This window comes from Amborella trichopoda, chromosome 11 (genome assembly GCF_054954075.1).
Source record: "Amborella trichopoda isolate Santa Cruz 75 chromosome 11, AtrichopodaSantaCruz75HAP2 v2.0, whole genome shotgun sequence".
NCBI lineage: Eukaryota > Viridiplantae > Streptophyta > Magnoliopsida > Amborellales > Amborellaceae > Amborella > Amborella trichopoda.
The window spans coordinates 4,556,973-4,607,670 of record NC_142346.1 but is presented as its reverse complement, the minus strand read 5'-3'; the positions used below and the strand labels follow the sequence as shown (position 1 = coordinate 4,607,670).

The following is a 50,698-nucleotide window of genomic DNA, read 5'->3' as shown; positions in this document are numbered from 1 at the left end:
CCCGAATATTCGTGGTGTTAAAGCTGAGAAAGTTATGAATTATGATAAGGTCGGTGACAAGGAGACCCTAAAATTCAGAGAAAGAGTAATGATAATGGATTAGGAGCAATCTTTTTGGTCCAAATCAATTTGACAATTAAGCTTGTGATAGACTATTGCGCCCCCAACATATGTTGCCACTTTCATTGGTTTCACATGAAAGTTACTCCCTTGTATGATTAGGTGCAGGACTTTTTCACATCAATTGCCTGCGAATTACTGTGAAAAAAAGCGCGGTGATTAATTGGTGTAAAAAATACGTTTGGACCAATTGATGTGAAAAAACTCTCGCATCTAATCGCATGAGGAAGTTTTTTCCACATCAAAATACTTAATAGAAATTTTTTATGCATACGAAACGTGCCCATACAATTACATAGAAGTTCGACACTAAAATTTGCTCGAAAAAACGCTTGTTTAAATGGGAAAAATTAAAATGAGAGTGAGTAATGATCAAATCTTCCCAACTGTAAAGCGTAAACCACACTTTGTCATAAGTCTTAAATTGGAATCTACGAATACTTATCTCTAATCCGCCAGCTAGCATTCATACATCCCAAAGCCGCGTAAGGAAGTAGGACTTGTCGCAGGGCTCATGACTAATGCCTAACAAGAGAGTGGGGGGGGGGGGGGGGGGGGATGGCAAATCAATGTACAAATGGGCCTTGCGTTACAAAACTTTGATGCCCCATCCCCAAGCCACCTACAAACCCATAGGGTAAGGTTTGTGTGAGGTGCCCTACTTATACAGTAGAAATAAGGTGCACCTCTAATATTTTTTGGAGGAAGTAGTTTCAATGTCAGAAACTTAATGACGGCTTGAAAATCTATTTTCATCCCTAGTTATAAAATTTGAAATTTTAGAAACGATATCGATCGAGCAGACTTATAAAGACTTGGAAATCTTGAAAATAGACGGTTGAGATAAAATTCGTATAGATGGAGCAGATTTATAAACATTTGGAAATCTTGAAAATAGATGGTTCAGATAATTTGTTACTAGATAAATTAATTTTAGGGCCTGAAATTCTTTTTTCTTCAGATCCGTGCATCTTGAGTTTGAGATTATCAAATTGGAAGGCTTACCGACCTTAGAACACTCTTCTAGAAGATTTTGGAGGTGCACCGTGCTTCAGTAGTCTAAAGTTGACAACTCATATCAACTTTTTCCAGCCTATTATCATTTTTACGGAAATTCTTAATCAAGTCTAGTTGGCATGTATACCGCGCTTCCGTGATAGTACATTTATTTAGTTTCTTCTAGGGCTGGTCATGGTACACGTGCTTCTTCAATCCAAACAAAATGAAGGAAAATTGTTTATATGCGGTCCAAAAAGTATAAAGCATCCATTTTGAAGATGGATGCAAGTAGTTGTTTCATCTAAAAATAATGGAAACTAAAGGTCCAAATATTTTTTTGCTAGAATTATTATTTCTATTTTTAAAAATTTACTTATTTTTTCATATTCATGATCTCCATGTTAGAGATTACATGTTCTTAGAAATTAAGTCCAAAAATCATCTCAAAAATAAATTTATTAATAGGCCCACATTTTTACATATGCGGGCTTGGCCGTATAGAAACGGGTCCCAAAATGAATGAATATGCAGGAGAAGTATGTATAATTATAAATGTTCTTGGTGAGTAAGATTTAATTTAATTCATATTTGTTTCGTATGTATTAGTTGACAGAAAAGGGTAGGACCTGGACATTTTATGAGAGCCCTTTGTGGGAAGGTATCTTTTTGAATAAACCGATAATTGGGAGGTACACAGATTCGTTGATCGGCGGGTTATTAGATGTCATTTTGGCTTCAAAAATGGTTAGGGACAGGCCTATGAGGGTACGGTATCCTGTGCAAGGGTTACACATCCATTGGCTATAGTAAGTGAGGTGACTTAACTTGTGGGATCAAGTGGATTTTGAATATTTGTTAATCACCCAATTCATTGATGTGGTAATCACCCAATTCATTGGGATGCTATAGGAGTTGGAAGGTGTTTATCTTTTCCCATGAGGCTGAAAGGTGATGGCTTGTTTTGGTTATGTCAGCACATTGGTTGTTGTTTAATTATTGCATTAGATGGGCTTGGCCTATTCTCCATAATGTTCAAACTTGCCATGCAGGGTAAGACTTTCGTAGTTGACAGCCTATAAAAAAAAAAAAAACCAGGTAAACTATTGGTAAATATTTGATTCATGTGTAAATGAAATGAGGGAATGGGAGATCACTTGTCTCTCTGTTTCTCATATTTGGGAGTTGGCTTTTCTCAGGATGGGGGTTTCTTTGATGTTACCAAGAGGCCACAGGGAAATGTACCCATATTGCCTAAGACAGGGATGACAATTTGAAAAGTATTTCCCGTGGCTATATTATGGGAGGTTTTAAAGAAAAGGAATATAAGAACTTTTGATACCATTCTTTTCAATGGGGGATATGATTAAAAGTAAAATCTTGCGTACATTGTGGAGCTGGCTTTTTGTTTCAAAAGAAGGACGGGTTATTTTGAAAGTAGATATATCTTAATTTGGTGAGTTTAGTTAACCCGTGCATTCCAAAGCTTCGACCTAAAGGAAGATGGGGCTCCTTTTTTACTGGGGTATTTTAAACTCAACTTTGATGGGAGCTCAATTGGGAATTCACAGTCCATAAGAGTAGGATGAATGCTTTGAGACTAATGGAATTTTATGTTCTTCTAGATTGTGTGATGTATAAGGCCAAATCTGGTCGAGCTTAAAGAGTTTACAGGACAAGAAGATTCAAGATTTTTTTTATAGCAGTGGGGGGCAAATTGTTATTAGCTGGTGCAAGAATGAGCAAAGATTACCATGGAGTTTGCAATCCAACACATTGAATATCATGGATATTAGTGACTATATCGATATAGATTTTGCACATATTTATAGAGAAGCTAACTAAGGTGTTTCCGGGGTTTAACTATGTTTTGAGGAGTTGGTCTCTTTGATGCTGTTGTAGCTATCTTGCAAAAGTTTTTTATCAATAAAATTAGTAATATTTTGAAAAAAACAAAAAACAAAAAACAAAAAAAAGAAGGGACCAGGGCTAGTGACCTCGACAAGAGAAAGTTTAAAAGAGCATTTTGAAATCACCAGAGAGGCCACTAGCATCGTTGAATGACGAACAACCAAGATTTCATCCCAAATGTGCAACGGTGATTAAGGATACCAGATGTATATAAATATAGGGGTCAAACACCCTCTTTTGGAAGACTAGAACTCAAACTATCTTACCATACTTTGTGAGATTCAACCCAGACTCTGACTGACCTTATACGTCCCTGACTTGGTAGACTTAAATCTCAATCTAGGACACCTAAACTCAACGTCCAATACCTTCGAACCCTGACTACGATATACTCCTGAAGGCATCCATATTGCTTCTGAACCGGCACCGGCTCAGGGTGTTGAGCTTGGGGCTCAACTCGAGGTACGCCCCTATTTCCATTCTCTTCATTTCATTTCGTCTATTTTTTAAATGCATCTTCTGACTCTCTCTTTTTTGGAACCCCATTTGGAAACCTCCGTGCCAGCTTCCAGTTTTGCCGTCTCAAAAGCCGGCATTGCCGTGAATCTTGTCAAGGCAGTTTTATGGCCGCCTAAATCATAATTTATCGAGACCCATTCTCTACTGATCCCCTTTTCACGAGTTTACGGTTGAAAATGAGCCGAGGAGCGCAATCCTAATTGAAAATTTCAAAGTATAAACAAACTTCAGATGTTGTAAAGAAATCTTTAACAATTAAACTAGTAAAACCCCTTTAGAATATCGTTTTTTTCAAGTTCGTTTGATTTTATATTAACCCACAAATAAGAAAGATGATGTGTAGTTTTGGTTGACTTTGCGTGTGAGGATTTGACTACATGTCCATACCATGGTGACATCGATACCAGTATTGCACCCCATTGTGTCCAATAGTGTCTTTTTTTGTTTTTTTGGATAACTAGAATGGAGTGTTTTTTTTTGTTTTTGAAAACATCATTTTTCAATGAAAAATAATAAAAATTTTAACAGACTCAAACAATTTCCCATGTTTACATACGTCAATTTTGTAAACAAAATATCTTAGAATAAAATAATAAAAAATTCCCATGTTTACATGTGTCAATTTTGAAATTTCCAGTCTTCAAAAAGTATTTTATATTTATATTTTTGTAATGCAAAAAAATTTAATCCTATTTTCAATTTTTAAATAGGGGTTGTTGTCCGTGTTTACAGAAGTTAATTTTGAAAATGCCCCGTGTTTTTTTTTTCAATGAAAAAGTAGTTCAGAATAAAGAATAAAATATATTCTTATTTTTAATAGTTTTTAACTTATTTTTATGGTGAAATTTTTTATGACTAAAATTTATATTTATGGAGCAACAATTTTTTATCTATCTATTTATTTATATATTATTATTTTTTGTTGATGCTTTGTTATTGTTATGACATATGAATTGTAGTTAGTGTTCGCAAAATCGAACCGGAACAGTTAATCGAACATGGACCTGGAAGCGGTTTAACCGGTCTAACCGGTAAACCAGCCAATTCAATTGCTCTAACTGGGTAAGTCTCGAGCGGTCAAAAAAGTGTTGAAACAAATAAAAAAATACAAAAAAATCTACTAAAATATGAAAAACATATAAAAAATGATTAAAACAAAACACATTAAAAAGAAGTTGAAAATTAATGAAAAAATTGATTTTAACCCATTTTAAATTTTTCAAGGGCTATTTTTAAAATTTTCTAAAAAAGATGGGAAAGTATAAAAGTGAGTATTAATGATCAATTTTTTTTTTAATCTTTACCATAATTTAATGAATATTTAAAAATGTATTAAACATCAAATTCTTTATTTTTGAGAATTTATATACATTTTTTTGATTTTTTTTTTTGAGAATTTATATACATTTTTTTGATTTTTTTTTAAAACACCGGTTGATCATCCTAACCGCCTAAAATCGAAACTGATCACTGGCCGGTTCTGATCTAACTGAGTGGTTAGCGGTTAGATCGAGCGATTTTGTGAACAATGATTGTAGTACATCTAAATACAAATGTGACGTGCAGACAATTTTCAGTATATGTGCTTATACTCATACATCTATATAGTGTATGGGTGTGTCATGTATAGATGACATTTTATTGTGGTCACATTTCTGATTCTCTAAATTCATGTCACAAATAGACACACATGCTCGTTTTTAAGGATAAACATGTTCAGGGACTAGGAGAGCCTCATGAGCGCACACTGTGAAAAATAGTAATATCAAATATTCCATGCTCCCATAAGAGCATACTTTTTATTTTGCTCCTTCCACTAATTCTTAATATAAAATTTTAGGGCCCCAATTTTTAGGGATGAATAGTATGCGCTTTAGTTTGAACCCTGCAATGCACTTGTGATGACAGGCTCGATGAGTAAATGGCGCATGCGTGACACCAACTAAAAGGGCGAAGTATCGTGGTAATATTGCGAGTTACCACTGTTTTGGGCCAAACACTTGCACGCAACAGGAAAAAACTGCTTTTTACAGCTGCATTGCGCACAATTGGAACGGTAGCTGCGTTACTCTAGGTGTTTCTTTTTTCAAAAGACCAAGTGTACTATGCTCCCATGAGATTATATTGTCCACTTGCTCCCTCGGTAAAAAAAAAAAAAAAAAAAAAAAAAAAAAAAAAAAAAGTACCGAACTAGATATTTCTTAAAAGGAAAAAGTTTATATAGAGCCTAGGCTCTAAACAATCAAATTAGAGCCAACTTAAAAAATTTCACTAAAAGAGGTTGTTTTGATACCCAAATATTATCAAATTGATCATCTCGACATCAAGATGTATGGACATGAGAAAAAAATGGATGTCAAGTTTTGGGAATAGTGCATATTGTAACACATTTTTTGACTGTTTTCAACTTTTCATATATCTACTCGATCTACACTATTTTTGAAGTTTTAAATTTTATAATTAAAAATAAAAATATATTTTGAAGCAATTACAAAAATTTCCAATATAAAACCATATTTCTTGACACTATTTTAATGTGAGCTAAAATTTGAATGTTTAGAGCCTCGGCTCTATACAAACCGCACCCTTCTAAAAATATTGAGTTCCAATTATTTGCTTAAAAAAAAAGAAATTGATTTTGAGATTTTTCATACTTAGATGTAACTTTTCAAAAATTAGAAATTAAATATCTTGAGGCACTTTCAGCGTCCCATTAAAATTCGCTTTTTTGGAGGTTGATCACTGATTTCAAGCGAATCGTCCCCAAAATTTAGGGTCCCAAAATGCATCAAGGTTGGGTTTTATACGAAGGAGCACAACGAGAAAATGCACCCGTGGGAGCACATAACCTTTTATTTTTTTTAGTTTCTTAAATATATATTAAGAAATTTGTCAACTTTGGCGGCTCTTGATTTCTTCCATTACATGTCAATCAGATATAAATGAACCTCGTCGTCACCTCACAATCCAATTCAATCCATCTTTGAATTATTGGTGGTAATGAGAGAGACGAAAAGAGATTTTGTGCATGCATGGTGGTGGGGGGTACGTGTAATTGAGAAATTAATATTAGAGGCAAGGCGAACTTTGTTGTCTAAGTTTAAATGAAGGGTAATAAATCGAGGTGAAATATGTGAGTACCTAATTATACCTTGCTTTAGTGTTTTGCGATACAATTTGGGAGCATTTATAACACGAGCAATAAAAGGGAATGCAGTCCATATGCAGCATCAAACTTGAGAATCAATGGTGGATGCCATGCTTGTATTTGTATAGGCATGCTTGTTATTATATGTGTATGCCTTACTTTGGCATTCGGCTATTTTTTATTTTTTGGATAGCTAAAAGATTTCCTCCCTAGGGAGCATACTATTCATTTCCTCCTTCGGGCAATACGCATGCTAGGGATACATTTTAAATTTCAAAATTTGGGGATGTCATCTCTACAACCCATGGAATAATCTCAGCATTTTTGTTTATTTATCTTATTTATTTATTTATTTTTTTCTCTAGACTCTCTGTGTAGAAAAATACTAATGCCTCAAGACTGAGTAGAGCTGTTCAATTTTGGAAGGGGCAGATCTAAGTGTCAGAAACTCAAAATTCAACTTTTTTTCTTATGAAAAATAATCATCTACTAAGTGTTATATCTGTACTACATTATTAAACCTCAATTAAAGGGTGGACACATGCCGCGAGAATAAAAAGATAAAAAGCGACTCCACCGTTAGAGAGAATGTAGGGCACATGCCCTAGATAAAAAGAGTGTAGGGTGAATAATTTATGGTATATTTGTATTTCATAAACAAAGAAAATACGATTTTGATAGGAAAGAAAGAGATGTGATTTATCTCTTTTTACTTGATTTTTTTCTCTCTCACGTCTCTCTTGTAGAGACAATAGAGGGAGGTTTTTCAATAGAGAAAGAGAGATCAGAATAACCACAATTTAGGATGTCCCATGGCTTTCAAGACAATAGAGAGAGTTTAGCCAATAAGAGGAGAGATCATAATGAGCCACAAAATTACGGATGTTGTAGGATTTTCATAAATTTTAGGAAAAAAACTGTACGATATATTTAAGATATAGGTAAAACAAAGTTAAGAAAGAGAAGAACTTTCCATAGAGATAAAAATATATCTTTCAATAGAGATAGTTTTCTTTCTCACTACAACTTACTTATTTTTAAGAAAACTTAGTTGCGTGACAAGAGAGTTTCCAACATGAAGAAACCAATTTTATAAGGAAAATTTGCGAAAAAAAGTTTTTAGACGTATGACTTAATTAGTTACAAAATATTATATGATAGAGGCTTTTTTGGGGTAATTAAAGGATGGAGAGTTTATAGAGAGAAAATGATACGAGCCATATATACTCAAGTATCACCTTCCCATGGTTTAAGAGATCCAATTGACTAAACCTCAGCAAATCTTTTCTAATACGGATTTACTGTTTGCTATTAGTGTTTTGTTTCTCTTCTTAAGATTCTTTTTTTCGCAGCCATACCTTTCTATAATTGATCAAGAAGAGATTTTGGATAAAGATAAACATTGAGAAAAAGGCAAAGAGGCTAAAGAGAGAGAGAGAAAGTTAGTGCTTCTATCTGCGTACTTTTTCCATTTTCTTTTTCCTTTTTTCCCTCTCATTGTCCTCTATGTAGTATTTTATTATTTAATTTTTTTTCTTCATTTATTTTTATTTTTTTAAGTCTGCTCTAGAATTCTTTAGAGATTGCTTTATTTATTTATCTATTTTCATAAATTGTTTTATTTATTTTCATATTGTGCAGGAATTCATACTTAACTTATTGTGCTTGACAATGCTCATAGACATCTTTAATGGTATGTCAGTTTATTTATTTATTTATTTTTCTACTATCATTATATATTTATTATTTTTTAATTTTTATAGCTATCTCGATCATATTTATTAGTTATTTGTTTTTTAAGTTTGAGTTTGTACTTTAAATTTTTCATTTCTATTATAATTTTTTCTTTTATTCCTTTGGATTGCTTTAGCATTTCATAAAATATAAATATTATTATTTGAAGTTCCTTTTCTTTGTTAGACAGAAGATGTGTGATGGAACATGTAGATCTTCATCCTCAATAATGAAAGAGGCAAGAAGTTATTCTCTCAAGTTATTTTACCGAATATTTTTAATTCTTTATGTGATTTAATTTCAAAATACACATCAAAATAAAAGTAAACATGAGATAGAATAATTGAAAAAGGGTAAAATATTATTAGGTGTATTTCCATAAACTATTTTTTTTTCTTATATCTAGGTTACTACATGTTTTATTAGCTCTCATTATATTTTTCATCGTGCAATGCACGTAAATCTACCGGTGGTTCCCAAAATTTTAGACTCAAAAAGTAAACCTAGCCAGTTGTTTTGACTAATAGAGTAGATGTGCAATATGCTCGCTATAGGAGCACACTTATACGCTCATTTGGTTAAAGATTCTACTACTCTTGGAAATATTGTAGGTCAAGGCCCTAGATTAAATCATCTTATGACCATCGTCCACCAAAAATGATAGAGGCAGTTTGGTTATTTTTAGCATGTGATTTATTTTTTATTTTTCTTTGTTGTAGGTGTGGTAATGAGTCAAATTGGATCTGAATCGACCTAGATTTGGACCCGATCCGAACCCAATTCGGGTCTAGGGTTTTGGACCTGGACCTAATTCATCGGTTCAAATGGTAAGCAAGAAACTTTGAACCGATGGATTAGAATCTAACAAAAAACGTTTGAAATATATATATATATATATATATATATATATATAGGTTATTAGCAACCTTTTCTGCAACTGTTGATGGTAAAAAGGAATTTGTTTTGATCATAAGAAAGGGTGGAAACGAAGGGTTCTTTGACTCTCTCTCTCCCCTCTTGTGTCGAATGGTAAGCAAGGGTTTGCTACTTAATTCATAAGTGGGGTATACACAAGGGATTATTTGAAAGAAAGAAGAGAGCCATCCCAAATTGTTTTATAAAATTGCTCTTTTTGTGGCAACACAGAGGACATGGTAGATGTTCTAGATGCCTTTCATGGCAGACCACGGCGCTAAGAGGCATGCACATGCGGCTGGGAACAACCAACAACAATCTGGAGAGAAATGTTGTGTAGGTAATGGCTAGCATTCCTAGAGTAAGGTCGAAAGTAAGTTTGTGGTGGATACCAACCTGAAAACTAAGTCGTTGATCGTAGGTTCATTCTCCCTACCTTCTAATGATGTTTTTGGTTTGAGAGACTGGGCCAAGAGGGGATAGGACCTTTCCTATGTGCCGGTTGTTCATCCTCTGCGGGGAAATAAGGTGATTTTCTTTCTCAAATCGGTGGAGGAAGTTAGGTTTGTGCTTTCTCTTTATAGATTTGTTAGAATTCGAGGGAAACTCCTTTTTCTGGATTCTTGGAGTTCTTCTCTTCATGGGTCTTTTGTTGTCAGGAAATGTTTTTGGGTGAGATTTTGGGGTATCCCATTTCATGCTTGGAACTTGGCCATCTTTCAAAAACTAGCAAATGTGGGTGGCACGTACTGTGATATTGATTGGGAAATGCTCAAAGGGGGTTCTATAGATTTTATACATGTTAAGCGGTGGTGTAACATGATACATGATCCTCTTCCTTCTAAGATTTCTCTTTGAGTGGGCCCTGATAGCTTTCTAATTGATGTAATCGTAGAAGAAGGAATCCAGAATGCTACGAGGTCAGAGGTGCCTGACGTGTGTGGTCAGGCGATAGATGGTGATGGGTGGACGGTCGTCAATCATAACAAAAAGAAGATTTGGAATCATGGTGGGGAGGCTAAGGTTTAGAAGGCCAATTCAAATTTCTATCCCCACTTTTTGAGGTTGAAGAACATACGTGGAGATTTTTTGGGATCAAAGCAGTTAAAATTCAAAAATATTTGGGTCTAGGTGGGCCGTTTCTCCAGCAACACTTTTGATTATCTTCTACCCCTCTGATTTATCCAAAAGTAGGGGAAAATGTCCTATTTTTAACAATGGTGATCCTTCATGTTCATCAAATCAGGGGTTTGCCACTCAAGGGTTTACTTTGAAGTCTTTAGAGGTTGTCGGTGATCCATCGGGCTCACTTGTCCATGTTTATTGTAAAATCTTGAAAGGGGCAGATAACCCCACCTTTTTTGGGAAGGGTGGACTTGAGGCTAGTCGTGGCGAAAAGGAAGCTATAGAAAAGGACATGCCGTCTTTCTCACTGGAGGATGAAGACATGGAAGCTAGAAAGGCGGATTTGGTGGTGGGTTGGTTCCATAACCCTCATCTTGCCCAGCCAGTTTTAGCTAAGAAGTGGAACGCTCGATCGTTTTTAGCCAAAAATTGGAGCTCTCTCTGGGCAAAGCAATTACTGCTGGTGGTGTTTTTGTGGTGGAGTATTGCAGCGAAGATGAGAATCTCTCCCTTTCACAGGGCAGCAAAGAAGAAGCATTCTCGGATTGTGGTTCAAGGTTCCATTGATCGCCTTGCTTTGGTGAACATTGATGAGGTTAAGCAGCTGAAACTGGTTGGATATGAGATGGAGGTGCAGAGATGTGGTGGACGAACCATTGGCAGTTGATGGTTTGGCGATGGTGGAGTCTGGATGGGAGCAGCCTATTGAGGTGGTCCCTCAGGTGATGCCTCCTTTCCTTTGTTTCGAACCAGTTGATGCAGATTGTGGTCAGGCTAACCCATCTGATGCTGTGATGGATGAGGTTTTGGGGGCTCCCTCAAACCCAAATAACTCCCAGACGATCGATGGTAGTGGTGGTGAAGAAAATGGAGGCAAGACAGATCCAATAGAGGCTATGGTGGATGATATGGGGTTATCTTTTGAGGTCCCTTTGGCTATAGTTTTACAAACAATAAAAAATAAAACAAAAAATAAAAAATAAACTGAAGACTGACAAAATTGCCAAAGAAAATGTGCTGAAAGAGTCGCTTTCTATGACCCAAAATAAAAAGTCCATGAAAAATTCAAATTAAAAGGAGAAATATCCGGTCATATTTTCAGCTCGACTAGCTACGATGAGTTATTAGCATCTTGAATGGGGCAGATAGTGGTTCCTTTTTGGAGGGGTCAGGTTCGACTTCTAATCCTTAATGTTTATACTTTCATGGAATGTTAGAGATCTAGGTGATCCCAGACATAGGAAATGATGTTAAGTTTTTAATTCAGAAGTTTAGGTCTGAAGTTGTTATTTTGCAAGAAACAAAGTCTGTAGCTCATTCTTTTGCTTTAGTTAAGGATATGTGAGACCATGATGCAGTCAAGTTTGTAAATGTTGATGCTATAGGGACTTCTGGTGGTTATGGGTTTTGTGGAACCCCCTAACTCTTCAATGTGTGGATGTTTTGAGGACTAATAGGTTTTTTGTAGTCTTTCTTCAAGGGCCTAATGGTGAATTTTCTTGGGGGCTTATTAATGTTTATGGTCTTGTTATTTCTGCACTTAAAGAATAGTTTCTAAGTTCTTTGGGTGATGTGTTATTGTCCCACAACATACATTTAAGTTTGAGTGGTGATTTTAATTTTATTCGTTGGCCATATGATACTTCTTTAAATATTTCGCTAAATTCCTCCATGAGAATATTTAATTCCTTTATTGAGTGATTCCAGATGTTTGATTTGTCTATTGTGGGTGCTAAATTTACTTGGTCCAATAATAGCATGATGAATCTGGTCATGTCGAAATTGGATCGATTTATGGATATACATGAGTGGATGGAAGCTTTCCCACTAGCATCTGTGAAGGCTTGACCTAGATTATCTTCTGATTATATTCCTTTTTTTCTTAATACGAAGTTAATCTGTGGTGGGAAAAAGCCTTTTAGAATGGAGTTGGGATGGTTGGATGAATTGGAGGTGGTGGATTTAATCAAGGCTACTTGGGAAAATTCAATCACCTTTGTTTCAATGGAATTTTAGCTGCGAAAAAAGTTACTCCTCATTAAGAAAAATTTGTTAGTATGGAGAACTGAAAATGGGTTTTCTCTTAAAAACAAGATTGACAAGACTCTCCTCGATATTCAAATGTGAGATCAGAATGTTCAGCAGTCTGATCTTTTGTCTGAGGAGGATCTAGTTTTTATAAGTTTGTTGATGTCCTATTTGGCAGAATTTTCTAGGCTTGAAGAAATCTATTGTAAACAGAGGTCTCGGGTTAAATGGCTTAATGAAAGGGACCGTTATACTAAATGCTTTCATGCAGTGGCTAGTGCTCGTAGAAGGCAGAATGATATATCAGGCTTAGTTATCCCTGGGGTTGAAGAATGCGACAATTTGGAGTGGGAAAATAATATAGTTGCTCATTTTCGAAAAGCTTTCTCTTAGGAGGTTCCTTTCAAACCTAAATTAGATGATTTGTCCTTTATGTCTATCCCTGAGGCAGTTGCGGACAAACTTGAAATAGGGGTAACTGTGGAAGAATTAAAAAGTGCAGTTTTTAAACTTTCAGGTGATAAATCTCCGGGACCGGATGACTTCCTGTTATTCTTCTTTCATAAATTATGGCCAATAGTTAAGGTAGATTTATTAAATATGGTGAGAGAGTTAATGAATACGGGTGAATTGTTTAAGGGTGTCAATGCTACTTTTATAGCATTGATTCCGAAGAGATCTATGATATGTTCTCTCTCTGATATAAGGCCTATTAGTCTGCTCACCCGTCCTTACAAAATCATTGCCACAATTTTGGTAGAGAGATTGAAGTTGGTCATCCCTCTGCTTGTCTTTGATACCCAACCGACCTTTATTCAAGATAGGATGATCTCTGATACTGTGCTCAAGGCATAAGAATGTATCCATTCCAGGTTGTTAAGTAGGGAACCAGGGGTGGTAATCAAGTTGGATATGGAGAAAACCTATGATAGAGTGGAGTGGTGTATTAAAAAATATGGGTTTCAGATCTAAGTGGAGAAGTTGGATTTTTGGGTGTCTGTCGACGGCGTATTTTTACTTTGGAGAGATATTTATGCATTCAAACAAGTGGTTGATCGTAAAGTTAGATGGTTACTTGGGTAGGCGGCTTCTATCTCCTTCTAGTACCATAAGTAGTTAGGAGATGTGCCCTTAAAATATGCTTATTTGCTTCTTTATGAGAATGTTAGCATTCCCCAAGCATCTGTTGTAGATTTAGTGGAAATATGAAATGATAAGGTTTAATGGAATATCACATTTCCTTATGATAGAATTCATAGCTATTTATATCAATCTCTAATCAATATGTACAAGGATATTGAGCCGATGTATATCAGGCAACATAATGAGGATAAGATTATTTGGGAAATTGAAAAAGATGGCCAGTTCACAATTAAGTTGGTTTACAGTCTTTTTTTTCACGATAGAGTTCGATGGAATCTCCCAAAGATTTTGAAGATTTAGAAGTGGCCTATTCCTCATAAAGTGAAAGTTTTTATATAGTTAACAGTTCAAGATACGATCCTCACAGTTGATAATTTCATTAAGAGTGGGAAGATAATTACGAATGTGTGCCTTATGTGTAAGGCGGATGGGGAGATTGGGGCGCATTTATTTATTCACTGCTCGTTCATCTCCAAAATTTGGTGGTGGTGTCTTAAGATGTTAGGAATAATTTAACGTTGCCCCAACATATTGTGGATTTGATTGTTCAAATGGATGTTTTCTTACCGCAAATTGGTGGAGATATTTGGATGATACTGCCGGGGGGAGCAGGGGGGGGAGGGGTGATACTTTGGGAGGTGTGGTTGGAGAGGAATCGAAGGACCTTTGAAGGGGTGGTTTGGAGCTTTGGAAGGGTTTTGAACAATATCAAGTTGTCTTGGTTATCAGTGTCAAAAGTAGGCAAAGGAATCTCTAAGATCGATGTGATGATTAATCAGAATAATCTTTTTCAATTAGATGTGCCTAGAAGCAGACCAAGTGCACGGTGGAGGCCACCTGACCAAGGGTTACTAAAGCTGAACTTAGATGACAATTCTTTAGGTAACCCAAGTCCGATAGGATTTGGTGGAGTGATACGTAATTGGCAAGGAAATGTGGTAGTGGCTTATGCTAGTCCATGAGGTGTTACTATAACAAACCATACTGAGTTACTTGCCATCTTACATAGTTTGAAGATTTTGGTGGCTAGAAATTTTGATGGTAGCTATAACATTGAAGGGGATTCAATAAATGTGATTAAGTGGTGTTAGAAAGATCAACAGTTCCCGTGGCAACTAAAACTAAATAGGTTTGCAAATTTTCAATCTGTTGTCTGTTCTTACATGTTCCTTAACTCATGTGTATAGGGAGACAAATGATTTGGCTGATTTATTGGCTAAGAGGGGAGTGGAAATGGAGTTTGCATTGATCTTTGTTTAGTAGAAGCTTTGATGTAATTTGTTTTATCTTCAATAAAGATTGAATTTGTCAATATATATATATATATATATATATATATAAGAAAAAGATATGGTCAGTAGCCACATATAGATAAGCTAAATGCGCCAACGTCCCATATTGAATCTAAGCCGATCTGACAATCATAGATGTTTGGTAGTGTTCGAATTTTAATTTTTTTTCTTTAAATCCAAATCACTTAAAATTTAGGTGTATGTTCTTCAAAAATAGCCCTGATACTTTGCGGGGATATTTTGGTTAATTGTTTTCATGTAAAATATTTTTTTATTATTTTTCATAGATTCATCTATCTTTGAAAAACACGTGCCTAAAATTTCAAATAATTTGGATTTGTAGAAAAAATATTAAAATTCAAACTCTACTGGACACTACCAGACATCCGTGATCATCAGATCGGGCGCATGTAGCTTATCTACATTCTACATGAGGCTGCTGAGCATATATTTTTCCATATATATATATATATATATATATATATATAGGGGAATGAATTTTATGCAACGGTTGTATAGTAGTATAATGCAATCATCTTCAAGAACCATGTTAGAGACGTTTGTTTGACACGAATTTTTACATGTATACTATTTTCAGTCTAAAGAACAATTACAAAAAGAAAGCTTTTGAAAGTTTCCATTCTAGCCCAATTAATATAAGTCGTCCATTTTATTGATATGGTTAGATATAGGTCTCTGAATGATTTTTATATTCCTAAAATTTTTATATAGAGTTATCATCATTAGATTAATAATGTTAAAAAAGAAAAAAGTGATTTTGAATTTGTTAAGGTCGAGATCTTGAAATTCACTAAATGGATGGTCGAGATTCATTGTTGGATGGGTACTAATTTTGACCATATCTAGGGTACAAATTGAAATATTTTTCCATAAGATTGATTATGAGGATGAAGAAAATGTGTGTGTAAAATTGGGGTCATACAAATGACAAAAATATGGTTTTCTAGAGGTGTGGTTGCATTATATTACTATACAACTGTCGTATTATACAATCATCGCATTAGATCATTTCTTATATATATATATATATATATATATATATATACGCACATGCGTGCACACACACACATACGTATGATGTGTGTGTATATATATGTCACTACTTCCTTATAGAAATATTTATCATACCCTTCCTAATTAACAAAAGTGCCATTACTAAAAAAATTATATTACAAAATATGAGTATATGAGTGTCCAAAAAAAGTTTTTAATACTCTTATATATGATTACCCTAACACACACATATGTATATACATGTAAAAAGTTTATATAAGGTTGCAACCTCAAAATGTAGAATTAAAGATGCACCTCAAAAAACATCACAAAATGTTGATTGGATGTTGGAAAACCCTATAATTGATCACCTATACATCGAGATGTACGAATATGGAAAGAAAAAAGATTTTGAGTCTGCAAAATAGTGTATCTTACAACACATTATCCGAACCGTCCATGTTCAAGATTTTCATTTGTTTTTAGATCTACTTGATTTGAACCACTTTTAGAGTTTAAAACTTAATAATTCGATATAAAAATAGATTCTCAAGTCATTTTCAAAAAATTTTATATCAAAATTACATTTATGATAAATTTATGATAAAATTTAGTGGTGCGCCTTAATTGGATTGTTTAAAGTTGCAACCTTATAGAAACCACACCTTTTGTATATATATATATATATATATAGTATGGGTGCTTGTATATTTCTATAGGAGTGAGTCCTTATGTTTTCATGTGGCCTCTTGAAGTGGGTGGAAACTTATAACTTATGGTTCCTGTGTTTGAGAAATAATAAATGTAGAACACTAAACAAAGTTAAAAACCATGACCCTAGTCATCTACTAGGATTCCCATATTGTTTCTCTCGCAACAACGACATTTACAAAGGAAAGGTTTGTATACCTTTTCTATTTTATATAAGATATATACTTCCCTCTATCCAGCTGTCCAATATAGATTAAGTGAGCCACTTACTGTTTGATCTAGATTTGAAGCTTCAGATTATTTTATTTTTAAATTTTTTTACAAATTATTTGAATATAAAATTTGGTACGTGCTATCATCTCAATGAGGCCCATCTAAAAAAAATACAAAAAAAATATTTTTGATAAAATAATTACCAAAATACCCCTAAAACTTTTAGAGGTATTTTGGTCATTTTTTCAATGTGAATATTATTTTTATAATTTTTACAGGTGTAAGTTAAACAGAGGAGTGGACGCCCATGATTTTGTATCAAAATATTTTGTAAAAAAAATTAAAAATAAAATAGTGTAGAGATGCAACATTGTGATTAGAGTCATCTAAGCCATCCATTAAAAATAGATGGATGGAAAAGGGGAAGTATATAAATTTTATGCAATAGGGAAAGCATGCAGTGATTATAGCAAAATCCCAAGATTCAAAATAGTTTTCAGAAACCAGTGCCTCAACTCATATGGCAGGAGACCCAAGTAATGTGCAAAATCTTTGCCCTTATAACCACTTTCTTTCTATTGAAAATTGACTTCCCCAAAATACTAACTTTACCACAAAAAAACATGCAACAAAGTGTGTCTCAATTCAACCTTAGGCCCCTGATTTTTCCAGCCACATAATGGTGAATTCTGGTGAGGGGTCACCGGAAATATAGCAGCGAATATAGGGCAGGCTTTGAAGCAAAAGGAAGGATAATCAATGGTTGAGATTGCATCGCATGAAAATATAGAGAGGAAAGGGAGAAGTGGGAGTGGGCTCGAGGAGCTAGTGGGTCAAGTTTAAGGGGTTATAGAGAAGAAGAAGGATTTGGAGGGGATGGTTGGACCCGGTAGCCGCGACAGGGTTATGGATGCTTCATGCTTTCTGGATGCTTCATGCTTTCAGGGGGTTAAGGTTCATGGTCACATAATAAAGAATTGGAAAAGCGGGCCTACAAAATTTACCCAAATTATTTTATTATTTTGGGGGTTAAGCTTCATGGTCACATAATAAAGAATTGAAAAAAGGGCCCTACAAAATTTACCCTAATTATTTTATTATTTTTAACAGACGCAGACGTCTCTGATAAAGAACATGGACTGGGGTGGGCTCAGGACCCTCCATGTTTCAATCCGAATATATGCTTTTCAAAGATAGCTAATTCAAGATTACAAAGGTCGTTGTGAAAAGTAAGCAGCTAAAAAAGAGAGCTAAATTATGCAGAAATTTTTTATATAGTGCAACATCATTTTATTACCGCATCAAAATACCTTACAATGTGACATCTCCGTTTGTACATGGGAAAAAATGACAGTAAATTGCAAACTTCTACTCATGATGAAGGCCTCATTCCACTAAGTTGAAGCAGTTAAGGAAAAAAGGAGTTTGCAACATCAATAACAAAGCGGTATCTCACATCAGCTTTGGCCAGCCTCTCCATGGCAGTGTTCACATAATCCATCTTTATAACCTCAACTTCAGCAGTGATGTTGTGTTTGCCACAAAAATCGATCATCTTGTGTCTCTTTCATCCCACCAATACTTCCTCCCCCAATTAACTTCCTACCTGTGAATTCAAGCTGACTTTGTCAGACGATATCGTTGTAGTTCTAGTAAAAAAATATCCAGAAAAAAAGCAAGACAGAAACTCAGAGGCAAATTGAAGGCTAGAGACCATTTAAAATTTTGATAAAATCTAGAGCATTTAGCAATTTATAAAGACACACACATGTACACAAATGAAGTGTTTCATAAACAGAATACTGTAGCACTTCAGTCATGAGCATTGTTTCTTATTTTCTGGTTAACTTAGTGTGAGCCTTTGTTCTACCAAATTGAATAGGTGCACAATATTTAACTCTAAACTAACTATTTGCTTACCAAATAGTAATGGCATAACAGGAAGTTGCAACGGCTTCTCTGGCTTAACTTTCCATTGGGCTTTAGTAAATTTATCAATGGCAGCAATTCATGATAAGCTGACACCGTATCGAGAATATAATCCATTGTCCCCATTGCAACCTGGAAAAATTCGAAACCGGAAGGAAAAGTAAAAATAAGAAAACACTAGAGAAGCAAGATGGTTTAGGTACTTGACAAAAATCATCATTAAAACATATAAAAATTAGAATCCAATTGGAATGTTGGACTGTTATTCGTAAGTAACCAAAATATCAATGATCAGCGAGATACTATAGATCTGCATAAAAAAATTGATTTCTAACCTGCATTTGTTCTGAATCACGGCTAACAAGAAACTTATCGGCCTTGAGCCGTTCAATGGCCTCCCTTTCCTTGCTAGGTGATGTGCTGATAACAGCAACCTTGAGCCCAAAAGCCTTAGCAAACTTAACCGCAACATGGCCAAGCCCACCAAGTCCAACCACCCCAAGATGTCTACCAGGCTCTGTAAGGCCATAGTATTTCATGGGGCTATACACGGTGGTCCCTGCACATAACAATGGGGCACTAGCATCGAGAGGGAGGTTCTCTGGGATACGAAAGACAAAGCGTTTGTGAACTACAATCTTGTCAGAGTATCCTCCATAAGTCATTGTGCCATCAGTGTCGGTCGAGTTGAAGGTCATTATCATTTTTGAACACAAGTTCTCGAGGCTCTGCTTGCAATACTCACATGTCTGGCACGCTCCCACTAAGCAACCGACCCCGACCTTATCCTCAACCTTGAACTCTTTCGCATCGCTTCCAGTCTCTGTTACTACCCCTACTATCTCATGCCTGTCAAATATTGTCTTCAATATGTGAATAAAATACTCCACTTAATATTACATAAAACATGGAGAAGAATATCCTAAATCCATATAATTATTGCTTATGAAAGAGATCACGATGTTATTTCTCTAAATGTAGGCTCATGGGAATTGCTTTTGGCTTGGAAATTTAAAAAGTAATTAATTGGCATAAAGGTTATGTGACATTCATATTTCAAGATATTTAAGCAGTTTCGTTTCCTTATGCCATAGCAGGGGAAAGATGTGTTTGAATCATCTAAACCCCGATGAACTTGTTTGAGAGAGAGAGAGAGAGAAGATTTACCCAGGAACAAGAGGATAAACAGAATTTCCCCATTCATTACGAATAAAGTGAAGATCCGAGTGGCATATCCTGCAATTCAGAATTTTTATTGTTACATACTCTGGGTCGTTTGCCCTGCAAACATTCATCTCAAACTATTCAACAAAGGAAAAAGATTATATAAGGATAAAACCTTATAATGTAGAACTATGGATGCCCCTCAAAAATCCATCGGAAAAGGTAGTTTTAATGTTGAAAAACCCTTTGATTGATCATCTCGACATCGAGATGTATGACTATGAAAAATAAAAAGAATTTAAGAAAAACCCTTTGATTGATCATCTCGACATCATGATGTATAATATGAAAAGTAAAAAGATTTTAAGTCTCAGAAATAGTATACTTTACAACATATTATCTATGCTGTCCATTTTCAAGATTTTCATATGTTTATAGATCTACTTGATTTTAACCATTTTTGAAATTTAAAATTTTATAATTAGATATAAAAATAGATTTTGAGATAATCCGAAGAACATTTTACATCAAAATTATATACCAAGATAAAATTTGAAGTTGCACCTTACCTCTGCACCTACAGTTTATACCACTCATGAATTTATATCTAACCATTATAAACTATGATAACTCTTATCAAATTCGCTTTGGGTACTGAATCCTTATTGCCAGAGAAGAGAAGAGTGGGCATTTCGACTGATGGAGGGGATTCTTCTCTCAAAAAATAAGAATAGTGAATCCTAGATTACATATAAGAAGGCATTCTTATGAAAATGTATCTGATTTTTTGAAACTTACAAACACATCAACGACATGTCCAAAATATCTTACAAGCCTCGAACTATCCGGCCAAAGCCAGAGAGTTGAAAACCTTACCTGGGATCTTACACTTCATAAGAATAAAACCTTTCAAAAATGCCATTGTAACTACCATACAAAGAGGCAAATTAAACCCAAATTCTTTTTATTCTTTTAAGTAAATCAACTCATTTGCACCTCACTGTATGATACAAACGTCGAGAAAGAAAAGGCATTGGTCGAATACCTTCGAGAAAATTTGAAGGGGAATAGAATTCCTGAGGTGTCCCTTGCAGCCCACCCAAAAGCTTGTTGAGGATGCTCATGTTCAGGGGCAGTTGTCGACATGATTAACAAGATTCAAAAATAAGAATGAAGCTTAAGGGTTTTAGAGCTTCACTGTTAAACCTCTCCTTTAGTTTGAACTTTGAAGTAAAGTAGCACGGCCTTATTGCTCCTCTTCAGTGTGTGCTAAAACTAAGTAGCAGTGCCTCATAACGGCTCCCGTTCTTGGAATAGAATGAGGAGTCGTCATTGCATGATGTAATCGATGAGGTATACATTTTGAAAATCACAGGATTGAGTCCTAGGACACCCTATGTATAAATGAGTCTCCTCTCAAAAATCTAGTTTTGAGAAGGATTTTGGACCTAAATTTTAAGAACTATGTAATCTCTATTATCGAGACCATGAATACGTAAAATAGACACATTTTAAAATTAAAAATGACAATTTCATTAATAAAACATATAGACCATTGATTTTAAATTTTTTTTAGAAGGATCACACATATACATCGAATAACTATATACCACATAATATACGAATATCTCAATCCCACATAAAATGGGAATATCTCAATTCCACATCATATGGGAATATCTCAATCAATTCCATATGGGATTTCCATATGTCCATATGTGGGTGATTTTGGATAGCACCAAATCCAACAAACTACACATCCCCAAAATCTTGTGTCTAATTTCCATATATGGTTTCAACCAGTGTTTAAAAAAACGTCGAGTCGAACCGGACTCGTCCGGTTTGACTCGAGAATCGCCATGGACGGATCGAATCGGCGAAAAAAACGGGAATCGTCCGGTTCTAGAGAGAACCGGACGATTCTGTACAGTGACTCGCCGATTCACTTTACGGAATCGGCGAGTCCGTACAGTGAATCGGCAAGTCCCGTACAGAATTTTTTTTTTTTTTTTTTGTAATCCATGATAGATTTTTTTTGTAATACTTGATCGATTTTTTTGTAATCCATGATCGAATTGTTTTTTTTTTTTTTGTAATCCATGATCGAATTTTTTGTTTTTTTTTTTTTTTGTAACCCATGATAGAATTTTTTGTAATCCATGATCGAATTTTTTGTAATCCATGATCGAAATGTTTTTTTTTTTTTCTTGTAATCCATGATCGAATTTTTTGTTTTTTGTTTTTTTTTTGTAACCCATGATAGAATTTTTTGTAATCCATGATCGAAATGTTTGTTTTTTTTTTTTGTAATCCATGATCGAAATGTTTGTTTTTTTTTTTTGTAATCCATGATCGAATTTTTTGTTTTTTACTTTTTTTGTAACCCATGATAGAATTTTTTGTAATCCATGATTGAATTTTTTGTAATCCATGATCGAATTGTTTTTTTCTTTTTTTGTAATCCACGATTGAATTTTTTGCTTTTTTTTGTAATCCATGATCGAATTTTATGTAATCCATGATCGAATTTTATGTAATCCATGATCGAATTTTTTGTAATCCATGATTGAATTTTTTGAAAATTTGTGATTTTTTTTTTTTAATTCATGATCGAATTTTTTTTTGTAATCCATGATAGAATTTTTTGAAAATTTGTGATTTTTTTTTTTTAATCCATGATCGATTTTTTTTTTGTAATCCATGATAGAATTTTTTGAAAATTTGTGATTTTTTTTTTTTAATCTATGATCGATTTTTTTGAAAATTTGTTTTTTTTTTTTTTAATCCATATTATTCAAAGAGAAAATGAGAGAGATGATGATTCTGAGGCCACCCTATCCCAGCCATATTATTCACATATCGAGTCCCAACAGCAACAGTGTAGGGATGAGCACGACAGTGCAGGTGAGCATGAAGGATGGACAATCTTCGGAGATTTTAGATTGGGAACACAATAAAACACTAACACTTAAGGATTTGGGAATAGTCAGACGCCTGCTAATATCGATGATTCGTTTTTAGATCGAATCAATGAATTGTTAAACGAATTCAATCAATGGCACCAGCATGACCAAGAAGAACAATAACGTCATCTATCATTTTATTTTTAGATCATATGTTACTAATTTTATGCTTTATTGTAGTCCATGTATGTTGATATACTTATTCCATGATAATTATATGTTTATCCTTTTGTGTGATGTAAATTAAATGCTGAATGGCGGTTCATGCAGGGAAAGAGCATATCAATATTCGCATATTCATTCAAAAACATGAAAATTCTTAATGGAGTACCCTCATTTCTTATTGAATTCCTAAAAAACAATATTTATAATGAATTTTAATAATTTTTTCGGATTTTTTTTAAGCTTTATTCTGATCGATTCACTCGATTTTCGATCAGGATCGCCGATTCGTCGATCCGGATCGATTTTTTAGAAGCCCGATTCGGGTCACCGATCCGTTTTTTAAACTATTGGTTTCAACCAAAATTTTAAAAAGTAGGTCCAGATTGAAACCAACTAATTCCAAAATAACGAGTCCAACTTCCACATATAGTTTCAACCAAAGTTCAAAATAACGAGTCCAACTTCCACATATAGTTTCAACCAAAGTTCAAAATAACGAGTCCAACTTCCACATATAGTTTCAACCAAAGTTTTAAAAAAGTAGATCTACATTGAAACCAACCAATTTGGAATGAAAAATGTTTGGGGCGATAACGGAAACCAATCAATTCCCCATCACACAACCAATTCTCAAAAAACCAAACAAATTTACCAATTCTTAAAAAACCAAACCAATTTTATGCCAAAACCAACTGGTTCTATGCCAAAACCAACCAGTTGGGAACCGGTTATTTGATAGAACCGAACCGATTAGTCCTCTAAAAAAAGACAAGTCAAAAACTCCAACTTCCTATTTTTTGAATTTTTTATTTTTATAAACTTATTGCTCTGGCCCCACTGCCATACGTGCGCGGGAAGGGCTTGAGCGTGCCATGGCGTTTGAAAGGCATGATCCCTTTTTAAACACCTTTGCCTCCCTTTTATCTTCACACATTTACGATATGGGGCATAAACCACCCTATTTTCAAGAAGCCGTACCCTGTCATGGCTACCGCTTCCCACCAACACTCCAAGTCCTTCTCCATACCCCCCTGAAACTTGACCCACTTGCTCCTCGATTGCACTACCACTTCGTCCATATATTTACAGGCGATGCAATCTCAGCCACTGATTATCCTTCCTTTTGCTTCAAAGCCTGTCCTATATTGGCTTCCATATTTCCAGCAACCCACCACCGGAAATCACTATTATGTGGCCGGAAAAAATCAGGACGCCTTAGCTTGAATTGAGACACACCTTATTGCATTTTTTTTTTTTGTAAATTTTGTGTTCTGGGGAGGTCGATTTAGAGAGAGACAAGGTGGGGAGGGGTTGGAAAGGAGAGAGATGAGTGATGGTGGACTGAAATAGACGTTTCCTCGTTCTTAAGGTGCTGCTATTTTAGTTTATAGAGCAGACCAAAGAAGAGCTAAGGCCTAGCTAATGTACTTCAAACTAAAGGAGAGGTTTAACAGTGACCCTTAAGCTTCATTCTTATTTTTTAATCTTGTTAACCATGTCGACAATTGCCCCTGAACATGAACATCCTCAACAGGCTTTTGGGTGGGCTGCAAGGGACACCTCAGGAATTCTATCCCCCTTCAAATTTTCTCGAAGGTATCAAATCGCCGCCTTTTCTTTGTCGACTGTTTTTTATCATACAGTGTGGAGCAAATGAGTTCATTTACTTAAAGAATACAAAGGATTTGGGCTTAATTTGTTGTAATTACATGGCATTTTTTAATGGAAATATTCCTATGAAGTAAAAGATCCCAGCTAATGTTTTTAATTCTTTGGCTTTGGCCAAAGAGTTCGAAGCCTCTAAGTTTGGTCTCCAAACCAATCGAACCCTGCAAAAGATATTTTGACAATGCTGTCAATGTTTCAAAAAAGTAGATACATTTTTTATGAGAATGCCGTTTTATATGTAATCTAGGATTCACTATTTCTTTTTTTTTTTGGAAGAAGCATACCCTCTATTAGATGAAATGCCTATGCTTCTCTTTCCTGGCCGGAAGCAGTACCTGAAACAACTTTGATCAGAGTTATCATAGTTTATAATGGAAAGATGTAAATTCTTGAGTCGTATAAACTATTGGCATTTTATGGGTGAGCAAGTAATGAAAACGGAGAAGCAGTTGGTAGAATTTTATATTATCAATTGCATTATTTGTTGAATTCTTAAATTCTTTAGAGGTATAAACTATTGGCATTTTATGGCTGAGCAAATAATGAAAACAGAGAAGTATGGTGGTAGAATTTTATATCATCAATTGCATTATTTGTTGAATTTTTTGAGATGAATGTTTGCAGGGCAACCGAACCAGAGGATGTAACAATAAGGGTTTTTTATTGTAGGATATGCCACACTGATCTCCACTTTGTTCGTAATGAATTTGGGTTCTCTGTTTATCCACTTGTTCCGGGGTAAAGCTTATCTTCTCAGTCTCTTTTTCATAAACAAGTTCATTGGGGTTTAGATGATTCAAGCACATCTTTCCTCTACTCCTTTGAAATAAGGAGACGAAAAATGCACAAACACTGCTTAAATATCTTGAAATATGAATGTCAAAAATCTTTATGACAGTTTATTATTTTTTAAATTTCCAAGCCAAAAGCTCTTCCCATGAGCCTACACTTAAATAAATGACATTTTGATCTCTTTCATAAGTAAAATTTTTATAGCTTTAGGATATTCTTCTCCAGTTTTTATACAATAATAAGTGGAGTTTTTTAGTCAAGTTTTGATAGACAATAATTGACAGGCATGACATAGTATGGATAGTATTAGAGGCCGGAAGCGATGCAAAGGAGTTCAAGGTTGGGAACAAGGTCGGGGTCGGTTGCTTGGTAGGAACGTGCCACACATGTGAATATTGCAAGCAGAGCCTCGAGTGCTTATGTTCAAAAATGATATCGACCTACAACTCAACCTACTCTGATGGCACAATGACTTATGGAGGCTACTCTGACAAGATTGTTGTTCACAAACGCTATGTCTTTCGTATCCCAGAGAATCTCCCTCTCAATGCTAGTGCTCCAATTGTTCTACACAGGGACCACTGTGTATAGCCCCATGAAATACTATAGCCATACAGTGCCTGCTAAACATATTGGGGCGGTAGGACTTGGTGGGCTTGGCCCTGTTGCGGTTAAGTTTGCTAAGGCATTTGGGCTGAAGGTTACAGTTATCAGCACATCACCTAGCAAGGAAAGGGAGGCCATTGAATGACTCGAGGTTGATTAGTTTCTTGTTAGCCATGATTCGGAGAAAATGCACGTTGGAAATCAAAATTTTAAAGCAATATGTAGTTTCTCACTGATCATTGAAACTAAGTTGTGATTTTAGAGCTAACTTGGCTTTTGGTTTTTTAAGTAATAATTAATCAATTCAAGTTTAATTCTCACCTGTTGGTTACTTCTGATTAACAATCCAACATGCCTGTTGGATTCTAACTTTTACATGTTTTAAAGATGATTTTTCTCCAAGTGCTGAAACCATCTTGTTTATGTCGTGTTTCTTTTATGTTTCTTATTTTTACTTTTCCTTTCAATTTCTAATTTTGGGGGGTTGCAATGGGGACAATGGATTATATCCTCGATACGGTTTCAGCTTACCATGAATTGGTGCCATTGATAATCTTACTAAAGCCTAATGGAAAGTTAATTCTTGTTGGTGCTAGAGAAGCCCTATCAAGTTCCAGTTGTTCCATTACTAATGGGTAAGCAGATAGTTAGTTTACAGTTAAATCTTGTCCACCTATGCAATTTGGTAGAACAAAGGCTCTTCTTATATATACCCACACTACGTTGATCAGAAAAAAAGATATAATGCTGATGACTCAAGTGCTACAATACTCTGCTCATGAAGCGTTTCATTTGTGTATGGGTATGTGCCTGTATATATTGCTACAAATGTTGTAGATTTTATCAAAAGTTCAGAGAGTCTAGCCTTCAATCTGCCTCTAAGTTTCATTGTCGAGCATATTTATGGATTTATTTTACTAGCACTACATCGTTATAGTCTGACAAAGTTCCCCTGAACTCACAGGAAGGAAATTAATTGGGGGAGGAATAATTGGTGGGATGAAAGAGACACAAGAGATGATCGATTTTTGCTTCGAACACAACTTTACTGCTGAAGTTGAGGTTATAAAGATGGACTATGTGAACACTGCCATCGAGAGGTTGGCCAAAGTTGAGGCTCTTTATCTACTTAACTGCTTCAAGTTAGTTGAGTGAGGCATTCATCATGAGTTGTGGTTTGCTATTTACTGTTATTTTTCCCTTAGGAGGAAGTTGTTCACATTTTAAAGTATTTTGATGCACTAATGTAGTTGAGCAATAAATGAATGTGATAAAGCAGTAAAATGAGGTTGTACTCTTTACAAGAACTTTATGCATGATTTGGCTCTCTTTTTTAGCTTCCTATTTTACATAACGAACTCCGTTATCTGGAATTTGCTATCTTTGGAATCCATAGATTCGAATTGAAACAGGAAGGGTCATCAGCATGAGTCTTGTCAAAGACTTGTCTGAGTCTGTTAAAAATAATTAATTAATTAGGGAAAATTATCTGAGCCCCTACCCAGTCCTTTATTATGGGATGGGTCGAATTTTTATGAAAATTATGCCGAGCCCTCCACCCCCCTTCTAGACGACCTTTTCTTCTCCGTAATTGCGCCACTTGTCCGGCATTGCTAACACGCGATAGGGGGAGTTGCCACACAAGATTATTTTCTAGTCTATTGACGTCCGAGTCCATTGCCAGATTGCATTTTCTTCCACCCCATCCGGCAATAGCTATCCCGGACTGCACAATTTTCTCCAGGCTCTTTCTGGCAATGGGCTCTCTCTCTTCCTCTCCCACTCACTCTCGTCCAAAATGAGCATGAAGGTTAACTTCCCCTTCTCTCTCTAATCCAAAACAAGCATGAAGATTTACCTCCATATTATTGCATGTGTAAAGCCAAATCACACAGGTGGGTTTTAGGCTTCTTTTATTTATATTTTTGTTTTAACTTTTCTTCTTTATTTTTAAGGGATTGTATATAATGAGATCATTTACTTTAGATATAAGATGGTCACAATTACTCACATCCATCTGCTGTGAAATTTGAAAGCTTGGATGTGTCACAGGGTTTCTTTTGAAGTTTGAACTTGGTTTATGGAATAATTGCGGCCACCCAATTTCACATCCAATGGTCAAGATTAATGTGACCACCCTATACCGAAGGTAAATGGTTTCATTCTATACTTTCCTTTTAAACCATTGAATTGTTTCGATCCAAAGGTTGGGGTGCATTGAGAGTCCCATGTTTAAAGGGTTTTTTCCTCTTTGCTTGAAAAAAAGTAAGAACAAGAGAAGAAAATGAGAGAGCTCATGTAGGGTGATGTGCCATGTTTTTACCTTGATTTCTAGTGAGAGAAAGTGCTGGAAGAGGAGTTTTGTTGGGTTCTTGAAGCTAAGCTGCTGGCTCTATTTTAGACAGAGAAAGTACACACTTGTAATGTGTTTGGATCATGTTTTTAGAAAGGTAAAGCTGCTGTAAATTGGAGTTTTGAACCTCATTCTCTTTTGTAATCTCCATCAAATTAGTAAATAAAATCCCACACCATTCTTTCGTGGATGTAAGAGTTTTGAACCTCATTCTCTTTTGTAATCTCCATCAAAATAATAAAAAAAACCTCATACCATTCTCTCGTGGATGTAGATCATGATTTATAATTGAATCACGTTAAGTCCTTGTGTTTTGTGGAGGTATGTTGATGTATTTTCACTCCATGTTATTTTTTTGACGCTATATTGTTTCTATTGATGGTCTATGATATTTTGGATGCACAATAGCTATTAATGTAACTCACCATCGGCGAATTTTCTTTACCATCCCCCGTCCCCGGCCCTGTCCCTGGCCCCTGCTCCTTTCTCTCTCTTTTCTAAAATGAGCATGAAGCTTAACCCCCTAAGAGCATCAAGCATCCATAACCAACCTTATTTTCAAGAGAGCCGTCTCCTGTCACGGCCAACGATTCCAACCAAACCCTCCAAATCCTTCTTCTTCTCCATAATCCCCTGAAACTTGACACACTAGCTCCTCGAGTCCAGTCCCACTTCTCCCTTTCTTCTATATATTTACAGGCAATGCAATCTTAGCCATTGATTCTCCTGCCTTTTGCTTCAAAGCCTGTGCTATATTCGCCACCATATTTCCAGTGACCCCACCGTCAGTAATCACCATTATCGTAAATTTTGTGTTTTGGGCAGGTCGATTTTAGAGAGAGACGAGGTGGGGGTGTAAAAGGTGAGAGATGAGTGGTTGTGGCTTGAAAAATGGGACGTTTTGACCCAAAATTGGGACATTATGCAGATTTTGGCTGGAAATTTTTGAGATTCTGGCGTAGATAAAAAATGGTGATTTTTAGGGAGAGAAGGGAACATAAGGACAATGAAGTTAATAATACGGCCAAAATGCATTGTCCATTGGCGCAGGACTAAATGCATTGTCCGCATAACTATTCCCAGACAACGTCAAGAAAAATGCATTTTCTGGTAGTGGAAATGCCCGACGACCGTTAAAACACACAAAAGAAGTATTTTTGTGTGGCAAGTCCCTACCATAGTTATCAGGAGCGGGAAATGTTTTGGTTTTGGGAGCTGGAGCGTTGGATCGAGGGTTTTCTAAAGCTGTAGAGCTCATGGAACGAGTTTCGATGAAGGTAAAAGTTGTGAATCGAGATCCTGCATGAACAGGGAGTGTTTCTTTATGCATTAGGATCAAGATCTTTATTTAATGGGAACGTGTTCAATGTAAAATGGGATTGTGTTCCCACATTCATTAGGATGGTGCTCCCATAGACAATAAGAACGAGATCCCTTTTAAAGTTGAGTCGCACCCTATCTAAGAAAAATGCATTCTTATTTGGAATGAATCGAGCTCCATTCAAGGTTGGATCGCATTCCGCTTAATTTGGAGCCAATCTCCACATGTCCTCTCTCTCTCTCTCTCTCTCTCTCTCTCTCTCTCAACTAGACATTCACCACCTCTTCAACCTCCACACCCCTGATCCAATGGACCGATCTACCAAGACACGTCCCTCTCCCTCTCTAAGTTCATGAAAACATTCGTTGACTTCACAATGAGTGGACTCTTTCTCTATCCTCAGAAAGCACAACAACAACAAAATTCCACATGTCCATCTCAACATCGCTTGCTAGCAGTTGGGGACCTCCATGACGATCTCCAAAAGGGCCAAACAAGCTCTGAAAATGGCTAAATTTTTTGATAAAAACGATCACTAGATTGCAGGAAACTCCATGGTTGTGAAGCTTGGTGATATCCTTGACAGTAGAGGAGGAGAAGAGCTAAAGCTCCTTTAATTTTTCGAAAAACTCAAGCAAAACGCAAAGAAATCAAATGGGAAGTTGTTGATTTTACAGGGAAATCATGAAAGCTTGAATTTACAAAGGGGTTTCAAGTATGTTATAAAAGCTGGCCTTCATGAATTCAAGAATTGGGGTGACTGGTTTTTTATAGGAATTCAAATGAAAAACCTTTGTAAATGATTTGGAAAAGCAAATTAACATTTTAATGGAGTACACAAAAATCACTCATTCGGAATTAGGGTTAGAATAGCTGCTTTGAGTACTGGAGGCTCAATTTCCAAGCATTTTTTAATTGATAACCCTACTGTTTTAATGGTGAGTGGCTATGTTTTTGTTTATGGTGGGATCCTCCCTAAGGATGGAATTCCGGGAACGTAGGGATCGCAATCCTAAAATTCTGGTAGCAGGGATTTAATTTGTCCGGGAACCGCATCTACAATGCTACGGAATGTATTCCGTGGGATAGTGGGAGCAAGATCTGTGCGGTACCGAGAGCGAGCTCTGTTGTGAATGAGATCGAGAATCCAAAAACTAGGAACGAGCTCTCAAAAAGTTGGGACAGGGTTCCGGATGAGATCTTGGCTATGGAGTGCTGGAGCTGGGTTCCGGAGCAGGAGTGCCACCCTAGTTGGGTGCTCCCGGTAACTATGGTCCCTATCATAGCCATGCCGGACAGGTGGGGCAATTAGGAGAATAATAAAAAAGCCGCCTCACTTGGGATCGTTGTAATTTTCGTTAAAATTCGACCCATCCTGTAATAAAAGTCGAAAGATGGCGCCCTACATAATTTTTCCCAATAATTAAAACATGCCAAACTAGCTGGCTCCGAAGTATATCATTCTATGCTTGCCCAGGTAGGAACTTGTCTCATGCCAAAGTCATGTCTGACAGGCATGGTAGATGCTGCAGAAAACTCAAATGAGTTTTGTTCAAAAAAGTAGAATACTAGGAACTTGGGCGGTTGCCAAACTCGACGACTCCCCGAGTACAAAGTTTCAGACTCGGCAAGGAGCTGAGCCCGAGTAGCTAGGACAATCTAAAGGAATCGCCCGATTTTTCATACGCTTCTATTTCCATATGTTACCTCCTATCTCCATATGTTATTGGTTTGACCTTTGGGTTTTGGGTTGAAACTTAATGGCCAATGCTAGTACTACTCCTATCTGGAGCTCGACAACCCCAAGATGGGTTCATGCAGGCGACATTAGCCTTTCCCTTTTTGTACTTTCTTTTTCTATACCAAAATGGCCATTATACACTGATCTCATGGCCCAACATTGGGTCTAGATTTGCGTTAATAAAAGGCAAAAGATTTTCTACTATCCGGGGAGTGTACTATCTATTTACTCCCATGGATAAAATGCGTGCTGGGCATACTTTTTAGATCTCAATTTTTGGTGATGAATATCTATAATCCATAGAATAATCTCAGTAAAAAGAATTTTCAAATAAATTCGCTGCGTACTAGAACAAACCAATGCCTCAATATTGAATCGAGACCCTCCAACATTTGAAGCGCTAGATTTAAGTGTCACAAAACTAAAAATTCAAATTGTTTCTTTTAAAAATAATAATCTAGTAATTCTTCTTTGGTTCCCAAAAGTTTAGACAAAAGAAATCTCTTAAATAGGTGTTATGAGCAAGGGAGTATATGTATAATATGCTCCAGGTCTTGTCAAAACTGCAAACTTTGTTAAGCTTTTCCTGGAGGGTAGTCTCATTCTTCACTTCAGATGGAGGTACCTGGTTCATATGTCTTAGCTCATATGGTTTATGTTGTGGCTCGTCTTGCAGCTTCAGCCTGAAAGCCCTCTTGAGGTGTCAATGTTTAGCGTCTTCACGGGGGTTTGCCATGCCTAATCCATGTCGAGTAGACCCTGTTGTTGTGAGAATTCTTATTTCATGAGTCGTAGGAAGGGACTTATGTCACAAAAAATAGAGCCATTGTCAATCATTGCTCCTCGTATTTTTAGAATACCTATATCTACAGCTATTGCAATAGGTGTACGAATTGGAACTTGGTTGCAGGCTGGGATAGTGGTCACTGCTACACTAACTGTGTCCCTTTGCTGATTGTTGCATGGGCCTGAGTGGTTGTTGAAATACCGGTTGCCAATTCCACCTGAGGCTTGCAGTTCTATTCCTCCATGTTGTTTGAGCAAGCTTTCGACCTGGACCGCCTTGGTATTTGTATCGGCAAAGGTGGTGGAGTTTGATGCCCCCCCATGCAATGAGATTTCTTTGCGCATGTTGCAAATGCATTTTTAAATGACATCAGCCTCGAGCATTGGGTTGTTTTGATACACTGCTAGATATCTCCACCTTTGGATAAACTTATCCACTAGCTCATCAGTATCAAGCATTGGGTTGTTTTGCTACACTGCTAGATCTCTCCACCTTTGGATAAACTTATCCACTAGCTCATCAGCCTCAAGCATTGGGTTGTTTTGCTACACTGCTAGATCTCTCCACCTTTGGATAAACTTATCCACTAGCTCACTAGGTTCTTGAGTCATGGTAAGAAGCTCAATAGCTTGAACTTTCTGTTCCACCTCACAAAAGTGCTCATCGAATTGATGTTCTATCGTAGCCCAAGTGTGGACTGAGTTCGGTGGAAATCAGGCATATACCACTTGAATGCGAGTCCTGTTAGAGTTGCCACAAATTGGCGAAGTCGTAAGTGCTCATCAGATGCAAATTCTTGGCACGCTAAGATTAAATTAAGTTATATGCTCTTGGGGCAAACCCTTACCATTGAAGACCGATTATGAGTTCATATCAATCTCAAGATGTATAGACATGAGAAAAAATGAATTTCAAGTGCTGAAATATTGCATCTTGTAATGTATTTACACCATAAATTTTAAAGATTTTTAAGTGTTCGTAGGTCTACTCGATTTACACTGTTTTTTAATCTTAAATTTTATAATTAGAAATGAAAATAAATTTCAGACCATCACAAAAATTACTGAAACAACATATTTTTGCACTATTTAAAGGTGCGCCTTGCTTTTTTTTATTGTTTAGGGCCTTGTACAAACCGCACCCAATAAAATATATTTGAAGTGTTAATCAATTGGCGCCTTGTTCTACTTGAGTTTTCTACAAAATTTTTTATTTTTTCACTTTGCATAGGTCGAAGTCTAGTTTCTTTTAAAATTGGCGTGTTTATGTTAGGGAAATGGAGAGGGCGTAGTTCATTGAGGACTTGGAGAAAGCGTAGTTCATTAAGGAATTGGAGAGAGAGAGAAGGGGTTACGCCATATGGCACGCTCAAGGCCTTCCCGCGCGCATATGGCGGTTGGGCTGGTGCAAAAGGTTTATAAAAATAAAAAGAAAACTAAAAAGATAAAAATAATTGGAATTAGTTGTTTTTAAAAATAAAAAGAATTGAAAAAAATAAAAATAATTGGAACCGATTGTTTTTTGCTTGTTTTCTTACGGAACCACCGAGTTCTGTCAGAAAACCAGCTCACAACCGGTTGGTTCTGGCATAAAACTGGTTTAGTTTTATGAGAATTTGTTGTCATGAGGAATTGGCTGGTTTCCGATATCACGCCCAATAATTTTCGATTCGAATCACCCCCAATAATTTTCGATTTGAATCGGCTAATTTCGATCCACATTTACTGTTTTTTAAACCTTGGTTGAAACTATTAGTGGGAGTTGGACACAAGATTTCGGGGATATGTAGTTCTCTTGTCCGCAAATTAAAATAAATGAAATGGAAGTTGAAATCTCATATAGAGCAAAGGGGGAAAATGGGGTGGTTGTTCAGGTGAATGCCGGCCATCCGTTTGATAGACGGTGCATGATGACCTTCTAGATCTCAAAATAAAAATTAACAATAAATTATTATTATTTTTAATCAAAGATATTTTGTATAAGTTTTAGGAAAAAAATGAGGGGGGTTAGCATGCGGGCCAAGCCTGTACATGTAGAAATGTACGCCCATTAATAAATTTATTTTTGAGATAAATTTTTTTACTTAATTTTTAATAATATGTATACAGATCATGAATATGAAAAAATAAATAAATTTTAAAAAATAGAAATAATAGTTTCATTAAGAAAACATTTGAATCGTTAGTTTCAATTTTTTGTAGATAGGCCACATATTTACATCCATCTTTAAGATGGATGTTTTATACTTCTAGACCGCATATGTAAAAATACGATCCGACATGCATGAAACAATTTTCCAAAAATATATTTAGCAATGTGTTTTTGCCAACCAGCATATGCCTAACATGCGCATGTTGGCTTATGAAAACGTTTGCACATCCACATGCATATGCACCAATTTAACTTGCGCACATCTGTTTATGTGTGCAGTTGCTCTGCGCCCCCTAAAATCTATGACTCCATCAACAATAAATGGTGCGGACCTGAATCTCAATTTTATCTAGATTTTTGGGTATGCTGCACTATCTATTATATAAAGAGGGTGATGATGTGGGAAAGGGGCTGGGCTCGTGGTTGTAGCGCCCCATATTTTAGTCGCTCCAATTCCATTGACAGCGTCGAAAACCTAACCGTTAAAAAGGAGGTAAGGCATGTACTCCCCCACTGAATTACCCCAAAAACAAATAAAAGAGGGTGATGATGTCAGTGATGCAGCCCTAGAGCAACGCACTTCACCTGCCATGATAGCTAATGGACCATCTATGTGAGATAAAAGAAGGATTTAAAAAATATATAATTCAATTGAAACAATAATATATTATTATAATATTGAGGATTGTAAACATTATCTCACCACTCATAAAACACAAATATTGTGAGATCTAGAGCACCATAATTATTTCTTTGTGAAAATAAAGAGTTCATAAAACAGTATAATACTTATTTTTTTCCTTTTTTTCAAGGATTTAAATAAGTCTCGAGAAAATTCTTTTCAAGCACTTGTGGTACTATTTGAAGTGTCATCGGGTGAAGTGTTGCAACTCTTCAAATGGATCAATTGACATGCAACATGATAGCGAACAGTCATACGTTGTCTCTTTTTGGACATCAATGTACCCTAACACAGGAGCGCTCTGTATTGGCCTTCACTCCCTTTGGTTAGAACATAAATGAAAAAGATAGGCTCATTAAGTATGATTTCTTTACCCAGTCTTTAATGTGGGATAAATAATCTCATAATTTCTTTCTATAGTTAAGACAAAATAATATTTTCCAAACCACTATATTATAAAGCAGATATTATTTTAAAATAACTCATAATATTTACAAAGCAAAATACAATATTTTAAATAAATGTGTGGTTTGTTCCTGCAACTTGCGAACAAAGCTTGTTTACGTACGCTGCTTATTCTTGAATTACCCCGCTGGTTAATATACTCATTATACGTGAGATCCAATCTGAACCTCAAAGTTTCCGAGTAACCGTGTGATTTTTTAATGGTATTTTAGGTCTAGTTTGGACGGTCCTAGAAACAAATTTTCAGAGTTTGCAAATGATCATAAATCGAGAAAATATTTTTTTGAAAAATAAAATTGATATATTTTGTAAACTTCTTTTTTCACCATCCATTTTAACTTTTAGTGGAGGCACTAACTTTCGAAGAGGTCAAAAAATGGTCATGTGATGCATGTGAGGATGCATAAAATTAGGCGAGTTAGCTAACTCACCAAAACCGTGTTCATGATTAATTGAAGTTAATTGGTGGCTTGACCTTCAATTAGTCATGACAAACCAAAACCGCGCTTATGACTAATTGAGGTCAATAGGTAGCTTGACCTCAATTAGTCATGAACAAAGCAGAAAATATACATCTAATCTTGCAAGAAAGTTTAAGAGAAACATTTATATCTTTGTCTTCATGAAAATACACTTACGTGGCTTGACCTTTGAAATTTCTTAGAATGTGAGAAAGAGAATAACGCACGAAATACAAATCTAAATTTGGGATGAAAGAAAGTTTATAAGAAACATTTAGATATTTGTTTTCAAGAAAATACGTAAAAGTCCAAAGAAGCGCTACCCAATCTCACTTCCCCTTATTTTCCCTTATTTTCCAAGTAACAATGAATAATGATGTAAATATTAAAGGAAAATGGTTTAATAGGGGTGCGGCCCTATCAAAATAAGTAAAGCCCTACCTCATAATTCATCAAAAATTACAATTCAAGCATTATAAAACCTATACATCGTTCATCTAAGCTCGAACATATTAGTTGTGAAAAAAAATTAGGAGTTTAAGCTTTAAAATCGTGTATATTCTAACAAATTATCTAGACCGTCCATTTCACTCTAAAATTAAGTGTTCATATATCTGCAAGATCTATACTATTTTATTAGTTTCAAATTATATTATTAGTGTTAAAAATTGATTTAGAATGACGGATCAGAATTCGTGTAGCAGATCCTAATTAATTGGAAAAAAACCATGATAATGATGATGATGATGATAGAGATTTTCATTTCCAAAAGTGCTTTCCAAATGGGCATTTGACGTAAAGGCTTTTTTTTTTTTTCATAAAGTCTAGGCCCTATAGAATCTTCATCCAATATTAAATTAACAAATTAAAATAATACTGCAGTCAACTAATAAAAAATTCAAAACCTAATCCTGGAATTTTCCAAATGCATGCAGTTCCAATAAAACTTCTGTAGCACACGACTTTTGGAATCAAAGTAGGCTAAAAGTCCAGTCCAGTGGTTTAAAAAACGGATCGGTCACCCGGATTGGGCATCCCAAAAATCGATCTGGATCTGGAATCAGGCAGAATCGCTCGGATTAAGCCTTAAAAAAATTCAAAAAAATTATTAAAATTTATTACAAATGTTGTTTTTTAGGAATCCAGTAAGAGATGCGGGTACTACATTATTAACTTTCATTGTTTTCATCAATTTATGAATATTGAGATGTTATTTCCCTGTATGAACTTATGTTGACTATTAAATTTACATCACACAAAATAAATCATAGAATTATCATAGATTAAGTATATAATCATATATGGACTACAATAAAGAGTTGACTAAATCGATGAAAAATTGGCCATTAAAATCTCGAATTGGCGGAAAACTCTAATTCACTAAAAAAACCCAACTTATTACAACCTAACTTACTATAATATTATATACCAACAATATTTTATAATTATTTTATTATATAAATAATAACAAATCCAAAATATTTTATAATATCATCTAATTTAAAATGTATTATTGACAACTGTAAGAAAAATAGTACACTACATGATTTATAATACAAAAATTAATAAATAAAATAAAAGATTTGATTATCAATGTATAAATTATTAGAATGCGTACCAATTTTCTTTGATTTTCTAAGTGTTACAAAACTAAAAAATTCAAATTTTTTATGTTAAAAATAATCATCTAGTAATTCTTATATGGTTCCCAAAATTTTAGACAAAAAAAAAATCTCCTAAATAAGTATTATGAGTGAGGGTGTATATGCACAATATGCTCCCACAGGAGTGTGGTATAGGAACTCTCAGTGAAATTATAATATCGTCACTCATGAGAAAGTAACATAAATAATGTCCACTGGGCTCAAAATAGGATAAACATAATTTTTTGAATACCCCCACTTCGAAAAACAGAAAAGAAAAACCATGTTTTGTTTGGAAAACATTTAAACTGATCTTCTCGACTTTGAATATTACAGATGCGAAAAAAAAAAAAAAAGGATTCGAAGCCGTAGAAATAGGATATATTGTATTACAACATCTCGATGTGCTCAAGAATCTACAAGATATATGCCTTTTTTTGTTATAAAAGTAGTTATAAAGGCCTAAATATATATCAACACCCACACACACAAACACACACAGAAGGTTTTGAACTCAGCCAAGTCATCCAGACTCGATCGAGTGAGCGGACTCGGCATCTCGTTTAGCTGAGTCCTAGATAAAAACTCAATCACATGAAAAGGTCATAAAAATTATATTCTTTTACTTGATAAATACATGAATATGCTTCTAAATAATTTTGAATTTTTATGGTGATTTGTGAGTTTTCCTTGCTCTATTCTTGGATTATTATTATTTTTATTTATAGCTATATAACAATTTTCCCAAATTTCATGTGCTGTATAATTTTCCATCTTTTTTGGACTTGTAAAGTTGTTTGAAATTTAGTTTGCTTTTTAGAGATTCTTCTACTTTAAACAATTTTTATTACCTTCAATCTTTTAGCCTTTTCTATGCTTGTACGTGATAATAATAGGTCCACTACAACTCGCGAGTCAGTCAGTCACAGTGTTTGTAAAACCGGGCGATCGAATCATTAACCACCCAGTTAGCTCGGAATCGACCAGTAGCCAACTCTGGTTTTGGACAATTTTGGTGATCAATCGGTATTTAAAAGAAAAATTTTAAAAAAATGTATATAAATTCTCAAAAATAAGAAAATTGATTTGCAATGTATTTTTTAATATTCTTTACATTATGGTAAAAAAATTTTAAAAATTGGTCATTAATACTCACTTTTATATTTTTCCATCTTTTTAGAAAATTTTAAAAATACCCCTAGGCATAAATTGATTCGTTAAAATCCATTTTTTCATTAATTTTTTATTTCATTTGAATGTGTTTTGTTTTAATCATTCTTTATATGTTTTTCATATTTTAGTAGATTTCTTTTTTTATCTTTTTTATTTTTTAACACTTTTTTTATCACTTTGGACATGTCCGGTTAGAGCGGTTTAATCGGTCGGCTTACTGGTTAGCCCGAATAAACCGCTTCCACGCTCTTGTCCGATTAACCATTCCAGTTCGATTTTGCAAGCACTGTTCATTCACCATGTGGTCACGCCACCCTCAAGGGGCCGACAACCCTCATGAACAACTATACAAGGAAAAATTACACCATAAATAAAAAAGGTGTATTACACAATGCTCTATATTTTTGTGAATTTTAGATGAAGCTCCATCCTGCCTGCTTGCCCCTTTTTTTTTTTTTTTAATTATTATTAACAATATTGCCCTTATTTTGGTATTTTTATTTTAATTTTTTTTAAAGCTCAGAGTTTTTTTTTTTTTGGGCAAGCTTTCTATGCTTCCTCTATAACATAAAACTTATATACTTCCCCTTATCTAACCGTCCATTCTGAATGGAGAGCTAAGATTGCCCCAATCACAATGTCACATCTCTACATTGTTTTATTTATTTATTTTTTTTTCTATAAACTATTTTGACACCAAATTTTGTATGTCCAGTCCTATATTAAACTTGCACTAACGGAAAAATATATATATAAAAATATTTCTAATAAAATTAAATAACCAAAATACCCTTGAAAGTTTCAAGGGGTATTTTGATCATTTTATTTTATCAAAAAATTATTTTTAATATGTTTTATAGGTGCGCCCCAATGAGAAGATGGCACTTAACAAATTTCATATTCATACAATTTGTATACAAAAAATTAAAAATAAAATACTTTGAGATGTCGTATCTAAGATCAAACGGTGAGTCTCTTAATCAAAATTGGACAGCTAGAGGAAGTATAGAAACCTTTCTTGTTTTTTTTAAAGTTAAGAGTTATTGATGGTAAAAGGGATAATTGCAATCTTTCTAATGTTTCCAACATTGAACTTAACTAAAGTTAAGTAGTTTAATGTCCTCAACATTGGACAACTTTATAATAGTTGTGGTTGGTTTTAATGTTTGAAACATCAAATAATCTTGTTAGTCTTCCAGTTTGATTTAAAGAAGGGTACAATGTCCACTGTCTAACCACATTTTATAGGTCCGTCGTCAGGGGCATCAAATCGGTCTAATATCGAAGGCAGTCCGATTTATAACAAAAAACAGGGCATCATAACTATTATAAGGCATTTTGATGTTACAGACATTGAACTGCCCAACTTTAGGTCAGATCAATGTTTAAACATCTGACGTACCCAAAATTGTTCCCCTGCAATACTGGAAAAAATAAATTAAAAAAAGGCATGTGGGATGAACCTCTGTCTACATTTGCATGGATATGGACCACCTTGTAATACCCTTTTATTTAGGGTGTGCTTTGTATAGGATTAGACCACGTGCACTTTCAAATAGTGTCTAAAGATATCGTTTAGCAAATCTTTTTGATGGATTGAAATTTTTTTTTATTTGTCATTATGAAATTTTGCGTCTTAAAAATATAATGTATATTACGCAGATCTATAAACACTTGAAAATCTTAAAAATTGATGGTTTAGATAATGCATGTTGTATCTAAAGATCAAGATGGTCGGTCAGCATGCAAGCAACTTCTTCTACTAAATTTTTGAGTTGCAGACTTTTTTTTATTGTTTAGAGCCTCAACCTGAGGTGAACTTTTTCCTTAATTTATTATATAAACGTAATTGTTCCAACACGGAAACACTTACGCAGCCATGAAGTGTAAACGGCGAGCTTAGAAGAGAGAAGTGGGCAGAACACATTTGCTAAAGCATGTTTAGAGGCAAATAAATTTGTTTAAAACCAAAAACTGAAGACTTCTCTTACCTTACGTTATTTCTTTATGAGATCAAATTAAAAATGAAAGGAGGATGATTTTCAAACGGACTGGAAAAGAAATCTGCCTCTATGCATTGTATCTTTTATTGGTGCATTCAATCATGTCTTTTATGGTTTAAATATATTTTTGATAAGATAGATTTCTAATTCTAAAATCAAATTAAAAACTGAAAAGAGGAGATTTTTCAAACGGACTGGAAAAGAATCTCCCTCTATGCATTGTTTCTTTTATTTGTGAACTCAATCATGTCTTTTATGATTTAAATATATTTTTGTTAATAAAGATATCTAACTTAGACGCTGTGCTTTTAGGAGTAAAGTGAAACAATAGGGACTAAATTAGCTACTTCATTTTTTAAAAGATCGAGCACGTTTGGTTCGTGTAAAAACATTTTTTAGAAAATGTTTTCAAATGAAAAAAATTTCTCATGTCGTTAGGTGCGGGAATATTTTCATACTAATTAGCTGCTAAATGTCGTGAAACGATACATTGGGACCAGTGTTCGCAAAATCGATCCGAAACGGTTATCCGGACATGAGCCTGAAAGCGGTTTAACCGACCTAACCAGTAAACTAGCCAATTCAACCGCTCTAACCGGGGTTCAAAAAAGTATCGAAAAAAAATACAAAAAAAATCTACTAAAATATAAAAAGCATAGAAAGCATGATTAAAACAAAAAACATTCAAATGAAATTGAAAATTAATGAAAAAAATGATTTTTAACCCATTTTATATTTTCCAACGGTTATTTTTAAAATTTTCTAAAAAAGATGGAAAAATATAAAAATTAGTATTAATCAAGAAAATAAATTTTAATATTTACCGTAATATAAAGAATATTTAAAAATACATTACAAATCAAATTCCTTATTTTTGAGAATTTATATACATTTTTTTTTTAATTTTGTTTTTTAAATTCCGGTTGATCACCCTAACCGCCCAAAACCAGAACAGGCCAAGTCTAACTAGGCGATTAACGATTAGATAGGGCGATTTTATGAACAATGATTGAGACCAATTGTTGTGAAAATACTCCCACACCTAATAACCATATAAAAAAAATTCACGTGAAAATATTTTTCAGAAATTATTTTCACACGAACCAAACGTGAAGGATTGTAAGTCTTTCCTAACTCATTTATTATATCAGTTTAAGACTTATTGTTTCCTAGCTCACCGTTTACGTCATGCCATTTTTCCAAAGGTTTCAAGGACTAAATCTTTCTTAGATCATCCATTATATCATGTAATTATATCATGTAAAGACTGTGCTTCCCAGCTCACCTTTTATTAATGGGAAGATTACTTGATCAGATTTGAGAAAACCTTCCTCACGAATTTTTTTCGTGCTAATGACTGTAACCTTGAGCCCAAATGTCTTAGCAAACTAAACTTCACCAGAAAGTGGCCAAGACTGCCAAGTCGAACCAAGATGTCTGCTAGGCTCTGTAAGGTCATAATATTTCATGGGCCTATACGCAGTGCTCCCTGCACATAACAATGGAACACTAGCATCGAGAGGGGGGTTCTTTGGAGGCTGCTCAGACAAGATTGTTGTTCATAAATGCTACGTCCTTCATATCCCAGTAAACCTCCCTCTCGATGCTAGTACTCCATTGTTATGCGCAGGGACCACCGTGTATAGCCCCCATGAAATATTATGGCCATACGCAGCCTAGCAGATGTCTTGGGGTGGTCGGACTTGGCGGGCTCGGCCACATTGCGGTGAAGTTTGTTAAGGCATATCTGCTCAAGGTTACAGGCATTAGCACATCTCCTATCAAGGACAAGGAGGCCATGGAAAGACTCAAGGTGGAAAAGTTTCTTGTTAGCCGTGATTCGGAGCAAATGAAGGTTAGAAATCAATTTTTTTAAGCAGATTTATTATCTTACTAATCATTGAAATTAAACTGTTCTTTTAGCACTAACTTGGCTTCTGTTTTTTGAATAATTATTAATCAATTTGAGTTTAATTCTAATTGATAGTTTAGCAATAGAAATAATTCACAATATCAATACAAAATAAATAAATAAATAAAGGGAGGCCGTTGACTGTGGCAGGAGGCCACTGCTCAGGCCGAAAATTGCCCATGTTTCAGGGTGTGATGTGAGCAGCTATGCGTTATATCAGAGGGCCCAAGAGGCGGAGTGCTATGTCGCTGTTGGAGAAGCCTTCTAGAAATGGCGACTTCGACCCTTCGGAGGAGAAGTTTGAAAAGCTTGCTGGATCCTAAGGTATAATAATTAATCAATTTGAGTTTAATTCTAATTGATAGTTTATCAAGGGAAATAACTCGCAATATCAATACAAAATAAATAAATAAATAAAGATATTTCCATATGTTTGGATCACAAAGTCCTTTCGGTTACTATTTTTGTCCTTTGAAAAGTACTCAAATATGCCTTTCCTCAAAGGATTGTCGAGTGGTTAGTTTCTTCCTTGAGCCACAAGAACCATGGCTCTGACCCCACTAATGAATAACTAGCTGCTTCACTAAATTCAATCGAGTTATTGGAACCTCATTGAAAATTAACATTTTATTGTATGTCTACTACAATTTTTATGTGTTCCAAAGATGATTTCTTCTCCAAGTATTGAATCCATTTCTGTCTTTGGTGTCTATGGTTTCTAGTTTTTGCCGCCCTCTTGACTATAACTTCGACATGGTGTCAGCCATCAAGGATTATATCCTGGATACTGTTTTGGGTTCTTAATTTTCCATTACATTCTAATTTTTACGTGTTTTAAAGATGATTTTTCTCCAAGTATTGAAACCATTCTGTTTCTGTGGTGTTTCTTTTATGTTTTTCTTAGTTTTACTTTTTCTTTTCGGTTTCTCATTTTGCCAGGCTGCAATGGGGACACTCGATTGTATCCAGGATACAGTATCAGCTTACCATGAATTGGTGCCATTGTTAAATTTAATAAAGCCTAATGGAAAGTTATTTTTTGTTGGTGTGCCAGAGAAGCCCTATAAATTTCCAGCTATTCCATTACTAATTGGTAAGTAAATAGTTAGTTTTGAGTTAAATACTGTGCCCTTATTCAATTTGATAGAACAAAGGCCCTTCTCATATATACCCACACCAAGTTAACCAAAAAACAAGAAATAATGCTCCTAACTCAAAGCGCTACAATACTCTGCTCATGAAGGGTTTCATGTGTGTGTTTCTTTATCAGTGTTAGAAAAATCAAGCGATCTAACCGCTAACTGCCCGGTTAGATCGGAACTGATCACTGGCTGGTTTCGGTTTCGAGCAGTTTTGGTGATCAACCGGTATTTAAAAAAAAAAGTCAAAAAAATGTATATAAATTCTCAAAAATTAAAAATTTTGATTTGTAATGTATTTTTTATTATTCTTTACATTAAGGTAAAGATTAAAATTTGTTTTGGTTATTAATACTCACTTTTATATTTTTCCATCTTTTTTAAAAAAATAAAAAATACCCCTAAACATAGATCGATTATTTAAAATCGATTTTTTCATTAATTTTCAACTTCATTTGAATGTGTTTTGTTTTAATCATTTTTTATATGCTTTTCATAATTTAGTACTTTTTTGTTTGTATTTTTTTTATTTTTTTCAATATTTTTTTGATTGCCTGGAATTTGCCCGGTTAGTGCGGTCAAATTGGCCGGTTTACTGGTTAGGTCGGTTAAGCCACTTCCAGGCCCATGTCCAATTAACTGTTCCGGTTCAATTTTGCGAGCACTGGTCTTTATATATTGCAAAATGCTCTTAGATTTTATCAAAATTTTAAATGTTCTAGCCTGCTATATGCCTCGAGTTTTATTTTTGAGCTCTATATTGATCCTCTCAAATAAAAGGAATGTATGTTCACCTTTCTTCCGTGGAAAGATAGAAACATGTACTCATTTTTTGGGAACAATATTTTTATTTCTTTTATGTGTATCTATATTACGAAGGTAGTTCATTACATATATTAGTTTCTTTAGTAGTACACAACTTTATAACCCTGTAAATTAGGGCTCTTATTCATACATTTGATAAGTTCAAGAATACATCTTCTAGGAGGCGTAAGGGCTAAATATACAAAAATACAATTTCTAACATGGTATCAGAGCATGGTTTCGATCTACCTGTTTGATCTATCTTGATTAAATAAAGCAACATTTGCCTTGGGAGAATGAATCTTTGATCTAGGGTTGTTTGTTTTTTTATCGTCTTATCTGAATCCGGATGGCCGCTGCAACCAATTTTTTTGGTGACCTTGTTTTTCTTGCGAAATAAGAGGTGAAGATATAGTTCTGGCTTAATCCATCAATTTCATGCCCTAAAACCACATCCTTAGGCTTCCTCCATTGTTTTCAAGATCACTCCAGCCACCTCTGCCATCTCTACGTCATCCCAAAATTTCATTCAGAGCTCTCTTGGATATGTTTTTCAGTCATCTGCACCAAGTAACCCAAAAAAAATCAATCTTATTATGTTTTATGAAACCAAAGTAATTTCTGCATGCGACTCCGGAACATACTGCTCATGGCCGTTGTGTTTTGTGGTTACAAAACCAAATATGCCGAGTACAAACCCACACCGAATTGATCAATCATACGGACATCAGCATTTGCAAAGCCTCCAAGAATTCCTTGGTTCTAGACCTTGCAATGGTACCACGGTTGTTCACCAAATCAGCCTTGGTCATGCCAATTCCGTTGTCCATTTGCCTTCTTCTCCTATGGAGAGAAATTGCAGTAAGGAAATCTTCGCCATTAGCCTCAGGCACCAATAGTAAATGTATTATGGAGCTTATAAAAAATGTGAACAAGAGCTTTAATTTATAGAGTTACAAAGTTGTATACTATTAAAGAAATTAACACATATAATGAACCTCCTTCCTAATATTGATACTCATAAAAAGAAGGAAAATATTGTTTCCAATAATAAATGCAGGTTTCTATATTTCGACATTCTCCCTCAAACTCAAGATGCGTTAAGAGAGAGCAACGTGAGTCAACTTGAGTTTGGAAAACTGAAGGCATATCTTAAAAACAAAGCATAAACAAAAAAAGCTTGAGCAGCTGCAAATTAACGATCTTCAGAAACCGAAGCTTCGAACAGAGCAATCTCGCATAATAGCAAATCAAGAAGCCTCTGGGACAGACAGGATTGAGTAACAAAAAAAAAACTTCTTCATCATACATGACGGAGTAACGGAAAACTCCATCATCCAATATGATTGAGTAACAAAAAACTCAATCATTAAACATGATCGAGTAACAAAAAACTCGATCATCAACCAGGATTGAGAAATTCGATCATCAAACAAGAGGCACTTAGAAGAGCCAACAGAAATCAACGGCGGATAAACAAGAACTGTTGGACCTTAGATTTTGAGTTAAGAACAATAAAATCCAAAACAGATCATAATGTTGAACACAACTCGACAGCAAAACATATCAAAAAGTCGAAACACGACTCAATTGCTATTCCACAGATGGATTTGGACCCTGAGATCAACATCCTGAAGCAAAAATAGGAAAATAGGAATTTTTTTATTTTAAATAGGGTAGATCGACCATTTTCGATGGCTATTTTTCAAAAGCAGGGGATTTAGAGGCAGGTTTCAGATCTGACTCAACAAGAGTCCGACGTCAAAGAGGAGCACGACATCCATGATTTACCTAGGTTTTCATGCCAGTGGAACCTATCACGACAACGCCTGCAAATTAACAGGCAAACAGAAGAGAGAGAACTTTGTTTTCTCTCTCTATCTCAATAGTTCGAAATTCACGAACTCTATGAGTAAGACCCAATGCATATTTTCTCTCTCTCACTGGATTTCACCTAAGGGCTTTTGTTCACATCTTTGACAAACTCAATAATTCATCCTCTATGGGGGCTTAAAGCCCAAATATACAAAAATACAGTTTCTAACATCTCTAACATGCACTTATCTTTGTTCTTCCTTTTTTGTTTTTTTCTTTTTTTTTATTTTTTTTTTAACATTTTTAGGCAAAATATTATTAGAAAAAAATTGCCCAAGTTGCCATATTGTGACAAAGTTCACCTGTATTCACAAGAAGGAAGCTAACTGGGGGAGGATTAATTGGTGGGATGAAACACAGAAGAGAGGATCGATTTTTACGGAAGACACAACATCATGGCTGATGTTGAGGTTATAAAGATGGACTTTGTAAACACTGGCCTGGAGAAATTGGCCAAAGCTAATGTGAGATATCGCTTTGTTATTGATGTAGCAAACTTTTTATCTACTTAAGTGCTTTTAGTTAGTGGGGTGAAGGCCTTGGGTTGATAATTTTTCGGATCGGATCCGGATCTGAATAGTATACATTGGATCTGGATTTGGCTCCAAAACTATCCATGGGACCAGAATCTGATCAGTTGCATTGTGTTTCGCCAATCTTTCGCTATCTTATCCTTGACCTCTAAAGAAAAAAAAATCCACTTTTGCATCTTAAGACATTCTTTTTGTCTTTTTTTTTTTTGACGAGGTTACATAAGAATGAAACTTGAGATGTTTGGCTATGAAGCCTAGCTCTGAACAAAAATAAAGACATGATTACTATCTCTCAAAAAAAAAATAAAGAAGTTAATTATTTCATTGCATTTCTCAAAGGTGGTGGCAAGAGCTCAGTACGGCTCCGCTTTTTAAACACCAAATACATCTGGTTTTCTTTCGAGAATTGTATATACTATATGCAAAGAAAGCATCACTACTGGAAATGCAAAACCAGTGAGACAGAGACTTTAAGTTTTACCTCAAGATGTTTAAGAGAAGTTTTACCTCATTATACCTGCCAGAATTGACCTATTTCAAAGATCCATTTAATCTCTCAAAAAAACTATGAAAGTTTTGTAAGATATATGATTAGCTACTGCTGAAAACAGAGTATGATGCAAGTAAAAAGAGTCGATCAATAATTGATCAATACTAAAACATGTCTGAGCATGATAGAAGTAAATGAATGGTACAAGAAAAAAACACATTCACTGATAACAGTAAATAAAATTAGAGGAAGGGTCACGTTTACCTGATCGATTTACGGTTTTTGTGGGGAGCAAAGATCTTGAACAGCAATCAATGGCGAGACAGAGGAGTACTCATAGAGGCAAAGGCGCAGAGCAATGGCACAGAGATCAGAGAAAAAGATGAGAGAGAGAGATGGGTTGCAATAGAGAGAGACATGGAGAGTCTTCTCTTTTAATATTAGTAAAAGATCTTAACAGGGGGTAACCTTTAACCCTTTTCTTCCCATATCTCAAATCAAAAAGGCATCCTCTTGTTAAAGAAACAAAGAAATAAGTTTTATCCTATTCACCCAATATCCCCACTTCCCCTTTGAGATTTATTGCACTGGTTCTTGCTCATGCCAACTTATCTTTGTCCTGGATACCTCTCTCTTTTTCCCTCTCTCTCTCTTTATTGCACTGGTTCTTGCTCTTGCCAACTGATTTTTGTCCTGGACCCCTCTCTCTCTCTCACTTGAGGCTTTCAAACCAAGATTATGTTTTGTATGGTGTTGTTATCCTCAATGTTCAAAAAAAGGAATGGTATTGTTATACTATCGTTTCTAGCTGAGCAAATCTCTGTATCGTACTCACTAATAGTTTCATAATACGGTGTTGGAAAATTGTCTCGGCTGCACCGCATGACTGCATATGCGGTCCAAAAAAAGTATAAAGCATTCATCTTAAAGATGGAAGCAAGTGGATGTTCCATCTAAATACAATCTTAACCAATGGTCTAAATGTTTTCTTACTAGAATTATTATTTTCAGTTTTTAAAATTTATTTATTTTTTCATATTCATGATCTCAATGTTGGAGATTACATGTCTTTAAAAATTAAATCCAAAAATCCATCTCAAAAACAGATTTATTAATAGATTTTTACATATGCGGGCTTGACCGCATAAAAACCCGGTCCGTACGTGTTAGATAAGTTGTGAATCCACAACGTTCAAGATCGACGGTGGAGATGAAGTGTGGTGTTGGATCGAAGTTTCACATCTGAACTGCAACTTATCTCTGTTGAAGGATGCCCTCTTTGTCAACTTCTCACCGTACTTATGATTGTCGTATTCATCTCTCTCTTTTCCAAACAGTTAACCAAATTTTATTAAGATAAAAGAGCACAAAGGAAGCTGAGAAGACCTCAAAAGGAAGGAAAGGAAAGATTAAAAAAAAAAAAGATAAGAATGTGGACAGAAGAGAAGAGGGTAACGGATGAGCAGAGACAGAAGTGTACCCGGTAGGGCTGCTTATTGGGTTGGGTGGGCCAAGTCTGGATCTGGATCCAACAGGATGGGTTCGGGTTCAACTCATATCTTCCTGGGTCAGTTGGGTCCTAGTCCGAATCATCCATCCTGAACTTAACCCTGTGTACATGTCTTATTAAGTATATTAATACAATCAAAATTGGCGATGTTTTGTGTTGGTGAATTTGCACTGACCCCTAAATTTTTAAGCCTTGCGTGGGAGGTCTACGTTGGTACCCTTCCCTCTCAAGGTACTTTTAGAAGGTGGATTGGTCCTCATTGTCTAGGGTAGTGTGCTAATTTTTGCACACTAGACTTGGGATATAGGGTTGGGAATTCACCAAGGTTAGAATGTAGGATTAGGGGTTTTTTTGTCTGGGAGGTCTCTCTCTAGAACACTAGACCTAACAAATGACTTCCACCTTTGAAAATAAATAGGGGCGGCAATGGACCCAACCAGACCCAAGACGTGGCGAGCAAACCCAACCTCGGGTTCAGCTATGGCTTCAAATTTTAGACCCGAATATTATTTAGATCCGGGTCCAGGTTTCGGATTCGACATGTACTTGTAGTCATAGGGAATATGATCACAATCATGTATTTTTAAGTATACACTTGGTATTCATATTACCACAATATTGGCAACATTTACAGTATTATTGGTGAAAAAAACAAAAGCTCATAGTATAGAGTATGATGGTAAAAAAAAGGGCAAAAATAATAACAATAAGCTCATAGTTAGGGCGTTAGTGGATCTAACCAGACCCGGGGACCCGACAGGTCAAAGTAGGAGTCCAAAATTTGGATGCAAATACTATTCGGGTCCAAGTCCAGGTCGCGGTCTAGGTCTAGTTAGACCCGACCCACTGCCACCCCTAAAAGTAAATGGGCATACAACCAGGAAATAGGTGGATGGATTACTAAATTTAATTCCGGTAATAATTCAAAAGGGTAATTTTGTTAGGCCCACTATTGGAAATTCTACCGCATACCCCTAAAAACCTCACTTCCATCCATGCCCATGTTATACGGCACTTATTTCTTCATTCCAGGCCACCAAAGGGATAATGTATCACAACCAAATGGTTGGGCATCTCATCTCTAAATTTGAGAGGAAAACTCCAATATTTGAAAGAGCTTGCGATTATTACTTTAATGGGTTTTCAAAAATCAGCTTTATGCACTTTTCCGTACACATTTTCTTACCGGATTCTCGTAGAATCGTAGAATTTCTTTATTTTGATGCCATAAAATTGAAGAGCTCAACCTGCAGTAGTTTTGCATCAAAAATTGTGCAAGAACCCCCCAGCAATTAGCTATGAGACTTTTAATCGCCCAAACTCCAATACTTCACTTTCTTCATATGGCCTAATTTTCCATAACTCCAATACTTCACTTTCTTGCGCCATCTAAATTCATATATTGACTGATCTCTTCAAGAAGTTCTCTCAATAGATCTTCCCTATACTACAAACACATTTCTAGAGGTATCATGACCATACTTTCGCCTAAACTCATC

General features: G+C 35.2%; 1 long non-coding RNA gene and 2 pseudogenes across 3 annotated transcripts; 2 read left to right on the top strand and 1 right to left on the bottom strand.

The window, feature by feature from the left end:
• Positions 1–18,141: 18,141 nt before the first annotated feature.
• Positions 18,142–21,141, bottom strand: LOC18425547 (putative mannitol dehydrogenase; annotated as a pseudogene). The gene is made up of 5 exons (XR_016043628.1): positions 21,008–21,141; positions 19,966–20,034; positions 19,134–19,647; positions 18,790–18,930; positions 18,142–18,475 (listed from the first exon to the last, which is right to left on the bottom strand). The product of XR_016043628.1 is annotated as a putative mannitol dehydrogenase (transcript).
• A 2,871-nt stretch (positions 21,142–24,012) lies between these two features.
• Positions 24,013–47,478, top strand: LOC18441228 (putative mannitol dehydrogenase; annotated as a pseudogene). Its single transcript, XR_016044920.1, has 7 exons — positions 24,013–24,686; positions 25,383–25,496; positions 25,835–26,307; positions 29,335–29,371; positions 42,420–42,791; positions 43,788–43,945; positions 46,985–47,478. The product of XR_016044920.1 is annotated as a putative mannitol dehydrogenase (transcript).
• LOC148779691 (uncharacterized) lies at positions 26,968–28,768 on the top strand. The gene is made up of 2 exons (XR_016043629.1): positions 26,968–28,051; positions 28,209–28,768. It is a non-coding gene; the product is annotated as an uncharacterized LOC148779691 (long non-coding RNA).
• Positions 47,479–50,698: the final 3,220 nt, after the last annotated feature.